Genomic DNA, 72,089 nt, shown 5'->3' with positions numbered 1-72,089 from the left:
CCATCAAGGTTTGAGTCTGGGCAATTTTCTTTAAAGCTCCTTTAAAAGAAACTAGGGGTTAGGTTTATTTCTAGTTTACCCTTATATTGAAAATGCAGCCCTTTGGAGACTTGTTCAGTGGAGGTGGCGGTTGGGAGTCATGTTAGACTTTCAAGACCTAGACTTTGTTATCTGTTCTCAGAGACCTGAGAGGCTGGGAACACTGATGTGCAAGTTCACCCAGTATATAGCAACTGGCATCAGAGTGAAATCCCTTCCACTGCTCTCATTACTCTCTTGGCTCCTTATTCATTTAGGGATTTTTTTTTTTTTTGCCCAAGTAAGTTTATGAATTAACCAACTCTAATGGCTTTACCTTCAACATGCAGGCTTTCAAAAATCTATTGCTTTGGGCCCAAACTTTGGCTTTGGGATTTCAAAGCCAGGCTTTCAAGATGAGGAATGCCTTTCTCTTGGCCTCTTGTCTTTGGTGCAAAGCAGTTGCAATTATCCTACTGTAATCAGTGCTCTTCACAACCATACCTCCCTGAAACAAAGAAGGACTTAGCTTCAATATATATTTGCTTTAAAGCTGGAAGCAGATGTAGGGTAAACAAACAAACAAACTGTAAATGATAGAAACATTAGTTAATGTAAAATTATTTATTTGCTATAAAGATATATTTGACTATTTCTGGTATTTCAGCATAGGGATTACTGATAATTTATTTAACTAATCTCTTATTAATGAGCATTTTAATTCTTCCCGTTTTTTCCCTGCTATCCATGTTGCAACAGTGAACATTCTTGTACATTTATTTTTGTATACATGTGCAACATTTCAGCAGGATAAATGTCTACAAGTAAAATTGCTGGGTCAGATGGTATGTCCATTTACAATGCTGATGTTTATTGGTTAGGGCAATATTAAACAATAAATTGATGTAATGATCATCTTTCACTAAAGCAAGCATGTGTTTCAGTTTTAATTTCAGGGTAACACCCTTGTATTTTACACACAAAATTCTGCCCTCTATCAGAAAGACGTTTAGATTAGATATCCAACTGTATAATTATCTTTTGTATTCCCAGCTTTCACTTTAACAATCTTTTTTTTTTTTTTTTTGAGACAGAGTCTCGCTCTTTTGCCCAGGCTGGAGTGCAGTGGCGCGATCTACCACTCACTGCTCACTGCAGGCTCCGCCCCACGGCTTCATGCCATTCTCCTGCCTCAGCCTTCCGAGTACCTGGGACTACAGGGGCCCCGCCACCACGCCCGGCTAATTTTTTTGTATTTTTAGTAGAGACGGGGTTTCACCGTGTTAGCCAGGATGTCTCCATCTCCTGACCTCGTGATCCGCCCGCCTCAGCCTCCCAAAGTGCTGGGATTACAGGCGTGAGCCACCGCGCCTGGCCTTTGACAATCTTTAATGAGTACTTAGAGGAATTCATGGATTGTTAGCAGTGATACAACTTCTGTGTAAATTTTAAGCTATTTAATGATCCCAGATGGATTCTTACTTTGCACTTCTCCTTTTTTTAGACAGGAGTACCAGTGACTACAAACTTATGGATAGAGTTATGTGTTAACTCTGAATTAAAGTCAGTCTTTAAGTGCTGTTTTGAATCATACACTAAAATCACAACATATTAGAGTTTAAGGGATCTTAGAGGTCTGTAACCAAAGTGCCCCAGTTTATAGTTTGGAATGCAAATAAGGCACTGCTCAGGAGAGGTCCCAAAGTGCAACACTTGAGCCTCACATGCCCAATGAACAGGAAACAGTGCTTTCTTTGGGAGCCCCCTCCCCTGATATTCCTAGGGCCAGTTCTGGCCACTTCCATTTCAACTCCTGATGTCTCAACTCAGACACCAGGAGTATCTGTCTCTGATGCCCCCACGAGAAGCTGGTGGCTCCAGAGGAAGCTGCTTGTGTAGACCCTGCCTTGGACAACCGTTCTTTTCTAGGGAGCCAGAGAGAAGATCCCCACCCTTTGGATAAGTTCAGCTAGGAGAGGGCTCCTGTGAGACGTGGCCTGGCCTCCCATCATTAGATTCAATTCACTCACATAGCCACTTCTCTAGGACTTGAATCTGCCATCTGATTCTTGGGTTGGGTCTAGACCCAGTGTGCACTGTCTTACAGCTCCCAAAGCACATTCCTTTTCAAACGCCTAAGCCTGCAGAGGCTGGGCTGGTGATCCTATGTTTTCTCTTTGGTGAGGGCTTACCTGAGGGTCTCGTGGCCCTTTCCTGACTCCAGGCCTTGCTCAGGGCCACCCCCAGTCCACCCGGACTAGTTTTAATTTTAGAGATAAAGCGTAGAGGTCTTGATCCCTTCCTCTAGGAGAGTCTTGGGCTCCAAATGCAAATTTGACTACTCCCCTTCTCACCCCAGCAATCTTCAGGCTCTACATATCAGCATTTTCTTTCTTTCTCACACAAAGGTATGAAATTCCATTTTACCCAGCCATCCTACTGGAGAGCATTTAAGTCCAGTGCCCTCATTTTAAAAATGAGGAAACCAAAGCACAGAAAAGTTAATTACCTAGGGTGACACACTTGGTCACAATAGACCAGAGGCAAGAATTCTTGTTGTCTAAATCATAATACAGGACTCTGTTATTTCCACTGAAATGTTTCTGTTTTGTGAGTTTTTTTTTCAGTGAATTTTGAAATCCTAAGCCACATTCTCTCTCGCATTCCTGGCCACATTCCACACTGCCCAGCTGAAATATGCTCAGACTTGCCGGGTGCTTTTATGATTCACCTAGTGGTGATTTCCAGAGTCAAAGCCAAACTACTCATTAAAAGCAGCCACTATTTTGGAAAGCCCACATCATTGTTCCCCTTCATTAGAATGAATAATCAAGAGCTAGCACTGAGCATATTCATTGCCCTAGAATGTGCTTTGCTGCCTCTCTGTGACCCAGTGAATCTAGAAAATACTTATGCTGCAACCCAGCATTTGAGGTATGTTTCCCTCCCCATAGTTCCCATGGACTCTCCACTGGGTCAAACCTTTTGGAGGTATTTCTGATTCTATTTCATCTTGAACATTTGCCACTTGATGAGCAGCCTAGGGAAGCAACTGGAAAACAGAGAGTAAAGAAATGCATCTGAAAAGTGGTCTCAATACCCTGGGTCTTGGTTCTTGAGCCCTAGGGCTGGCATCCTTACCCGTGGCATGGAGTTCTCAGCATGTGCCTATTTCTCAGGCTGATAGCTAGTTTTGGGTGGGGAATGCAGTTTGAGAAGGTACTAGTCAGGAGGGAGGGGGTGTAGGAGGAGAGTTCATATTTAAAATTCCTTCTATTGAGGAATTCAATTTCAAAAAGCCCAGAGTTCTGCTATATATTGGCAGAATACAATTAGTCGGCTGGTCTAATGTTGGGTCGGGACTGCCATTTTAACAGAATAGCTTTCTCCAAAGACAGCCTTTAGCATTCTTTGACAAATATCTTTAAAGAAATCACTTTCATTTTGATTTTTTTTATTAGTTAACATGCAGCGAAAACTTAACTCTTGGTTTACATCTGTAGATTCTACTAAAAATTCAATCTGTTATCCACATCAGATCACATCTCTCTAAGAGAGAGGTTCTTTGCCCTGGTTGCACATTGAATCACCTGGGGAACATAAAAAATTTCTAACGTCCTGGCCACACCTCAGAGCAATTAAATCAGATCCTCTGGGAATGGGACCCAAGCATCAGTACTTTTTCATTATTTATTGTTAATTTTTGTAGGGATGGGCTCTTGCTATGTTGCCCAGGCTGATCTCAAACTCCTGACCTCAAGTGATCCTCCTGCCTCAGCCTCCCAAAGTGCTGGGATTACAAGCCATGAGCCACCAAACCCAGCCGGCATTCTGGAGTCCAAGTTGAGAACCACTGCTTAAAAGTTGCTACCTGAAGGCAATAATTTGCCTGAATGCTACACTCTAAGCTTCGTGAGGGCAGAAACTGGTTTGTTTACTCTCATTCATCCTCAATGCCTGTAATACTTCCTGACCCATAGTGGGAGTTTAACGAATATTTATTCATTAAATGAATTAATGCTTGTTCAGAATTTCATTAAGATGTAGATAAAGAAATGCTCTGCCTTTTGCCTGGGAGTGATGTTGGAAATCCTTAATCACTTATACGGCCATGATACTTGATCAGAGTGTTAGAGGCCTCTATGTTCCCTGAATCCTTAAATTACAGGATCATGGGAGGTTTAGTGTCCTGGTGGAGGGGCCTCATTGGCCAGGACTGTCGGGACACTTTGGGGAGATCAGCCCAATAGCTATTTACCAACTGGAATGAAAGCATTTTAATATTTTAACAATAGGTCCAGCTGTCACAGCCGTGGGAGAGCAGGCTACCATGGTTTACATTTTGATTGTTCTACTGTTAACGGGATTTCCTAGTCTGAAAGGCTATATGTGTTATAGCTATATGTGTTCTGTTGCTGTCTTACCTCTCGGACTTCGCCTTATATCACTCCCCTGACCCTCTTCTCAGCAACACTGGCCTTCTCTGTGTTTCTTCAACACAGCCAAGCTCCTTCTTGCCTTAGGGCCTTTGCTCTTGCTATTCAGTCTGCTGGATTATTTGCCCAATGGGAGAAGCTGCAAAGTCATGTTACAAGGGGCATAGATTCAAAGAAGGGATGGCAGTAGCCATTTCTGTTACTCTACCACGTGGCCCCTTCATGTAAATGCTCAGCATCTCAGATTTCTTCTTCATCCCTCTTTTCCTCTCCAAAATGCTACTTGGGTATAATAAAGAAAAAATGTCACTTGTGTGGCATGATAGTCTCAGAGAGAAAAAGGTGTCCCTTCAGTTTCTCTTGGATCGTCTCTGGTCTTAGCTAGAGAGTGCTTAGTCCCAGCTGCCACTTGCAGTTGAGCTTCAGGCTCCATCCCTGGGTGTTCTGCTCATGTTTGGTGCTGATAGTTATGGCTGTTGAAACTTGGGATAGTTATTTTTGTCTTGACTGGGTCTAGATAACTAGGACTCATATCCTTCTCCTTGGCATTGCAGACACTAGAAGCTTTTGCATTTAGGTTTATAATTCAGCTAATGTTAATATTTTTCAAACTACTTACTCAGATTTACCAGCATTGAATTACCTTAACTTCCTTGTTCAAAATCAGTTGAATATAATAAATGTGTGGTCTATTTCTGGACTCTCTAATCTGTTCCATTAATCTATTTTTGTATCTACCAATACCACACTGTCTTGATTGCTGTACCTTTATAATAAGTTTTGAAATCAGGTAGGATGAGGTTCCAACATTATTCTTTTTATTGCTTTTACTTAGGTCTTCTTTAATTTCTGTCAGCAATGTTTTATAGGTTTTGGTACATATGTCTTTGCTGAATTTATTCCATACATATACATTTAATTATGTATAGATGCACAATCACATTTTAGTGCTACTATAAGTGCCAGATTTTGTGGCTAAATATATGTAACACAAGACTTATCATTTTCACCATTTTAAATGTTCAGTTCAGTGGAATTAAGTGCATTTACATTTTTGTGCAACCCTCACCCACACCCCATCTCCAGAACGGTTTTTTTCCTAAGCTGAAACTGTACCATGAAACACAAACTTCCCAATTCTTCAACCCTGGCAACTACCATTTTACTTTCTTTCTCTATGATTTTGACTATTGTAAGACCTCATATAAGAGGAATCATACAGCATTTGTTCTTTTGTGGCTGGCATATTCTACTTAGCATGGCGTCTTTAAGGTTCATCCATGTTATAGAATGTGTCAGAATTTCTTTTTTTTTTTTTTTTTTTTTTTTGAGATGGAGTCTCGCTCTGTTGCCCAGGCTGGAGTGCAGTGGCGCGATCTTGACTCACTGCAAACTCTGTCTCCTGGGTCAGGCAATTCTCCTACCTCAGCCTCCCAAGTAGCTGGGATCACAGGCACCAGCCACCACCCCTAGCTAATTTTTGCATTTTTAGTAGAGACGGGGTTTCTCCACATTGGCCAGGCTAGTCTTGAACTCCTGACCTCAGATGATCCACCTGCCTTGGCCTCCCAAAGTGTTGGGATTATGAGCATGAGCCACTGTGCCCAGCCAGGATTTCTTTTTTTTTTTTTTAAGGCTGAGTAATATTCCATTGTATGTATATACCATATTTTGTTTATCCTTTCATCTATTGATGGATGCAACAATATTGAATTACCATCTATTGATGGAAGCAACACGGGTTGCTTCCACCTTTTGGCTATTGTGAATAATGCTTCTATGAACACAAATGTACAAATATATGCTTGAGTCCTTGCTTTTGATTCTTTCAGATATATACTTTAAATGTGTGTGTGTGGGAGGGGTGGGTAGGGGAAGGAGTGTCACAATCCAGTTGGCTGGGGACCTGGATAGAACAAAAACAGAGAAAAGATAAATTGGTCTCTGTCCTCCTGGAGCTAGGATATACTCTTCTCTTGCTTTTGGACATCAGAACTCCAGGCTTATCCAGCTTTTGGATTCCAGTATTTACACCAGTGGCCCTCCGGGTTCTCAGGCTTTTAGGCTTTTAGGCTTGGATTGAGCCATACTAATGGCATCCTAGGGTCTCCAGCTTGTAGATAGCCTGTTATGGGACTTCTCAGCCTTCAGAATTGTGTGTTCCAATTCTCCTAATAACCTCCTCTTTATCTATCTGTCTGTCTGTCTGTCTGTCTGTCTGTCTGTCTATCTATCTATCCATGTACCTATTTATCTATCCATCCTATTTGTTGTGTCTCTCTAACTCAAACTTCAGTTTACATCCCTGTAGCAGCCACTTTCTATTAGATATCATTGGGTCTTTCCCCAGACATGTGCAGCCTAGCCTTCAACCAATAACCCAAGGAAGACCCACACGGACTTTCCCCTACCTACTTCACAGCCAGACAACTTTATTCTCTCTAATGCCCTTTGTTCTCTCTGATGCTGTCAGCTCATATTTCATCTCCTTGCATTGTGGTCAGAAAAATGCTGCTAAGCAAAGAGCCAGGGTGAATATGGGTTAAAGCTTACAAAGCTTAGGTGTTTCCTTTTGCCAAGGAGTATATATATATATAATAATAATATATATAATATAAATATATATATATGTGTCAAGGACCCATATTTTTGTTATCTTTTCCTTCTGCCACTTTCCTGTGTGTTATGTTTTCAACCTTAGTTTGTTGTCTTACGGTTGCAAGGTGGCTGCCACTGCTCCAGACATCACATCCTCACATAGGTGTTTTCTAGGCAATAAGAAGGAATAGGTCTCTTTTCCATTTATCATTTTATCAGGGGGAAAAGCCATATCCAAAGTCCTTCCAGAAGACTTACTTAATGTTTCTTTGGCCAGAAATGAGACTCTCCCAAATCAATCACTAGCAAAGGGCAATGGATTCTTTTCTTTTCTTTTTTTTTTTCTTTTCTTTTTTCTTTCTTTCTCTTGCTTGCTTGCTATGGTGTCACCCTGTCTCTAGGCTGAAGGGCAGTGGTGTGATCATAGCTCACTGTAACCTCAAACTCCTAGGGTCAAGCAATCCTCCCACCTCAGCCTCCCTAGCAGCTAGGACTACAGGTATACACCACCACACCTAACTAATATTTTTTGAATTCTTTGTAGAGACAGAGCCTCACTGTGCTGCCGAGGCTGATCTTGAACTTCTGGCCTCAAGCAGTCCTCCTGCCTCAGCCTTCCAAAGAGCTGGGATTATAGGCATAAACCACTGTGCCTGCCCTGGCTGGGCAATGGATTTTATAGGCCAATAATGATACAACTTTTGAGGTAAGGTGAAAGGCCCTTATCTTTCTGAGGTAAGATATCTTTAAGGTGAATTTCGTTGTTCATTTTGCTATCTGAACAAGATTAAGATTTTATAAACTAATAAAGAAGAAAAAATGGTTGTTGAAATAGCAACCAACAGTGATTGAATAGTAAGGCTTCTCAACCCAGAAGTGGAAATTTGTGAAGCTCATATTACAAATAAATTAATAGAATAACATGTTACCTTTGACATCTTATTTCACCTATCAATCCTGCTCATGGCAGCCAAACTTATCTTTCTGAAATACAGATTTGACCATGCTAGAACTTTGCTCAAAAACTTTGCTGGCTGCCTATCGCTACAAAACAATCTCCAAAGCATGGCATGCAGTGCCTTTGGGATCTGTCTCCATATTACCTTTTCAGTATTATCTTTTAGTGTAATCCCTCTCTGCCCTTGTCACACAACATTTGCCCTTCCTCTGACATGCTATGCATTCCTGTGTCTGTTATTGATGGCAGTGCCTTTGCTCTCCTTATTTATTCCTCAATCCACCATTCTTTGGAGACCCAGCTGAAATGCCACCTCTTCCATGATGCCATTCACAGTATTTCCAATTGCAACTGATCTCTATTATCTCTGTGCTCCTATTTGTACCTACCATCCTCCATTGTAGGATATTTAGTGGCAAATGTGTTTAGATTCCATTTTACTCAATTGTGTATCCTTACATTGCCTTCTAGAGGGATGGCAGATACACAGCACAGAAGCCACAAATCCTCATTTGTGAGCCCATGGAAGATATTACTATATGATTACAATATGATTTTCCACTAAGCCTAAATGTACATCAAGGCATCTCAGGACATTATTAATTTATTAACAACTGCTTCTGGCAGTTATTATTAGTGGATAACATGAAATCCACATTCTATCTCTAGCTACATTTATGGCCTTGTTCATAATCAAAGCTTAATGCTTTGGTTAGTTGAAGTGAATTTCACTACATAGATTCCATGATTGGTTTCCACCAATGACTACATTTATTTGGGAGATGGTAGAAATCTAGAGGATTATAATGCTATAGCATTACAGCATGTGGTGGAGCAAACCACATGGAAGAAATGTGCTAGTAAGAGAAATAAGTTCTTGCCAAAGGGAGGCCAGACTGTCAGACCTTTTTATTTTTTTTTCCTTAAGAAACCCACCAGGAAACCTTGTTATTTTCTTGGTTTAAAATCCAAGAATTAGATAAAGGTATACATCAACTTTGTAGGCTATGCTCTGAGAATCTCATGGGTCAAGGGAAGGAGTGAGAGTGTTTCTGAGTGTCACAATCCATTTTATTATTATGGGTAAACTTTTATCAGACATGGTTGTAAGATCCCCCCTCGGGAACAGCAGGTATCTACAACCAATAAGATTTTTTAAACCATACAGACATAAGTCTAATGTTCAGAAGTCAGTTTGGGAAATGGCAGAATAAGCAGGGCTTTTTTAAAAAAAGATTAGGTCCGTTTTGAATGTTTATCTATTTTTTTTTGAAACTATTGTAAGGCTGCACTGTTCAATATAGTAGCTGTTAGTCACATGCAGGTAAATTTAAATTAATTAAAATTAAATTAAATTTAAAATTTAGTTCCTCAGTCACAGGAGGCGCATTTCAAGTGCTCAACTCCACATGTGGTTAGCAGCTACTGTATTGGACAGAGCAGATACTGAACATTTCCATGATCATGGAAAGGTCTAGTGGGCAGCACTGTTCTAAGGTCTCCTATAAAAGACTTGAACGCCTGTGAAATGTAGTTTAGGGTTTTTGCAGGAGTTTTGGCTTCTATGTACCAATTAGATTCTTTAGTATTACCATTAATTATGTTATGTAACTTTCAGTGAAAATTATACCCAAATCAGTGCTTTTCTCTTTAGAGGTCTTTCTGTTTATAGTCTCATTCAAGATAAATATCCAGAAAGTATTTACAGTTAGAAGCCTGTGTGGTAAGCAAGATTCTGTTATTTATTTTTTGTTGTTTCTTTGTGGTGGTTAATGTCTTACCTGATCCATAGAGTTGCTTTTTGCAACCCTCTGCATACTAAGTTGGCTATGTACTGTTTGGTTGTGTGAGTGTAAATTGCCTAGGATTTTGCCTTACTAAGGAAGATACAGAGAATTCAATCATTAAATAAAAGGACTATTGGGAAATAATGTGCCATAAGGCTCCTAACTATTCTGGAATACTTTTATTCTTGCTTCTCTCTCTTAAATAAAAACTACTGTCTATAGAGAGATGCATTAAAAATAGGCCACATACAATATGGTTAAAGCTTCCACGTTAGTTTTAAATGGAGTTCATTTGAAATGAGTTAATCTAGGTTATGGTGGTTATTCAATATAAAGTTCATTCTTTGTTACAATTCAAAGCCATATGTTTACTTCATTTATTCCTGTAAAGATAAGACTAATTTTTTTATTTAAGTAAGGTCAAATATGAATATAAAGAAATAAATGTGTTGGGGCTTAGGAGTTAAAATCTCATTTTTCTTTCTACCCCTATGGTTCTACAGATTATTAGCTTTCCTTGTAATTTCCTATTAAGGTACCTCTTTGAATAAAGTCTAGATGGGCTACTTAGAATTCATATGTTCTCTTTATCCACATGACACTGAGGCTGAAAACTTGGTATATATTTGTAACAAATGAACCAAAATCTTCCCTTTTCAGCTTTATCATTGTCATGACAAGTCCTTTTCAGAGACAGCTGTATTGAGGTGGTAAATCACATGGCTTAGTTTGAATCTAAGCTCCATCACTCCCGGTTGTACAGAACATAAAGGTTACTTAATGTTGTGTACTTCACTTCATCTCAAAGATGAGTTTGATTTCCAAACCTCCATCATCATAATAAATAGTGATATTATTTTTCAGTTGGGTTCCAAGTCTAAAATTCATTTTTCTTTCTGACTTAAACTTGTAAATTTTAAATGAAATTTATGTACAGTGAAACACAGATCTTAAGTATACAGTCTGATGGATTTTGACAAATGCATACATCATGTAACCCACTATCAAGATATAGGAGATTTCTATCTCATCAGTATGTTCCTTTCACCTTTTCCCAACCAGTCCCCAAAACATCCACATGAGGCAATCACTATTTTGATTTTATGACTATAGCTTACTTTTATCTGTTGTGGAATTTCATGTAAATGGAATCATAAGCATGTATTCTTTTGTATAAGACTTTTTCCATTTTCTACTAATTTTTTTTTGTTTTACTTTCTACTATAATGTTCCTTACATTTACATTTTATGTAGGATACCTGTCTTTAACACATTGAAAAATCATGGGTAGAGAGGTTAATTTTAAAAGTCTAAAAGAATGGCTTGGTGTTTAGGAAATGGCTTTGGAATTCTTAGCTACATGACCATGTGAGTTTCAGCAAGTTACTTAAACTCTCTGAACCACACATCACTTTAACATGATTGTTATATTTACCTCACAAGTATTTTTTATTAGGATGAAATAAAATCATGTATGTGAAGTAACCCCGCTTGTGGGCACTAAAAAATTGTCAATTCCCTCCTCTTTTAGGCCAATAAATCTTATAGTAGTAACCAACCTGTCGTTTGTCCATTTGTGACTGAGCACGTATCCATCAGTTACAAAGAACATATGACTATCGGTGCTTAGTAGGCTCAAGTCAAGGTTTTTCTCTTATACAATTACAGTTTATATTTATTTACCCCTTATTTCTGTGTATTAGCTCACTTAATCTTCATTGCATTTCCTATGAAAAATAGCTGGTATTATCTTTATTTTACAGATAAGGAAACCAAAACTCAATGTGGCTAGCTTGTCTAGAATCTCCCAAAGAGTTAGTAGACAATGAAGCCAGACACTGGCACCAAAGCTTGCACTTTTAATGAGGCAATGATGAATCAATCCCCTGAGGTAGAGACAAGGATGACCAAAGACCCTCAAGTTTGCTGCCACTGCTGTGCACCCAGGAGAATTTCCAGTACAACTTGGGGAACCAGGAACAGGCTGGACAGATGTGTGCATTCTCCAAAGCTCTCCATATGTTTTCTGTTGCCTGCTCAGGTAGTGCTTGGCTGTGAATTGACTATGGTCCAATGGCTTCTTTGTTGTTCACTTACTCATGAAAAAGTGTGTGCTGTTTTGGCCATTTATATATGCCAGAGACTATTCTGGGCACTGGAAATATAGCAATATGCAAAATAGACCAAAAAATTCTGGCTCTAATGGAAGTGACATTCTAAATGGGGAAGATGGACAATAAGTGAATGAACAAACAGGTCCCTTTACTTATTTAATGTTGGGGACAATAAGTACTTTAGAGAAAAATAATATAGGGAAGAGGAACCTGCAGTGACAGAACATGGTATTTATTCTTCTAAATTGGGTGGTGAGGGAAGGCCTTAATTAATTTGGGGAAATGATAAGGTAAAGGACATGAGGAATGAGCCACACAGATGTGGAGCGGATTGGGAGAGAGTGTGTTCCTGGCAGAAAGAAGAGCAAGTCCAAAAGCACTACGTCAGGAGGCATCTTATAGGAATAGTCAGGAAGCCAGTGACCCTAGTGCATAGTGAGCCGGGGGAGAAGAATAAGCGGGGCGTGACAGGGGCCAATCATGGAGGGCCTTATTTGACATTTAAAACAATTTGGCTTTTATTATAAGTGAGATGCAAAGCCATTAAAGAATTCTGAGCAGAGAAAGCACATTAATTTGACTCATATTTTTTAAAGGATCGTTCTGGCTTCGGGGTTGAGAACGGACCATAGGAAGGCAAGGCTGGAAGCAGGGAGACCAGGTAGGAGGCTGTTGCAGTAACATAGGCAAAAGATCGTGTTGGTTTAGACCAAATTAGTAGTAGAAGAGGTCATGGGAGGTGGTTGGATTCTAGATATGACTTGAGGCTCGAGCCAATAGGATTTGTTGACAGATGGGTTGTGGTTTGTGAAAGAGTGATCAAGATGTCGGGGGCTTTGTCCTGAGTCAGTGGGATGGAATCACTATCAACTGAGATGGGGAAGGCAGGGAGAGGAACAATTCTGGGAAGGAACAACAGGATCCATTTTTGGACAAGTTGATAGGAGATGCCTGTTAGACATAAAGTGGAGATGTTGGGTAGGTGGATGAATATATGAGTCTAGCGTCTGGGACAAAGTCTGGGCTGAAGATCCAAATTTGAGGAATTGTCAGAAAAGAGAGATTCAAAGCTAAAGGCTAGATAAGCATACCTAGAGTGGGGGTGTGTTGACAGAAAAGGGAAGTCCAGTTAGAGTCTCTTTGGAACTGATAAAATGTAAGTTAAAATAAAAACTGTCACTCGGGTTTTCACAAAAGTTATTGGAGAGCTTTCATTCTTACTACCATTTAATATTTTCATTATATTTCTAGCTTATTACTCACTCAGTCTTTTCCTTACTAAACAGGTTCTTATCATTTTATCTTTAGGATGAAAACCAGCCCTGCAGGCCACTTGTTCCAGATCTCTCACAGATTATTGGGCACTGAAGTTATAGTTGATCTCTTTTTGAAAGTACTCTCTACTCTTCAACTCTTTGTAGGTTAAGAGGAAGCCAAGGAGGCACAAAAACAAGTATTTTCTTTGGACTCTAGGGCTTTATCAATGTGAGGAACAGAGTTTATTTCAAAAAACTTCTGCTCTCTTGTGAAAAGTAAAGAGAAGAAACATTTTGACTGTTTTGTTAATCTGTGACCTTGAGAACTGCCTTCATTTTATAACTGGAGAAGCAAAATCCTATTTTGTTGAAATGTGAATGGACAGAAATTATCCTCCCACTATCCTAGATGCAATCATATAATTTTCAGGTTGTTTGAAAAAGTCACCCTAAGAGTCATATAAAGGTGAAACGAGAGATAAAATACCCGGAAATGTTTTGTTCCAGTTACTGTGGCTGCATAACAAATCACCCGAAAATTTAATGGAATAAAACATTTATTATACTCTGTAATTCTGTGGGTAATGAATTTGGAATGGGCACAGCATGAATGGCTTGTCCTGCTCCACAATGCCTGGTCATCAGATGGAAGACAGAAGGGCTATGCACTAGAATCATCTGAAGGTTCACTCACTCACTCGATCAGCAGCTGCTTCTAGGTGCCAAATGGAGCCACAGTTCCTCTCCACGTGGCCTTCTCATGTGGTCTCTCTGCATGGACTAGTTTGGACTAGTTTGCCACCGTGCTGCGAGTTAGTCCAAAGGTGAGTGTGCCCTAAAGGGTTAGTTCCAAGGGTGAGTGCCCTAAAGGAGAGCCAGTGGGGCACTGTGTGCTTTGTATAGCCTAACTTCAGAAGTCATACAGCATCACTTCTGCTGTCCTCAATTGGTAGGGACAGTCTCAATCTCACCCAGGTTCAGTGGAAGCAATAAAGATTCCACAGTTCAGTGGCACGAGCATCAACCACATTGGAAGCAGAGCATGTAGATGGGATATACAGATTGGCGCAGCCATCTTTGCAAAAATACAATCTCCCAAAGATTTAGTGACTATCAGGAGCATAAACTATTAGATTTGCAGTCTTTTGCCTGGGAAGCAGAGAGGAGATAAACACCTCTGAGAGACTGGGTGAGGTAAGAACTTTTAAATTGATTTTAGAAATATCCTTTTTAAATTTTTTTAAAAATTTTTGGATTCCTATTCTGCAGACCATGAAAATGCTGCTTTGCAAAAGGTCTGTCTGTATCTCAGGTTCGCTGTTTCATTAGGACAGCATTTGTACAGAGTGTTGCTGTATGACAAGCTTCTCACAAGGGCACAAGGAAGTGACATATTGTGGAGATGCAAACAATTACTGAAAGCCCTTGACAGTGTGCAGGTATCACCCACAGGAGAGCAGAGAGAAGCTCTCCTGTAAAGCTGACCCCTTCCCTGATCAAATACTAGTGAATTCCCCTACCATATCCTTTGCTTAACGTCTACTAATTTCTCTCAAGGCATGTGCAAAGAGAATCAGACTAAATCATACCCTTTATCTCTGTAGACTGAGATCTAGGGAAACAAGCTTGTCTTTCTCCACGTACAAAGTCAGTGCCATGGACCCATTTTTAGAAGTGATGGGTGGTTTGGTCTCTGTTAGATGACAAACTGAAAAGATTCAGAATTTCTAGATAAAGACTGAGAGAAAAATGATTGACATTATTGGTGTTATAAAGGTTCAGGACAAAGTGAACACAAATATGTGAATAAAATTTGGGGAATTATTAACATTTGACATGATTTCTAATTCCCAAGTAGTGAATATGCTATGAGTGGAAACATCAGGGTGATGTTTCTGGCTTTGCCCATATACAGTCCCAGCAGAGGAAATTCTAGGCTCCCCACTAACCCTCTTGAACAAGATGACACCAAGCAGGAAGAAAGCTTTTTAAAAATAAAGAGTGCCTAGGTCATAAAATATTAATGTTGATCTCAGTGCTTAATGCAGTTTGAATGGACCAGAGTTTTGCAGTTTTCAAAGTATCATACAGCTAAGGCAGAGCTTTATTGATTGATTTTTCTCAGCCTCTGTATATTGGAACCTTAGAACGTTGGACTGTCAAGTTCCTACAAGTGTTGGGATTTGGCTGTTTGAGTGGTTGCAGGGGCAGAGGCATCCAAGGTCAAGGTGGGTGCTATGAGAGCATTGTAGGGTCCAGGCTGACTTGATAAAGGCTGGGAAGTATTTGGGGGTGGGGGAAAGTGAGAGAACCAAGGATAGAGAAGCTAGTTTTCATAGGAATGGATCACCTTATGGAGGCACTGTTGAAAATATCTGGAAGGAAAGTAGCAGTGGGAGGTTGGGTTAGGGATGAGGAAGTCCAGACCAGTTCCAAGATAAGTTTAGAAAAAAAAAAAAAAAGAAAGAAAAAAGGAAAAGATGACCTGGGTCAGAGGTGGAGAACTTACATTTTGATTGCTGGGAGATCATGTGAATTTTGTGTAACTAAAACTCTCAAACAGAATAATAATTTATGTAGTAGGGTAAGTCTCTGGCTTATGTGGTAGAGGCTTTTAGTGCTTACCCTATCCTGTTCACTTCTCTTCTCAGCTCAGTGGAGGTTACTCTTGCCCTTCCATCTTTTGTTTGGATAGAGTCATGTAACTAGTCTGGCCCCTGGGTTGTGGGCAAAAGTGATGTGTGAACCAAAGTATTTATGGTGTTATGTGTTGGTGTTATGACCTACCACCCCTTTTCCTCTGCTATCAGAAGCTGAGATATTCTAGATGACAGAGACTGCAATAGTCCGGGTGCTAGAGTGAGGACAATATGGAGCAGAGAGTCCCCACTCATAGACCTGCTGATATGAGATACACATCTTCTATGGGCAAGAAATAACATATTGTATTGAGCTACTGAGATTTTGACATAGTTTATGACCTCAGCATAACTTATTCTGAAAGCCACAATTCAGTTGTGCATGTATTATACTATTATTTTCTATAATTTATTTCACTTGGCCATCAAGTCTGCAGCTCATTAGAGGCTGGCCAGGGAACTAAAAATATGCCAATTAATGGTAACGGTCTCATTTTATATGCATATTCAAGCTCTCAGAGTTTCTTCCCTGGACAACACAGTATCTCAACATAGAGGGCAGCTCATTTATCCTTGTGGCAGAGGGGAGAAGAGGGCTTTATGCTCTTGCTGTTCCCTGGATACCCTTCTGGCTTCAACTGCAGAAGTTGATGGCTAGGACTGCTGCTGATTCAGTTCTATCTAGGTTCTCCTAGGCCTTGCTAGGAGAACAGGTCCTCTCCTAGGTCCTCAGCTCTCAAGTCTCAGCTAAGCCTTATCCACTATCCTTGCCCAGGATGTCCACTCCATGGCCCATGTCCACCCCATGGAGTTACTTTTCCATGGCCTAGTAATCTTTACTCTCAGCTACAATTTTTGTGCCCCTCATTGGCCTGTGGGCATGTCTGAATCCTGTTTTTATTACCTTCTCTCTGTCTTGTATTTCTATCCTTTCATCGTCCACTCCCACTGCCTGAGCTAAGGAGCAGAGGGATGGAAGCACTGGCCCCTTATGAGACCAAGCAAACCCTTCCTCCTACATTCTTTCCTTCTCAATCTTTTTTCCCCTCAGATAGGGTATGACCTGCCCTCTCTGTTGGGGATGCCCCCTAAGGCATTCCCTTCCTCCTGTTCATCTGCAGACATCTTTGTTCTAGGTGGCTCTGCCTCCTTTCCCAAGGCATTAAGCCTCATGGCTTAGTCTTAATAGTGAATATGATTAATGAGGACAATTTTTTTTAAAACTTCAGGTTAACTTTTTAAGATAATTACATTAGCATTTATAAAGTACTATCTCCATGGAAATTCTGCCCACTAGCCTGACATTATTGGCATTTGCTGCCCACTTGGCAGTGAATCTTGTGGCTTCCAGTGTGTGGTCAGCCTGTTGAGGAATGTGGACTCTGGGGTAGACGCTCATGGTTCAAGTTGGTGAGTCAACTAGGAGAGCTTTTGGATCACTATATATAAAATATTTGTCTGCAGTGAAATAAGCCAAGAGTTTAGCCTCAAATTCCCATGGGAATCCTATGGGAAATATAATCCTTTCTCTTAGGTCTGCCAGTTGCCTTGTTTTCCTGAACACCATAGCCCAATTTCCTCTAGGGGCTCATTCACAGAGAGTCATGGCTTATGCCAAGACTAGCAAGGATCAAATGAATAAATGCAAAGACGTACAATTTTTTAAACTTTCTTTTGGTCACATCTTTGTTCTGTACATTGAGGCTTTGAGTGGATTTTGTCTTAAGACAAATTCTCCTTTTTGTATAGGGTACATTGTCTAATTTTGTACCTCTCTTATTGGGTATGCACATAAATATGAGGTCCATGGATCATTTTAAGCCAAACCTATGGGAGGCTTGCTGTTTTTAAGCCTTGAGGATGGTTTGACCTGGAGACTGTTAGTTGCTTTTCATGCAAAATAATAATTACTCAAGAGCTTTTAAATTCTGTTTTTAGTTTGCTGCTGAATATTTTTTAGCCGTGTATGATCTTGTATTTGTTGAACCCAAGATACTCTTTCAAGTCCCTACCAAACAATCAAATTATATTTCAGAAATATGCCATCTGTCTTTGTCACTCTCAGATGCTAAAAGCTTGTGCTAGATGAGAGCTGCTACATTTTTCTCTGGTGGCAGGGACGATACAGAGAAAACTATTCTTCCCTCCTTAGTTAACACAGTGATGATAGGTGCATGTTTGCGAGCAGAGGTATGGCATTTTTGACATAAGATAAATTCGTAACAGCTGTCTTGAAATGAATCTCGATTCATTTCAACTGTATTTATTTATATTGAACAACTTTGTCTATTTCTCAGGTTTACTTCTTAACCAAGCTACTTTTATGACTACTAGTTCCTGCAGAACTGAATCTGCTTCATGCAGGTACAATTAGACTGAGACTTGCAATGCGCTCATGCCATGGCCATATACCTCTAGTTTCATACCTTATGGCTTGATGGTGCCAGAGACATGGAATTCTGCTCCATACTTACAGATATTCAAGTTTCTAAAACTTCAGAGGAGTAAACCCTTGAGTGAGAGAAAGGAGGAGACAGATAAATGCTTCCCTCTTTTGTCCCCAGGATGGACACTTCTGAGATGCAGGTCATAAGACTCTGGCACATCCTGGTAGACCAAGCACTGGCTGCTCATAGCAGTGGCCAACTCAGTAATACATCCCTGTATCAGCTTTGCCTTCTTCCTATTTTGCTTTCCCTGTCCTTTACACTTGCTTCCTGGGAAGCATATTCCAAAATAAACTATCTGCAAGGAAGTTTTTGCCTCAGGCTCTGCTTTGGGGGAATCCAGGCTAAGATAGAATTCTTCCTCATAAAATAGGAGCTAGCATTTTCTCTTGTTTCATATCATTTCTTACTAAAGTGTACCAATAGAGAGTCAAACATAAAAAGAAGCTTTTCTCAGTTTGGTGAAGGTGTGCATGTGTATGTATATGTCTGAGTATATAACTGCATTACAAAGCTAGTTCTAGTAATTATTTAGTTATCCACATAAAAAGACAGATGGATTACCTAAAAATTATGTATATTTGATATTGAGATACACCCACTCCCATATTTACTGACAGTCAAAACTCTTCTATTCCTAGCTCCAAGTTTCTTCCAACTTGATGCTTCTTTTATAACCTAGAATCCTGTGGTATGATGGTGGGGAAGAGATCTTGGGAAATCCACAAAGCAAATAAACTAGTTTAACTCCGAGAGTTAAATTGTAATTACCTGCTGCTTGACATAATTCACATTTTATTCCCATCAAATAATTAAGGATTGATTGAATTGATAATGATGATATGATTTCCTTTTACTTTAAAAACCTGTTCAGTTTGAAACATTGTCAAAATGGCTATCAGGAGAATTTAGGGGGTTAAAAGAGAAGGGGGTTAGAAGAACACCTTGAGTGAAGCTGGCCCCCCTCCAAATTCTAGTGTCTCATGATCATGGAGAGGAATTCCGATGACCATTTCCATAATCAATGTCTTGAGGAGGAATTTATTTTCTAGCCCAGGAAGATAGGATCCTATCAGAATCTCAAAGGTGTGAGAATGTTACAAGAAAGCTTTGGAAAAGGGATGTCCCTAAAATTTGGCCACCCATCAGGGATGCAGAAATTGGGTTTCTACTCATTTGATAGCACGCTTCAAATTATTTTTTTATCCGATTATTGCTCCTTTCTTTGTAACCAGTAAATACCACGTGGATTCTGGCTTCTTTATCCTTTTGCCAGCACAGGCAAAAATTAGAGAAAACTCAGAATTACCCCTTTTCTTGTGGTTGCATTATATGAGTAATTATCCATCATGGAATCCCTTCAACCTTCTGTTCAGTTTTGATCACTCTATTTCCTTTGGTGAATCATAAGAACCATGATTGCACATATGTTCTTTTTAAAATCTTTAATTAATACTCCAGTTGGATAAAGAATTTGAGAAACTGATTACATTAATACTATTTTGTTTGCAAATGATAGAAAGCCAAGTAACAGTGGTTGAAGCAGAGATGCTGTGGTGTCTCAAAGATCTCAAGAGCAGAAGTGGGGCTGGGCTGCCAATGTTCAGCAGACCTCTGACTTCACCTTTTGCCTTTCTGTGTCTTTTTCTTTATTTTGTACTTCATTTCTTTCTTTCTTACTCTCTCAACTGGCGTACTCTGCTCACATGGGAAGGAAACATGGCTGTTAACAGAACCTATCTGAGTTTTTCATTTATAATTTCAGTCACCTGGGAAGAGATTGACCTTCCTTGTTTTCATCGGCCAAATCCCTGGTGAAGGACCCTAAGTGGTCAGCTTGGATCCTGTGCTTACCCTAGAACCAATCTGCTAGACAGGACAGGTCATGGGAGGTGATTGGCCTACATATCTTCTCCTGGACCAATTAACTGAAGCCAGGGGACACTTGGTGCAAGATGATTGGTCTAGAGTTTACCATCTTGATAGAGTGGGGCAGAGGATGGGAAGGGGTGATTTCCAGAAGAAAGTAGTGGAGGAGTACAGGTGGGTGGCTGTATGTAGTTTAGCAAAAATAGTTCATTACATTGATCTGAAGGAATTAGAATCTTATAGTCAATAAGGTAAATTTTACATAAAATATCAAATGCCTTTGGTGCTGATGCTGTGAGTTCCTTTAGAAAAAGTGTTTTTTTTTTCTTTCGATTTACTAATTTATTTTTTATTTCCATAGGTTTTTGGGGAACAGGTGGTGTTTGGCTACGTGAATAAGTTCTTCAGTGGTGATTTCTGAGATTTTGGTGCACCCATCACCCGAGTAATTGTCTGCTGCTTGAGATACACTGTACCTAGTCTGTAGTCTTTTATCCCTCACCCCCTCTTACCCTTTTCCCCAAGCCCGCAAAGTCCATTATATCATTCTTATGCCTTTGCATCCTCATAGCTTAGCTCCGACTTATAAGTGAGAAGATACGATGTTTGGTTTTCCATTCCTGAGTTACTTCACTTAGAATAATGGTCTCCAACTCCATCCAGGTTGCTGTGAATGCCATTCTTTCATTCCTTTTTATGGCTGAATAGTATTCCATGGTGTGTGTGTGTGTGTGTGTGTGTGTGTGTGTGTGTATATCTCACAATTCCTGTATCCACTCATTGATTGATGAGCATTTGGGCTGGTTCCATATTTTTGCAGTTGCAAATTGTGTTGCTATAAATGTGTGTGTGCAAGTATCTTTTTCATATAATGACTTCTTTTCCTTTGAGTAGATACTCAGCAGTGGGATTGCTGCATCAAATGGTAGTTCCACTTTTAGTTCATTAAGGAATCTGCACACTGTTTTCCATAGCAGTTGTACTAGTTTACATTCCCAGCAGTGTAAAAGTGTTCCCCTTTCACTGCATCACTGCCAACATCTATTTTCTTTTTTTTTTACTTTTTGATTATGGCCATTCTTAAAGGAGTGAGGTGGTATCGCACTGTGGTTTTGATTTGCATTTCCCTGATCATTAGTGATGTTGAGCATTTTTCCGTATGCTTGCTGGCCATTTGTATATCTTCTTTTGAGAATTGTCTGTTCATGTCCTTAGCCCATTTTTTGATGGGATTTATTTTCTTGGTAATTTGTTTGGGTTCCCTGTAGAGTCTGGATATTAGTCCTTTGTTGGATATAGATCGTGAAGATTTTCTTTCACTCTGTGGGTTGTCTGTTTACTCTGCTGATTGTTTCTTTTGCTGTGCAGAGACATTTTAGTTTAAGTCCCATCTATTTATCATTGTTTTTGTTGCATTTACTTTGGGGTTCTTGGTCATGAAGTCTTTGCCTAAGCCAATGTCTAGAAGGGTTTTTTTGATGTTCTAGAATTTTTATGGTTTTAAGTCATTCTTCACAGAACTAGAAAAGACAATCCTAGAATTCATATGGAACCAAAAAAGAGCCCACATAGCCAAAGCGAAAAGAACAAACCTGGAGGCATCATATTAACTGACCTCAAACTATGCTGTAAGGCCATAGTCACCAAAACAGCATGGTGACTATAGTATAAAAATAGGCCCATAAACTAATGGAACAGTATAGAGGACCCAGAAATAAAGCCAAATACTTACAGCCAACTGATCTTTGGTTAAGCAAACAAAAACATAAAGTGAGGAAAAGACACTCTATTCAACAAGTGGTGCTAGGATAATTGGCAAGTCACAGGTAGAAGAATGAAACTGGATCGTTTTCTCTCACCTTATACAAAAGTCAACTCAAGATGGATTAAGGACTTAAATCTAATAGTGGTGTTTTAAAATATTAATATCTAGTTCCTGATTATGTCATGGATAAAGGTGATATAACAATTCAGTAAAAACATCCAGTGGTATTAAAAGTATGTGAATGTTGCAATGTTGATAGCAATGAAAATGAAATATCAAATCATTGTAATTTGGTTTCATTTGCTCAGCTACTAAAATGCCCTTTCAATTAAATGTGTATTTATTTTTATTTGCTATTAATTATGCAAATAAATGATTAAGCAGCCATACTCTGGAAATGTTTTGCTTGGTTTGATATTTTTAACTTTGCCATGTACTGGCTGTACGGCCTTGGAAAAATTATGTGTGTCCCAAATTGCTTATCTGTAATTGGGATAATAATTGTGTCTTCTCAATAAGGTTATTGTGAGATAAAATTAGGTAATACAAGTAAAGTGCTTAGAATAGTGCCCAAAATGTAGTCAGTATTCAATAAATGTTAGCTATTGTTATTATTAGTATACTTGTTGGGCATTATGACTTTCAAGATTACAAATGAACGGTAAAAAATGAACCTTCTTATATAGCTTTTAACATTTCACTGAAATGCTCACTTAAAATAGGCTCCTTGTGAAAAGTTTGTAAGTTCCATCACATAAAAATACAAAGTCAAGGTTACTGGTCATGCTTTGAAGACCTAAGCCACAGTCTGCTCTAAGTATTCATTAAAACTTTTCTCAAATGTTCTATTTCACAGATGTTCCAGCACTCTTTCCTTCAGAGCACATAGTAGGATTTTATTTTCTACACTTTCCATGGTAAGTGTGGCTGTGTGACTTGCTTTGGCCAATGATTCATAATATATCTGGATAGAAACTTTAAGAGTCAAAGTATGTTTTGCCACATTCTCTTTTCCTCTACTATGACAACTGACCACCTCTAAGATAAGCCTTCTCCAGTAGCCTGAATCTCTCATTGAGAATGACAACTCACAATGGCTATGAGGCGTGATCAGCAAAGAAATTTTTGGTGTTTTAAATCACTGAGATTTTGCTATCTTCAATTCCAGTGGATTTAAGGCCCTTCAAATAAGGCCTCTAAAAAGGAGGGTATCTTCAGGCATTGAGTGTGGCTAGGCTGGTTCTTTTTTGACTACATACAAGAATGAACATCTGCATAATTAGGTTATCAGTTTCAAAGAACATATTACTAAGAGCAAACATTGGAATGCAGGATAAAAACGTCCACATTTTGTGCAACAATGCTGTTATTATTTAAAACTCTGGCATCAATTTAAAATTTATATTAAAGTAATAAATTTCTAACCCATCCTCATAGAAGCAGATCTCATTTTAAGGCTGCCATCTCCTTTTGCCTTGTAAGGCCCATATACACATCGTTCCAACACTTCCTAATGCTAGTATTGATAAACTATCTTTCATTGTCCTGTCTAGTTTTAATTATCCATTAAAAACCATCTCTTTGTCTTCTCTGATTTATGACACCTAATTTTCTCTATCCAGAAATTTCTTCAGGTTAAGTCATTTTTTAAATTTTTTTACCCATCTTAAAACTCAAGCACAGTTTATTTGTTCCTTGAAAATAATGTTTTCTGTAATCTCTGGGCAAGGAATGAGTATCCAGTTGGGTTAAGGACCAGTTTCAAACTTGTGGAAATTTGATTTTATTGCAGATAGAGTTTTGCTGTACCATTTCCTCCACTTCCAGTTGGCCAACAAAATCTTTTTAGTTTTTTTCCTCTGAAATGCCTCTTAAATCCACTCACTTTTGCATCCCATGGACAGCACCATAGATCAGGTTCTCCTTATCTCTTGCTCATAAATTTAAAGCTACCCTACTGGTTTCCCTGGGACTATTCGCTCATCTACCATCGGAATTACCATTCTGGAAACCAAATTCTAGAAGCTCACTCTCTGCCCAGGGAATTAAATGAATGCTTCAGCATTTATAGTCCCTCTTCCATCTTACATTTTTTCCACCACCTCCCAGGCTCCCATACCCACAATCCTTTAATGACACACTCTTGCCATTTGCTGCAAATATTATAGCTCTTCTAGTCCCTGATGCTGTCACCGTGAGCTAAAATATCTTTCTATTCTATCTTGTAATAGTTTGCTGGGGCTGCAATACTAAATACCACAGATGGGAGGCTTAAGCAACAGAAATTTATTTTCCCACAGTCCTGGAAGCTAGAAGTCTAAGATCCAGGTGCCAGCAGAGTTGGCTTCCTCTGCAGCCCCTTTCCTTGGCTCACAAATGACGGCCCTCTCGCTGCCTCTTCACATGGTCGTCACTCTGTGCACGCGCACCCTGGCATGTCTTTGAGTGTCCTAACCTCTTCTTATAAAGACACCAGTTTGATTGGATTAGGGCCCACCCCATGGGCCTTGTTTTAATTTAATCACCTCTTTATTGGCCTTGTCTTCAAATACACTCATATTTTGAGGTACTGGGGGTTGGGGCTTCACCACAGGACTTTGGTGGAAGGAAACAATTCAGCCTATAACATATCCCATTTTCCAACTATTTATCCTTCAATAGCTACTTTCCTGGGAAGCTTTCATTGACTCCTCTAATTACTGACTCCTCGGTGCTCCCATAGCCCTTGGTACTTACTTCTGTTGTCACACTAACTGTACAGTATTGTAATAATTGATGTCACAGATTGGTAAATTTTTTCTTAAAGGGCCAGGTGGTAGATATTTTAGGCTTTACAAACCAAACAGTCACTGTCATGACATTGCAGCAAATGAGTGCAGAGAGTTCTATATGTGCTCGGGTGACCGTCTATGGGGGCATCACAAGCCCACAGTAGAAGACTTGTTCTTGGAATTTTACCCTAAGGATGGTAAACTGCATGAAGACATCTTTTGCTATGTATTCATTTACTTCTCATGAAAATCTAGTGCAGCTTAGGGAGTGACAGGACAAATACATTTTGCCCCTAGATGCCATTTGGCCACCCATGCCATGGTTTAAGGAGCTGGGTGTTAATAGCAACTCAAATAGCTGTGGGATCCAGATAAGGTCATTTAATCTCCTGGGAAAATTTTCTTTTTCCTTTTTTTTTTTTTGAGGCAGGGTCTTGCTGTATTGCCCATGCTGGAGTGCAGTGGTGCTATCATGGCTCACTGAAGCCTTGACTTCTTGGGCTCAAGGGATTCTTCCCACTGCAGCCTCCCAAGTAGCTGGGACTACAGGTGTGCACCACCGCACATGGCTAACTTTTGTATTTTTCTATAGAGACCAGGTTTCACCCTGTTGCTCAGGCTGGCCTTAAACTCCTGGGCTCAGGCAATCCTCCAACCTAGGCCTCCCAAAGTGTTGGGACTGCAGGCGTGAGCCACCACACCCAGCTTGCCTGGGACAAATTTCTAATTTAAAAAATAAATAGTTGGACTGAAAGCATTTTCAATGGAAGACCAATTGGCATTGAAGCAGGACAATTCTTTCACATGTAAGACTATCCTGCACATTGCAGGAAATTTTAAGTCTATAGCTCCTGACCAGTAGCACCTCCTGGCCTTTATGGCAACCCAAAACATCCCCAAATGTTTCCAAACAATCCGAGTTTTGAACACCTTGGATAATCTCAAAATCTCTTCAAATTCTGGAATTCTATGTCTCATATATATTTTTTGACAGTTAAATATATGGCAAATGCCTCTTTGTCTGAAATCTATGCTAATTAGAAAGCTCAGATAACCAGTTTGTTTTGTACGTGTTGTGGGGGTAGATATTGTATACTCTGACTCTTTGTATTTTGAGAAAGCAAGTAAGTCAATAATTTGCGTTAATTCTGAAATGTTGCATATAAGGCACATCATTGGGATTTAACCCAATCTTTAATCCTTTTGCAACTTACAAAATGGTAGCTATTGGCCACATATGACTATTTAAATTTAAATTCAGATTACCTAAAATTAAGTAAAATTAAGAATTCAGTATCCCAGTCATACCTGTCACATTTTACTACACATGTGGCTCGTTGCTATCATCTTGAAGAGTGTAGATATAGGGTACTTCTTTCCACAAAGAAAGCTCTAATAATGTGGTTTCTACTGTCCTAGTTGAACCAGTTATAACTGACTCAAGCTGTGTCATGCAACATTTTATTTTACTCAGTTCATTTTTAATACTGAAAATCTAATTATATTCTAATTATCTGCAATCCAGACATGGAAACTTTGCAAGAAGCCTGAACATTTACTATAATTCATAAAATATACATTTGGCAATTAAGATATTTTAAATTTTTATAGGATGATCAGAATCTAGAAGAATTGACAGCCCAGATTTTTATATATGGAGGCCTAATAAGACATGTTTATCTATTTTGAAGAGCCTTGCAACCACAGGCATTTCCACAGTCAGCCCTTCTCATACAAGTTTGGAGCCATTAGAGACAGAAAAAGTCACCCTGATTTGGCACAAGTCTTTTGACTGTGTGAGTTCACCTGCTGAAGGAGGCCTGCTTGCTGCCTAATGTTAGGATTAAAGAGTTTGTCTGGAGGGGGCCTGTTTCACTTTTTTTGCCTCGCTGGAACCTCACATGTCTCCATCCTGTCCCAGAAGGCAGGAATAGAGCTTGAAGTCTCAGAATGAATGAGGCAAGTATAAGATCACAGGTAGGTTGATGAGTCCCTTATGACCACATGTGCAATGTTTTAATTAGTGGAGCTTTCCTCATCTCCATGGCTGTATTTTAATTGCCTGTGAGGCAGCCTGGCTTCCTAGCTGAAGGCTCACACAGCCCCTTGGAGACCCAACAATGATTTATTGCTGCAGCATGACGTGACAAACATGAGAGGAGAGGACAGATCTGGAGAGGAAAAGACTACCTGCCTATGTGACAGACCCCTTCCAATTAGACTATACTTTCCATCAAGAGTTACTCTGGTAACCTCAAAAAAGAGGCAGTTATTCTTTTTTTTTTTTTTTATCTTTCCGAGACATAGTCTTGCTCTGTAGCTCAGGCTGGAGTGCAGCGGTGCGCTCTTGGCTCATTGCAACCTCTGCTTCCCAGGTTCAAGCAATTCTCCTGCCTCAGCCTCCTGAGTAGCTGGGATTACAGGTGCGTGCCACCACGCTCAGCTAATTTTTTTTATTTTTAGTAGAGATGGGGTTTTCACCATGTTGGCCAGGCTGTTCTCGAACTCCTGACCTCAAGTGATCCTCCCACCTTGGCTTCCCAAAGTGCTAGGATTACAAGCATGAGCCACCATGCCTGGCCTAAGGGGCAGTCATTCTAAAGCTACATTTGGGGCAAAGAAAAATGAAGGATCTCACGGAAATCTACCCAGTGGGTTTGGGCGTCCTGGACCCAGGAGGTGGAGAGGGGTTTGGGATCTGGGAAAGTTCAAGGTGTTTCAGGAATCCACTCTTTGGGTTCCTCCATTATCAGGATCAGCTTCTCGGTACGTCTGCTTCTCGCTGAGATGCCCACATCTGCCTCGTGCCACCCTCTGCCTTATTCCCCTATTTCCAGTCCCACTGATGAAAGAAAAGATTGGATTGGCTCTGCAATATCCATCATCTCCATTTGGGCAGAACCCCTCCTGCCCAAACCAAAGGCAGATGATTGGCTGCCTTTGTGTCAGGCGCCCACCCAAGGCCCAATCACCTGTAGTTCGTGGGGCAGGGCAGGATAAGGATGGGTGGGACATAAGAAATTGAAAATCTTTGCTCCCTAGATTAAACCTCCGCAGAGCTGTTTCCCACAGAATGGGCTGGGGATTTATGGGCATTGAAACTCATGTATCATTTACAGAGAAAAAGTACTGCAATTTTACATAAACAAGATTAAAATTCACCCCTGTCTAGTGGCTGTTTACATTTGGGAGGTGATTTCTCAGTTTTCTCCTGGTTACATAGCTCTTTCCATAGTAAGTCAACCCAAAGTACTCCCCATCCCCTTGCAATCAGATTTAGATACAATTCCTATGCATTCTGTATGTTAAAAATGTTTTCACTAGGAAATTTCTCTGACTCAAAGTCACCCTAAAACAGGATGCTCAGCTTCTGAAGTTCTCATCTGGGATTTTGGTTGAGGGTTTCAGGCCTTAAATTCTAATTTTTTAGTATTTTCTTTGACATATAACCATTCTCACATAAATTCTGAGAGTTAGTGTTTTCTGCTGGCTTATACCCTACCTAGTGGTTCTCAGCTCTAACTGCACAGCAGAATCACCCAGGGAACTTTTAAAAAATACTTCAGCCAGCAACGTACCCGAAAATTCTGACTTAATTGTTCTGGGAAGGCCTGAGCACATTTAAAAAGCTCCCTGGGAGATATTAATGCAAAGCCAGCATTCATAACCACAGTTCTCAAAGTGTGGTCCTCAACCAGCGGCATTGGGATCATCTGGAAGCTTGTTAGAAATGTAAATTTTGGAGCCGCATCCGAGACCTGCTGATTTAAAAACTGTGGTGGTGGGCCCAGCTATTTGTGCTTTAACAAGCCCACAGGGAGATTCTGATGCATGCTGAAGTTTCAGAACCACTGGTCTACAATGAGCTGTTTAATTTATTTTAACTCTTCCTAGAACCAAATCTCAAACTTTTGAACTAAGCCTCTTGGAGGTGGCCTCTTGAGTCACATTTGTCATGCAGCTTAACTGACTTCCTTAGAGCTGCATTGGGCTGTCTTATTGCTTAGCAGAAGGTTAATTGTTTTGATAATTTTGGCAATCTTCAGCTCGTTTATTTATGATTGTTAATTACCAAAATAAAACAGCTAGTTATTCCCCCTCAGTGGGTTCCCTTTATTATTTCTTTTTTAACATGATTGTTTTACTAATTGTTTCAGACAATCATTTTTCTCCCTGCACCTGTTCCATGACATGATAAATTGGCCAGGTATTAAGTGGCTCCTGGTTCTATTTTCAGCTGCCATGATAAAATTTTCACGTTTTTGGGGAGTAAAGGCTCAACTATTCACCAACATATTTGAAGCTAAATATTTTTACAAACATGTAAAATATAATGTGTTCGCCATAAAAGCAAACACATATTTTAATCTATCTCAATAGAAACCTAGCACGGGGTATCATAGAGGATCTAAAATCCAGGATGCAATGCAGTCATTGTCACTGTACTGTAATTGTCTGTTTATGAGTCTGTCCCCTGCTAAATGCTGGGCTTCTGGACTGGTGGTGCATATCTTATTCTTTTCTGGCTGATAGAGTGGGTGGTGTATAGTAAACACTGAATACATGTGTGGGGGAATTAATAAACCAAAAAAGGAATGATGACATCATGCAACACCAGCTGTTCGAATCTAGGGCATCACATATATTTTTTTTCTGTGGGCCATTCTATAAAACACTTAATGGTGACATAATTCAAAGATAAAAATCAGGCTGGGGCATTAGAATTCTTTGGGTAAGGTAAGAGAATCTGGGGGAGGAAAGGGGAATGCTGCATGGGTTTGGAGCTGCTCCTTTGTTGGAATGCAGTGGATTCTCCCTCTCCCCTGTGGAAGAGTGGGAAGGCTCGATGCTCTCCTGCCAGCGAGTGGGGTAAGAGCATGGCTTGGAGTGTCAGAGTGCATGCACAGTTATTATAGTGATTGAGAAGGCATTAACATGCTTTGGTGGGAAGGCAAAGTTCTTCTATCCCTGGGGTCTGAGATATCTGTGGTGGGTGGTGTGGGAGAGAGTTGGGGGAATGGTAGTCCATTTGAGCATATTTCCCCAAAGAGGCAAATTGACAATAGGTTATTTAAAGTTGTATGTTTAACACTATAATGAGAAATCCCTGGAGCAAGTAAATTATAGAGAAAGTTCTAAAAGGTGGCACTTTGCCTCAGCCACCCCCACCAAGTCAGCCTCTGGCTTCACTGTGACTGGGGTGGGGTGTGGAAAGAGAAGTGGTTGTGGAGCTAGGCAGAAGCTTAGGATGGAAGCTGTCTGAAAACAGCAGGTCACCTCTGGAGGTAGCCTTATGCTGGGGACCTTATACTGGGGAAAGGGGATTGGAGCATCTGATTGTGGGATGGATAAGATGGCCCTTCTGGTAGCTCTCAAACCTCATAGGACATAGGAGAGTCTATGAGGCACTGTAAATTAATAAGGAACATTAAGCTTGTGAAGGTCTCAGAACAAAACTTTCTTCCTCTGTGACCCAGGCATGGGCACCATTTGGCAAGATGGTATGTGACAGGCAAAGGACTTTGAGATGAGGGAAGCACAAAAAGAACTACTTCTGCCCATTTTTAGCCCAGGAAAACAATAACCTGTTTCTTTGATGAATGATTTGGATTTGGTGGTTTCCAGATTAGTCAATTTTTTCATGTCTTGCTCTTCCTTCATACCTCCTCAGCCTCTACCAGCCCTTAGACCATACACTTCTATTCCATCTCCCCTCACCATTCAAGTCGTCTCCCATTTCCAGTCCACTTGTACCAGATTAGTTATCAACAATCTATTAATATATGAAAATATAGCTGCATTTTGCATCCACACTGGGACTGTTAGCACACACATGCATTTTCTTAACAGCCAAAACATGAAGAGTTTCTGGTTATTATGAACATACACAGAACAACTGGACATTAGAAGCCTCCTTCCAGTTCTTCCTATGAACCAGGACCTTTGCTATTCCTCAGGACCTTTGCTTTTCCCCTATCTGGAATATTCTTCCCCTCCCTTTTCACTGAGCTAAAACCAACTCATTCTTCAGTTTTGTGAAAGGAAAATAAATCTTGGGATCCCAAAATCACTAAACTAAAGGGAAAATTCAGGCTGGGAACTGGGTCACTCAAACCTCCCTCCCCTTTTGGTTCCTAAATAAGATGGCTACAAGATGAAAAGCTACACCCTTCCCCCGTATTTTGCCTGAAAGGAAATTCCTAATGAGCTCCAAAGATCTTTACCCTAAGGTTTTTCTGTTTAAATTTCACCATGGTAATGTAAATTGATAGCTTATCTTTACAGGTGCAGTTGTCTCCTGCCCACCAGACATACAAGTATATCTGATTGTTCCCTTGTCCCATTTTGTCTATGTTATCTTATGTAAAAATGCAGATTCCCTGCATTTTTCCTCTGTCCCATTTGTCTGTGTCATCTTACTGTAAAATAATGCAGATTCACTGAGCCAGACAAAGGCATAAATAACTATTTTTCCTAACGCCCCTCTTACATGAAAATTGTGTACTTCTCAATATCCCGCCCTTTCCCCTTTAAATTTGGAGCCCTCAAAATCATCTTCGGGGTAAGGCATAGGCGCACATCCTTAACTTTGGCAAATATTACCTCCTAAAATGATTGAGACTTGTCTTATCATTTTTCTTGATTGACAGTTTTAAGTTCACATATAGTAATTACAATACTAGAGCAAAATGACCATGCTAATATTTTAGTATTTGTTTCAAGTTTTAACACCACTATTTTATTTTTCAAAAAGTATTAGCATGGCATAATGGTTAAGAGCATGAGCTCTGGAACCAGACTGCCTCACTTGGATTCTCAGCTCTATCATTTACTACTATGTGACCTTGGGCAAGTTGCTTAACCTCTCTGAGCTTCAGCCTCCCCATCTGTAAGTAGGGATAATACTGATACCCAGCTCATAGGGGTGCTGTGAGCATCAAACAAGTAATATGTGTTTTAACAACTCATTTGATTAAAAATAGAAACTTAATATTTAATACATTTCAAATGCAAACATATTTAAACCTATTACTAAATGAAATGAAAATATTAATTTATAAAAAGTCATTAAACATACATTGTTCTGCTATAAATTATTTGAAGATACAATTAATAGAAATAAAATATTATTAAAAATTGATGCTGAATAAAAATGACTAAAACTTGATTAATAATAAAAAACTGAATGTATAATAATTTTTGATCTTTTCAAAAAGCTGTGGTATTAACAAACCAAAAATGACAATGGTCATTATCAAAGCTCCAGAGTACTTTCTGCAAAAATATCCAGCTGTTGGAAGCTCTGGTTGTGAATGGTGAGAAGACATTTAAAACTAATACCATATCCTTCTTTCTGACTCTTCTCTTTTCAAATAATTCCATCGCTTCATTATTAACTTTGAGAAGATATTTTGAACATTCCCCAGGAAGGAACAACAGAATTTCTATCCCCGGCAGAATTTTAAAAAATTATACTGAGCTAGAATTTTGTTCAGAGAAAGGATTTCTGGTTTGTTTTGTGACCCTTACTTTTCCCATGTACAGGTGAAGGTTCTAATGCAGAGTTATCTGTAAATGTGGAATCTGCTGCCTTTTCATTCCAATTTTTCAGAATGTGTTTGTCCCCTGTCATTTCCTCTTTTTCTTGAGCAGACTGTGGCCCTTGGTCAAATCCAGCATGCTGCCTGTTTCTTTAAATAAAGTTTTATCAAAACAGTCACACTCACTCATTTATGTATTGTCTGTGGCTGCCTTTGCAATGCGATGGCACAGCTGACTAGTTGCAACAGATTATATGACCCACAAGCCTAAAATATTTACTCTTTAATCCTTTACAGAAAAAGTTTGCTAATTATTAGCTCTGTATATCTTTCCTTCAAAATCCTAATACAATTTGTACTGATCTATCATGTGATTATTTTATTAATGTTAATCTCTCACACTCTTCTTTAAGCTCCATGAGGGTAAAACCATGTCTATTATTGTCACTATTATATTCCCAGAACCTAAAATAATGTTGGCATATGGGTACTCAATATATGTTTGTTAATTAAATAATTAGGTTATCTAAAATGATAATTTTGGAGCAAATAGTACTTCTGGGGTAAATCTGCATTTCAGTTTAAACTTGTGAGATATAATGGTAAAGTCCAGGTGGCATAATACACAAAGTGCTCGGCATAATGTTTGCAAACTGGAATGGGCTGAATAAATGACACCTTTTATTAATTGAGATCCTCCAAATCTCCTGTTTAAACCATTATGGTGGCTTTGCCACCAGGGAACAGCCTTATAAATGCATGAAAATATTAGGAAGAGCATTCACTCTAAAGAACACGTTTAGTAAGTAGCTACTTTGTGCCTGGTGAATCCACTTTTCTTATTTCATGGCTTCTGAGTCTTACCAGTCTGTCTAATGTCTATAAGACCTTGCTAATCATGTATCTTCCAGAAAAGAAGATCAGTGGAGAAGTCAGCAGCCTTGCCAAGGCACGTGTCAGTTCTTCATGTATTTGCTTGTTAACCAGGACCATGCATTGAAATTGCCTGGAGAACTATTTACAAACACTGAGGTCTGGACTCCATCCTCAGAGATTCTGGTCTAATTGGTCTAGGGTAGTCTTTTTAAGCTTCCCAGGTTATTCTAACATGCAGCCAGGTGTGAGATTGTCAGTTTTATCAGCTAGAAGGTACGTGGTGGGGCCCAGCGGCTCACATCTGTAATCCCATCACTTTGGGAGGCCAAGACAGGGCACAGTGGTTTGCATCTGTAATCTCAGCACTTTGGAAGGCTGAGACAGGAGGTCGCTGGAGATCAGGAGTTCAAGACCAGCCTGACCAACAGAGCAAGACCCCCGTCTCTACCAAAATAGTAATAATAATGATGATAATAATAATAATAATAATAATTTAGCCATGCATGGTGGCACAGTCCTGTAGTCTCACGACTTGGGAGGCTGAGGCAGGAGGATCGTTTGAGTCCAGGAGTTAAATACCACAGTGAGCTATGATTGCACCACTGCACTCCAGCCTGGGCAACAGAGTGAGATTTTGTCTTTAAAAAAACAAAAACAAAGAAACAAAAAGAGGTACTCCATGAATATGTGATCTGAGAGACTGAAGATACAGACAATGGCTAGACCACACAGATATGACAATCCAAGTTTGACCCACAACCTCTGTAGCAACTGGCCTAGAAGGAAACTTTCCTATTTTTGTCCCCACTTTTCCAACTTAGGACCACCAGAGAAAGTCCAGTATGTTCCCCAAGCAAATCATAGAAGATGTCCCACTTCTAGTTAGCCCACCTCTAGTATCTCCATGCTAACAACCTCCAATCAGGACACACCTGAAGCCTTCCATTCTTTTCGCAAGAAAGCCTTTCTGTTATCCTGCCTGCCTTTGAAACTCTGCCAAAAACAAGTGACAGTGGCTGACTCCCTCGTTATACCAAACTCTGAATAAATAGCCTCTTTCTTTTCATTTGGATGGTTTTAATCTATTTCCACAGTGCCACTGTTCTTGTTACTGTACAATTGCACATATAAATAACATACTTCTTCGGCATCTCTTAAAACAAGTGGAATCAAATAACAGAGACCTGCTGGGATTAGCCTAGGTAAAAGCCCGATCAAATATAAGGATTTGAGGGTGTCTCAGACAACCCAAGAGCAGGGTACAGTTGAGTCTCAGGAACCCAGAAAAGGAAGGTTGTAGGGAACCAGAACATTTTCTCTCTTTGTCTCATATCTCCATTTTTCTCCATGCATCTGCTCCATTTTTTCTTGGTTTAGACCACCTGTCTCTATTTTTCAGCCCACATGACACAATAGTCACAGCCAGCAGCTCCCAGGTTTGCATACATTTCCTCAATTAAAGACAGGAGAGCTAGACCAACTGGAATCTCCTACTTGCAATTCCAAATCCCTAAGGAAGGATCTGCCTGGCCCATGATGGAGGGGTTCCTTTTCCTGATACCCCTCTACTATGTGGATTGCTGGGAGGAGGTCAGTTCCCACAGGAAACAGGAAGGGTGGCCGAGGAGCACACATTAGCAATAAAACTTTAATAATAAAAAAGCCATGTAATTTAAATTCTAAACTTGTACCAAACCTAGTGATTTTTGTCTCTTCTGGTGAAGCTTACCTTGTATAACTTGTAGCTGCATCTCCACTTTCAGGTATCTTGGGATCATTTTAACATTTTTAAGAAAAATTGTCCTTGAGACCATGATGCCTCGTGGGACCCTTAAGTATACCTCTCTACTTTATAAGCTTAGCCCATAGCCATGTGACAGCTGTGTCCATGTCCCCACCATCTCCCAGTGTCCTGTAGAAGTACACTTCACCTATTACTGATGAGGGGCACCCATGCCCAAACAACTGCTATACTCCTTGCTATCCTTTTTTGGGAGACCTTGGATCTTCTTGCCCAGAAGACCTAGAGTTAGGACTGCTATCTGGAGCACCCTAACTTCCTATTGTATTTATCTCCACTCATCCAAAGTGATGTTGTTGTCCCTCACTTGCCCCTCATTCCACCAATCCACAGGAACACAGAGACAGCAAGGAGGTACTAGGGATAGAGGAAGAGAGAATTTCTTGAAGTGGTATTAGCTCAGAGCCATCCACTTCTAATCAACTCAGACACTAAATTCTGGGCAACACAAGGAGGCAATTAAGCATAAGTGTGTGCCATTTGCTTTGTAGGTGAATATAAATTGCAGAGGCTAGAGGTTTAAAACATTGTGCTCAAGCCAAAACTAGGGCATACTGTGCTTCTCCCAACAAATCACATACATAAGTACAGAGGAGCCACAGGATTAAGTCTGGAATTCATATTTTCAAAGGAAGCTTGGAGAAAAACACTGCTTCAAACATTCCAGCCACTATCACCATAGAGCTCTGCACTGAGTCTTGATATCAAAGAATTACTGAAGACCTGACACATACGCCATTATGCAAATAACATATTCTTACTTTTTTCAACTGTGAAGTTCAATTAATGTTTTATTATGTGAAGTCAAACAGGCGCCTACTCTTAAACTTCTAGCTTTAAACAAGTAGCAATATTGTCAGTCTGTTTTGATGTCTGCTTATGTCTAAGCAGAGAGAACAGGAACAAAGATAACGGAGTTTTGTGTTATGTAACTGCAGAGTTCACTGTCTCTTTGCCCTTTTCAAGGTCTTGGGTACTATCTGATCTGACATTTCTCAAGCTAGATATTTGAGAATAGCTTCTGAAAGATCATCTTTCTCTTTCATTTTTCCCCCTCCTGGAATATTTTACATGAGTTTGCAGTGCACCTGACCCTTCAATGGAAAGGATTCATGAGGCCCTTAGCACCAGAGGACATTGTGACCTAGCTAGGAGGGATTGTGTTTCCACTCCCCTGCTTACTAATGATACAGGCTGTAGCGAGACACAGATATATATTTATTATACTTTAAGTTCTAGTGTACATGTGCACGATGTGCAGGTTTGTTAAATAGGTATACATGTGCCAGGTTGGTGTGCTGCACCCATGAACTCATCATTTACATTAGGTATTTCTCCTAATGCTAGCCCTCCCCCAGTCCCCCACCCCACGACAGGTCCCAGGGTGTGATGTTCCCCACCTTGAAGACACAGATATTTTTGAACCCTGATTTCATTATCAGTCAAATGGGAATAATAATAATAAAAAAGTATGTTCTGCCCACCTCATAGGGAATCAAATGATAATCAAAAGAGATGCCAACATCAACATTCTAATTTATGGGGCACCTACTGTATGCCACGTATTCTGACAGGGTCTTAGTGTGAAGTGATGGAGCAAAGATAGACATGGTCTATTTCCATATGGGCTTACTTGAGTCTACTGGGAAAATTAGATTTCAAGTTTTAAAATCCACACAACAAATGTAAACTTTAATTGTGACAAATGCTCCAAGGCAGAGGTCCATGGTGCTATGAGAGACTGTATTAGGGAGATCTGATTTAGGTTTGAGGTCAGAGAAGGCTTCCCCGGTGGTAGTGATGATTGAGCTATAACCTGAAGGGAAAAATAGAAGTTGGCTAGGGGAAGAGAGAGGGGAGAGCCTTCCAGGCAGTGGGAATAAGACATACAAAAGCCCCATAAAGAAGAGACCCAGAATGAATACAAGGAATTGAAAGACATGCAAAAGGAACATTGGCACCTTGCCCTGCCACCATATAATTAAGTGTACACATTGCATACACAGTCGGGGGGAAAATAAAAGCAACTTTGCATCTGAGTGACCATGAAAATCAGAAATACCTGTTAATCCCCATTCCTCAAATGAATTGAGCCCCTTTTTGAAAGTTAAAAACAACTTTATCCCTCATTTTATCTTTGATATCTTCAGATGTATAATGATCCTTGTAGATACGATAATCAAGTGAGAAATTTCTAGGTTTTGAGCAATGAAAATAATTGTCAGACTGATTATAACTCTAAATACCTGCTTTTCAGCATGTTCCATTCTTCTGGAGGTTGAACGGTCTTGCAAGCATTGCAAGGAGCATTTCTTACTACTTAAACCTCCCTCTGAGTGCTAGTGTGGCAGGAACTGTCCAAGGTAAAGTTAGAGAGATTTAGTTTGGGCCAGCTCACAGAGTCCTGTGAGCCACTTTCAGAAATCTTATCTTTATGTTAAGAGCAAGGGGAAAGCCACTGGGGGTGGTGGGAACATGATCTTTTGCATTTTGAGACCACCACCCTGCTATGGCGTGAAAGTGAATTACAGAGGAAAAGAATAAGTGCAGGTCAGCCAGTTGGGAGGCCACTGCAATAACCAAGTTGAAAGAAGATGGAAGCTTATTTTAGGGTGGTGATGGTGGTGGTAAAATGGAGAGAAGAAAATGGAACTGAAAGGTATTTAGGTAATAAAATGAACAGAACTTTATTCTGGCTTGAACACTAATTGGATAGTGAAGCTATACCCTAAGCTGGGAAGCACAGGCTCGGGCCCTTGTAAAGTCCTAGATGCATGTAAAGTGTATTCTCATTATCCAGGGATTGAGGAATTCCTAGGGATGGAGTGCTGTCATACTCCCTTCCAAACCACATGGTGCAGTCCTAGCATTCCCAAATCTCCATGTGTAACCCATTAAACCCTCTGGTGAAATGCAAGGAATTCACTCCTTTGTCAAAGCCACTATTGTGTCTCCTTGGAGAACTCATTTAAATGTATTTATAGAGACAAGACATTAAGAATCTGTTAATCACTCTTTATGTTTACATGACACCTTAAAATTCACAAGATGCTTTACCACAGCAATACTCAAAGTGTAGCCCCCAGAAGCAGCTTCAGCATCACCTGGGAGCTTGTTAGAAATGCAGATGCTCAGAATATCCAAGACCGAATGAATCAGAAACTTGGTGTGTGTCATGTGGGGGTGGGGGGTTATATCTGAAACCTGTATTTTGACAAATTTTCCAGGCGATACTGATACACACTCAAGTTTGAGAAGCATTGCTTACATATAATATCTCTTCAATGTTTAACAATTGTGGTAGGTAGAAATTATTATCATCCCTTTTTCACTAAGAAAGAACTGAGCCTCTGAGAAGTTAAGTGATTTGCTTAAACACGCAGTTGGTGATAGCAGAAGTGTAAATCCAGTCCAAGAATCCAGGATCTCCTGGATCTATATTTAGTTCCCATCCAGGCTTCTCAGTTAAAAATGAATGCAGGGATATGAGGAGACAGGTTTGTATGTTTGATGGGGACTGAGGGTGCAAAGGTGAATTTGGAAGTGATGAAAGGATTTCCTTTCATCCTAATTTGTACCCAGTAATAAGCTGCCAGATTATATTATTCTGCCTGGGGTGGGCCTCAGGAGGGGGCAGTAGTGCACTAGTGCTGGCTGGTAACAGCTCAGGAAGAGCCAATAACGCACGTCTCTTCCAAACTGTGTTTAGTGATGTCATGTTGTAGGTTAAAATGGACCAGGGTGGGAGTATTTACATCACAGAAATGGCAAATGCTACAAATTAGGGCTTAGCAACCCTGCTCCCTAGAGATGGTTATTAAATATTTACCAGCACACCACTCGGTAGAAACCAGAGGATCTCAGAGACAATATCATAAAATAGGAAAGGTAGGGATACCGAGGCATGACAGGTTCACTGTGATCAAGGTAAAGGGTTGCCAGTTATAATTATGAACTAGATGTTTCTCTTGTGGATTAAGATAACTGGCAACAAATAAACCCATCTTAAATCCTGTACTTCTAACTGAGCTAGCCAAGTCAAGATAAGAAACACTGAATATGTATGTTTGACACAAAATTAAAAAATATTTTAAAAGGGGTTTCTAGTCTCCACTAAATATAAAAAACAAGTGAGCAGGCTCTTCATAATAAAGAGCATGTCTTCAACCGTTTTTCCTAACATCGCTTGAAATGGCTCTTAAGAACTCTTGAACAAAATGATAACAGATGCCATCAGCGAGACCTACAGACTCTGGAAAGAAAGGAAGTTTTACCAAAATCAAGTTCATGTTATATTTTAGTAAATGTTGAATAAAATTCTATGAATTTTTCTGTACACCCAAGAATGAGAAAGTATAATTATATGAAACATGGATTCATGCTGGGAGGCTTGTTTAAAATAGAATCTATCTTAGCTAAAATTTGAATACATTTTGGTTTAGAAACTAAGAATGAAGACTTTTGACTTTGGGGGCATTTAACTCCTCATATTATAGAGCTTAGCTACTAAAACCAATCATAGAATCACCTAGAATGTCTCTGGCCTAGTGATTCTCAACTGTGGATACACACTGGAGCCACTTGGGGAGCTTTTAAAAATCCTGATTTCCAGGTGGCCCCCCAAAAGCAGTTAAATCAGAGTCTCTGGGAGTGGGACACAGGCAGCAGTGTTTGTTAAAGCATTCCAGGTGATCCCAAGTACATGATTCCAATTGCAGCTAAGGTCAAGAACCCCAGTCCTGGAACAAATAGAGAACCCCTACCCCTTATTTTACAGACAAAAGGCCTAAAGCCCAAAGAACTTTAATGACTGACCCAGAGCCACTCAGCTAGTTGCTAGCTAGTTTATCATTGTGAACATTGTCAGAATCAAAATAGAGTCACTAATGTTAAGAAAATCCTGACAGGCCGGGTATGGTGGCTCACACCTGTGGTCCCAGCACTTTGGGAGGCCAAGGTGGGAGGATCACTTGAGACCAGGAGTTCAAGACCAGCCTGGTCAATATAGCAAGACCACCATCTCTACAAAAAATTAATTACCTGGAAGTGGTGGTAAGCATCTGTAGTCTCAGCTACTCAGGGGGCTGAGAGGGGAGGATCACTTGAGCCCAGGAGGTCGAGGCTGCAGTGAGCTATGATCGTGTCACCGCACTCCAGCCTAAGAGATAGAATGAAACCCTATTTAAAAAAAAAAAAAAAAAAGGAGGGAAGGGAGGAAGAATACCCTTATAAATAGAGCCAAGGAAAGCTATGAGAGGGTTTTGATGCTTGTATGCCTGATAACAGAAGCTATCACAAAAGACTGCAAAAACCACAGCCTTGCACAAAGTCCATTGCAACCTTTCACAAAAAGTCCCTCTTGTATTAGTCGAGGTTCTCCAGAGGGACAGAACTAATGCCATATATATATATGGATTTATTAAGTATTAAATCACACGATCACAAGGTCCCATTATACACAACAGGCTGTCTGCAGGCTGAAGAGCAAGGAGAGCCAGTCTGAGTTCCAAAGCTGCAGAACTTGGAGTCTGATGTTCGAGGGCAGGAAGCATCCAGCATGGGAGAAAGATGTAGGCTGGGAGGCTAGGCCAGTCTCTCTTTTCGCATTTTTCTGCCTGCTTATATTCTAGCCACAATGGCAGCTGATTAGATGATGCCACCCAAATTAAGAGTGGGTCTACATTTCCCAGCTCACTGACTCAAATGTTAATCTCCTTTGGCAACAACCTCACGACACACCCAGGATCAATAGTTTGTATCCTTTAATCCAATCAAGTTGACAGTCAGTATTAGCCATCACACCTCTACAAGGACATCTGCCCAGCAACCACCTGTCTAACCTTGGACTGGAATCACCATTGCTATTGAACTTTGTAGTCAAGGATAATTATCTCAAAACAATGATGTAACCTTCCTCAGTTTTTCCTTTAAAAACCTTTGTTTTACCTCCCTGAGTAGGCACATAGTTTGATATGACATGCATATTCCCATTGCAATGTTTGATTCCCAAATACTTACCTTTTCTTTTAGAGAGCCCCTCTCCGTTACTTAGGTTAACATCATTAATCAGTTAGCAATTATCTTTTGCTCAGTACTGTGGTAGGTGCCTTTGAATTTAAAGGGAAGACCAGTGGAGTGGACTGTGGAGCTCTGTTCTCATAATTCCCACAAGCACTTTTGTCCTGGTGAAATCATTTTAAATCAGTAGTGACTTCAGATTCCCACTTCACCACGCAACCTCCTACCCCCAGGTTTTTCCAATTACTCTAAAAGCACTCTGCAATTTGTTTTCATAGCATGTGTCACAGTTCGTAATTGTATATTTACGTATAACATTACTATATTAATTAATCCCACTAGTCTATAAACTCCATGAGGACATGGATTGTGTCTGGATTTTACCCACAATTCATTCCTTTATTCAACAAATATTTACTCGGAGTGCCTACCCTGGGTCAGGCTCTGTTCTAAGAACTAGTATAGTGCCTGGCACAGAGTAGTCACTCAATAAATGTTTCTGTCAGTCACGAAAAGGCAGGAAGAGAAGGGGTGTGTGGAAACATGAAGAGGCACCCCTTTACGTTAGAACAGTGGTTTCCAGAGTGGTCTGCAGACAAGCAACATCAGCATCACTTGGGAATGTGTTAGTAATGCAAATTCTCAGGCCCCACTCCAGACTGACTTAATCATGCCCCTGATAAATGCTAAGGTTTGAGAACCACTGCAGTCAAGTTGGTGGAACTGGGAGCTGATTATATGCTTCTGATTTTATTTTGGCATCAGTTAACAAATGCCACCTTTGATCTTCCCACCAGCTGCATCTTTGCCTGTCCTTCTTCCAAGGCCTTCCACCTGTCCCCAGGAAATCAAAGAGCTTGAAGGAATGACTCAGATTTTGACCTGTAAGGATGGCTCTTTCATCAAATTGTGGTCTATATCTTCAAAAAAAGATGAGAATGTAAAGTAGACTGGATGTACGGCTGAAACAGAAGGTTTCATTTGGCACTATTTAACAAAACTCTTGAGAATATCCTTTTTAAATGAGTTGGCTGTGTTAGGAACCAGACATTCACAGCCTCATAAATCAGGAATGGGAGTGTTGGCTGCATATAAAGTTTGGTACCACCTTGTCCTGCTGTACATGCCTTGCCAATTCCAGCCCTTAGCAATTCCCATTTGCTTCAGTTTCTTCCTCATTACGACTGCCAAGATTTCTGAAGAAAGTGTCAAAGCCTTGCTAGTTTGATCCACTCCCAAGTCACTCCATCCAGCTTTGATGAGGTTCTCCCGGTGCTGCTGCTCATCAATCACTCTTTTCTTCTCTCTTCTTCACTCTCGACCAGCCACTTTCCATTCTTTTTACCAGCAACCCCTCTCTGACTTCTCACTTTCAGTAGTGACCTTACCACTCCTCTTAGAATGTCAAGGAGTCCAACACGCTCTCTCAGCTTTCTTCTCTCCACCTCATTTTTCTGCATTTTAATTTTTTCCTTTTTTCATCATTTTTCATTTCATTTACAAGTAATTTACTAAGAACTCTTTATTTGCCAAGCACCATCCATAATCCTGCCTTCAGGGTGCATTCAAGGAAAGCTAATAATAAACATACAAATATTTAATAGGACAGGATAATTATAAATTGTGACAAGAGCCATAAAGGAAAGCCAGGTCTGGGCCGGGGATGGGGTATAGGAGAGAGAGAGAGAGAGACTTCCTAGGGCTTTCCTCCTCCCTGTGCGCATTCTGATTCCAGCCTGGTTTGCTTCCACTGATTTAATTACCATCACATCTCTCTCTCTTACTCCAAATCCTTTCCTGCTGCCTACAAATAGAATTGACTCTGCCCCATTGTAAAACATGTCTCCATGATTCTAGGATGGGTTGCTTTTTGTTTCCACCACTTTCTTGAAACTCTACCTTCCATCAGACTTGTCGCTAAAGTCTAAATCCAGTGGCCTAGTACTCTTCATTCTTGTCCTGCATATAGGGATATCCACGTTCCTTCTGATTTAAACCCATTCCTTCCCTGACTTTTGTGAGGTGGAGCCAGTCTTGTTCTTGAACCTACCCAAATGTGCTTCTCTCTTTGTTTTGCTCTCTTCTACATTGATATATCCACCTCCTTCAGAAAATCATTTTTTATTTTTTCAGCCAGAAGTGACCAGGCCCTCCTCTGATACCTTACAGTTCTCCTCTTTCACAGGTGATAGCACTTACTGGTCCTTTTGTGGCTCTCTCATTCTCCTTCCTAGGGTTGCAAAATGTCTAAGAGCAAGAACTGTGAATGAGGCATTTTTAAAATTCTACCACCGAGGGTTTTTCTTTCTTAATTTTTTAAAACTTTTTGTATTTCAATAGGTTTTTGTGGAACAAGTGGTGTTTGGTTACATTTTTCTTTAGTGGTGATTTCTGAGCTTTGGGTGTACCCATCACCCAAGCAGTGTACACTGTACCCAATGTATAGTCTTTTATCCCTCACCGCCCCGACTCTTTCTGCCAAGTCCCCAAAACCCAATGTATCATTCTTATTCCTTTGTGTCCTTATAGCTTAGCTCCCACATAAGAGTGGGAATATACGATGTTTGGTTTTCCATTCCTGAGTTACTTAACTTAGAATAATAGTCTCCAATTCTACCCAGGTTGCTGTGAATGCCATTATTTCATTCCTTTTTATGGCTGAGTAGTATTTCATGGTATATTAATACCACATTTTCTTTATCCACTCATAAATTGATGGGCATTTGGGCTGATTCCATATTTTTGAAATTGTAAATTGTGCTGCCATAAACATGTGTGTGCAAGTATATTTTTCATATAAAGATTTCTTTTCCTCTGGGTAGATACCTAGTAGTGGGATTGCTGGATCAAATGGTAGATCTACTTTTAAAGGACTCTCCACACAGTTTTCCATAGTAGTTGTACCAGTTTACATTCCCACCAACAGCGTAAGTGTTCCCATTTCACTGCAGCCCCACCAACATCTATTATTGTTTGATTTTTTGACTTATGGCCATTCTTGCAGGAGTAAAGTGGTATCACATTGTGGTTGTGATCTGCATTTCTCTGATCATTAGTGATGTTGAGCATTTTTCCATATGCTTGTTGGTCATTTGTCTATTTTCTTTTGAGAATTGTCTATTCATGTCCTTCATTCACTTTTTGATGGGATTTTTTTATTTGTTTGTTTGTTTCTTACTGATTTGTTTGAGTTCTTTGTAGATTCTGGATATTAGTCCTTTGTTAGATGTATAGTTTGCCAAGATTTTCTCACACTCTGTGAGTTGTCAACTATGCTGATTATTTATTTTGCTGTGCAGAAGCTTTTTAGTTTAATCAAGTCCCATCTATTGTTTTTGTTGCATTTGCTTTTGGGTTCTTGGTCATAAAGCCTTTGTCTAAGCCAATGTCTAGAAGGGTTTTTCCAATGTTATCTTCTAGAATCTTTATGGTTTTGGGTCTTAGATTTAAGTCTTTGATCAATCTTGAGTTGATTTTTATATAAGGTGAGAGATGAGGATCCAGTTTCAGTCTTCTACATGTGCCTTGCCAATTACCCCAGCCTCATTTGTTGAATAGAGTGTCCTTCCCCTGCTTTATGTTTTGTTTGCTTTGTTGCAGATCAGTTGGCTGTATTTGGCTTTATTTCTGTGTTCTCTATTTTGTTCCATTGGTCTATGTGCCTCTTTTTTATATCAGTACCATGCTGTTTTGGTGACTGTGACCTTATAGTATAGTTTGAAGTCAAATAATGTGATGCCTCCAGATTTGTTCTTTTTGCTTAGTCTTGCCTTGGCTATGTGGGCACTTTTTTGGCTTCATATGTATTTTAGGATTGTGTTTTCTAGTTTTGTGAAGAATGATGATGGTATTTTGATGGGAATTGCATTGAATTTGTAGATTACATTTGGCATTATGGTCATTTTCACAATATTGATTCTACCCATCCATGAGCACGGGCTGTGTTTCTCTTTGTGTTATCTATGATTTCTTTCAGCAGTGTTTTGTAGTTTTCCTTGCAGAGGTCTTTCACGTCCTTGGTTAAGTATATTCCAACCTATTTTTTTTTTTTGGAGCTATTATGAAAAGGGTTGAGTTCTTGATTTGATTCTCAGCTTGGTTGCTGTTGGTATATAGCAGAGCTACTGATTTGTGTACATTAATTTTGTATCATGAAACTTTGCTGAGTTCATTTACAAATTCTAGATGCTTTTTGGATGAGTCTTCAGGGTTTTCTAGGTATACAATCATATCATCAGTAAACAGTGACAGTTTGTCTCCCTCTTTAGTGACTTGGATGCCCCTTATTTCTTTCTTTTGTCTGATTGCTCTGGCTAGGACTTCCAGTACTATGTTGAATAGAAGTGGCATCCTTGTCTTGTTCCAGTTCTCCCAGTGAATGTTTTCAACTTTTTCCTGTTAAGTGTAATGCTGGCTGTGGGTTTGTTGTAGATGGCTTTTTTTGCTTTAAATATGTCCCTTCTATGCTGATTTTGCTGAGGGTTTTAATCATAAAGGGATCCTGGATTTTGTCAGATGCTTTTTCTGTGTCTATTGGGATTATGTGATTTTTGTTTTTAATTGTGTTTATGTAGTGTATCACATTTATTGACTTATGCATATTAAACCATCCCTGCATCCCTGGTATGAAACCCACTTGATCATGGTGGATTATTTTTTTGATATGCTGTTGGATTCGGTTTGCTAGTATTTTGTTGAGGATTTTTGCATCTATGTTCATCAGAGATATTTGTCTGTAGTTTTCTTTTTTTGTTATGTCCTTTCCTGATTCTGGAATTAGGGTGATACTGGCTTCATACAATGATTTAGGGAGGAGTCCCTGTTTCTCTATCTTTCAGAATAGTGTCAATAGAATTGGTACCAATTCTTCTTTGAATGTCTGATAGAAAGCTGTGAATCTATCTGGTCCTGGATATTTTTTGTTGTCAATTTTTTTAAATTACCATTTCAATCTTGTTGCTTGTTATTTATCTGCTCAGAGATTCTATATCTTCCTGGTTTAATCTAGGAGAATTGTATATTTCCAGGAATTTATCCATCTCCTCTAGGTTTTCTAGTTTATGCGTGTAAAGGTGTTCATAGTAGCCTTGAATAATCTTTTGTATTTCTGTGGTATCAGTTGTAATATCTCCCATTTCATTTCTAATTGAGCTTATTTGGACATTCTCTCTTCTTTTCTTGGTTAATCTCACTAATGGTCTATAAATTTTATTTATCTTTTCAAAGAACCAGCTTTTTGTTTCATTTAAATCTTTTGTAATTTTTTTGTTTCAATTTCATTTAGTTCTGCTCTGATCTTCATTACTTCTTTTTTTTCTGCTGGGTTTGGGTTTGGTTTGTTCTTGTTTCTCCAGTTCTGTGAAGTGTGACCTTAGATTGTCTATTTGTACTCTTTCAGACTGTTTGATGCAGGCATTTAATGCTATGAACTTTCCTCTTAGCACCACTTTTGCTGTATCCCAGAGGTTTTGATAGGTTGCGTCACTATTATTGTTCAGTTCAAAGATTTTTTTAATTTCCATTTTGATTTCATTGTTGACCTAATGATTCAGGAAGAGGTTATTTAATTTCCATGTATTTGAATGGTTTTGAGGGTTCCTTTTGTAGTTGATTTCCAGTCTTATTCCACTGTGTTCTGAAAGAGTATTTGATATAGTTTCAATTTTCTTAAATTTACTGAGTCTTGTTTTGTGGCCTATCATATGGACTGTCTTGGAGAATGTTCCATGTGCTGATGGATAGAACGTATATTCTGCAATTGTTGGGTAGAATGTTCTGTAAATATCTGTAAGTCTATTTGTTGTAGAGTATAGTTTAAGTCCATTATTTCTTCATTGACTTTCTGTCTTGGAGTGCTGTCAGTGGAGTATTGAAACCCACCACTATTATTGTGGTGTTGTCTATCTTCTTTCTTGGTCTATATAATTGTTTTATAAATTTGAGAGCTCCAGTGTTAGGTGCATATACATGTAGAATTGTGATGCTTTCCTGTTGGACTAGTCCTTTTATCATTATATAATGTCCCTCTTTGTCTTTTTTATGTGCTGTTGTTTAAAGTTTGTTTTGTCTGATATAAGAATAGTTACTCCTGCTCATTTTTGGTGTTCATTTGCATGGAATATCTTTTTCCACCCTCTTACCTTAAGTTTATGTGAGTCCTTCTGTGTTAGGTGAGTCTCCTAAAGACAGCAGAAACTTGGTTGGTGAGTTCTTATGCATTCTGCCATTCTGTATCTTTTAAGTGGAGCATTTAGCCCATTATGTTAGTATTGAGATGTGAGGTACAATTCTATTCATCGTGCTATTTGTTGCCTGAATACCTTGAGTTTTTTTTCATTGTGTTATTGTTATATAGGCCTGTGAGGTTTATGCTTTAAGAAGGCTCTATTTTGGTATATTTCGAGGATTTGTTTCAAGATTTAGAGATCCTTTTAGCAGTTCTTGTAGTTGTGGCTTGGTAGTGGCGAATTCTCTCAGCATTTGTTTGTCTGGAAAGATTGTATCTTTCCTTCATTTATTAAGCTTAGTTGCACTGAATACAAAATTATTGGCTGATAATTGTTTTGTTTAAGGAGGCTAAAAATAGGACCCCCAATCCCTTCTAGCTTGTCCGGTTTCTGCTGAGAAATCTTCTATAAATCTGATAGGCTTTCCTTTATAGGTAACCTGATGCTTTTGCCTCACAGCTCTTAAGATTCTTTCCTTCGTCTTTACTTTAGGTAACCTGATGACTATGTGCCTACATGATGATCTTTTTGCAATGAATTTCCCAGCTGTTCTTTGAACTTCTTGTATTTGAATGTGTAGATCTCTAGCAAGGCCAGGGAAGGTTTCCTCAATTATTCTCTCAACTATGGTTTCCAAACTCTTAGATTTCTCTTCTTCCTTGGGAACACTAATTATTCTTAGGTTTGGACATTTAACATAGTCCCTAACTTCTTGGAGGCTTTGTTCATTTTTTAAAATTCTTCTTTCTTTGTCTTTGATGGATTGGGTTAATTCGAAAGCGTTGTATTCTGTCTCTGAAGTTCTTTCTTCTGCTTGTTCGATTCTATTGCTGGACTTTTCAGTGTATTTTGTATTTCCCTAAGTGTGTCCTTGATTTCCAGAAGTTGTGATTGTTTTTTATTTATGCTATCTATTTCACTGAAGAATTTTTTTTTCATATTCTGTATCATGTTTTTGATTTCTTTAAGTTGGACTTCACCTTTCTCTGGTGGCTCCTTGATTAGCTTAATAATTGATCTTCTGAATATTTTTGTGGCAATTCAGAGATTTTGTCTTGGTTTGGATCCATTGCTGGTGAGCTGATAATGATCTTTTGCGGGTGTTGAAGAACCTTGTTTTCTCATATTAACATAATTGTTTTTCTGGCTCCTTCTCATTTGCGTGGCCTATGTCAGAGGGAAGATCTGGGATTCAAGGGCTGCTGTTCAGATTTTTTGTCTCATGGCTGCTCCCTTGTTGTGATGTTCTCCCCCTTCCACTAGGAATGGAGCTTCCTGAGAGCTGAACTGTAGTGATTGTTTGTGTTCTTTTGGGTCTAGCCACCCAGTGGAACTATGGGGCTCCAGGCTAGTACTGGGAAGTGTCTGCAAAGAGTCCTGTGATGTGATCCATCTTCAGGTCTTACAGCCGTGGATACCAGGACCTGCTATGGTGGAGGTAGCGGGGGAGGGAAGTGGACTCTGTGAGAGTCCTTGGTTGTTTTTGTTTAGTGCACTGGTTTTGTGTTGGTTGGCCTCCAGCCAGGAGGTGGCACTTTCAAGAGCACATCAGCTGTGGTGCTATAGGGAGCACGCAAACTTGCCCTGGGGATACTTAATCAAGGGTTCAGGTTTCTCAGGCAGTGGGCAGGGCCATAAAGCTCCCAGGAGATTACGACCTTTGTCTTCCGCTACCAGGGCAGGTAGAGAAAGACCTCCAGGTAGGGGCAGGGATGGGTGTGTCTGAGCTCAGCTTCTCCTTGGGTGGGTCTTTCTGCAGCTGCTGTGGGCAATGGGGCTGTGGTTCCCAGTCCAGTGGAGTTATATTCCCAGGGGAATTATGGCTGCCTCTGCTGAGTCATACAGGTTGCCAGGGAAGTGGCGGAAAGCCAGCAGTCACAGGCCTCACCCTGCTCCCACACAGCCTACAGTCCTAAAGTTTGGTCTTACTCTCACCGAGCCCCCACAACAGCACCAAGTCCATTTCCAGGCAGCCAGTGACCAGGACTGAGAACTTGCCCCAGACCACGAGCCTCCCCATTGAGAAAGCAAACCGACTAAGAGGTTTTCGGCATCTCAGGAAGCCCATAGAAGTCATCCAGTTCCTTCAAAGGGTCTGTGGATTCTCTCGGCTTTCCTGGTATGTTCCTGTGGTAGTTTTTGGGACAAAATTTCACATTGTGAGTCTCCACATGCTGCTCTGTCCAAGTGGGGAGGTGCAAGCTATTCTTGCCTCTTATCTGCCGCCTGAATCCTCTGTCTACCACAGAGTTTTGCCATTGGAGGCACTCAATAGCTGTTTGAAATGGATTGCTGTTAGCTTAGCAGTGGTAATTCGTAGATATTCTTAAGTAATATCTTAAAATATTTCTTAATTAATTTGATGCATTTGTGCATTTCATCGATTTCAAGGCCTAGACATTGGGAATTAGATGTCTCATCTGAGGATGAAATTGATTCTTATTCCAGAAATAAAAGTGAGGCCCTGGTGCCCATGAGCAGAATCCGTGTGATACCATAGCAACACACAGCACTGCTTTGTCTTAGTCAATATAAATTAACCTTTTAAAAAACATGACTGTAAAGGGTTATATTATATATGTTAGATATATAATTAAATTTTTGTTCTGTAATATCCCTCATTTCCACCATTATGACTTTCTAGAATACATCCCCATTCCTTCTCTGTTACTTACTCCTCCCTTTGTGCCTTGTTGGACCACATCTGACATGTTAATAGATGTATCTTTGCACAGTTAAATGCTAAATAATGTGCTATGGATGTGTGCGTGTTGTCAGGGTCTGCAGGAGGAGAGAATTTGAGAACTTGCTCAGAAACCTTTGTGGCAGAAAGTTGGATTCAGCTAGACTGAGAGTGAGATAAGAGGCCCACCAGGAGGCACAAGGGGGATGGACCAGGGCAGTTGGCAGGATGAGCATTGTGTAAGGTGAACCAAAATGCTGGCATCAGGTTTGTTCATAATCTCTGAACCCTACTGGGTTTTACTTCAGTGTATGAAGACCCAACCCACAAATCATTAAGAACTGGACAGAAAAAAAATTTCTACTGATTTTTTTTAAAGGTAACAAGTTTCAAAATGTTGGTAGCTTTCCAAGTTCCATCCCACAAAACCCAATTCTCAGGGCTGGCAGGCTGGTGGTGAGACTGTGGCTGTGCCAGGGAAGTCAGTTGAATGATAGAGATCCTTAATCTGATCCACTCCAAGAGAGATCTCAGCTGGGCCTCATCTGTTGCTATTTGGAATGTTAAATAGTTCGCCAAGGATAGAAACTAAATCTGTGTGGGCAGGCACGGTGGCTCACGCTTGTAATTCCAGCACTTTGGGAGGCCAAGGCGGACGGATCACGAAGTCAGGAGATCGAGACCATGGCGAAACCCCATCTCTACTAAAAATACAAAAAATTACCCGGGCGTGGTGACGGGCGCCTGTAATCCCAGCTACTCGGAGAGGCTGAGGCAGGAGAATGGCGTGAACCCGGGAGGCGGAGCTTGCAGTGAGCCGAGATCGCGCCACTGCACTCCAGCCTGGGCGACAGAGCGAGACTCCGTCTCAAAAAAAAAAAAAAAAAAAAAAAGAAACTAAATCTGTGCCAGAATGTATAGAGTCAGAATGGCCCGTGCTTCTACACCTCCGCCCTCCCCAGTTAGTTCTTCTCAAAGTCATTCTTTAATTCCAAGGCCAAGGATGAGAACCACAAGAGAGAGGACATGAAAATAAATACAATGGGGGAAAAAGAAAACAAACAGCAGAGAATGACGACGAAGAGGAGAGAAAAAATGAGAAGTAGGAAGAGGATGAGTTTGTTGTGCTCATCTGGCAAATATGTAATCTGATTTTAACTTCTAGCCATGGTGAGCGATCCCAGGGGAGCACAGACTGGACCCAGCTGGGATCTCTCTTGGAGTGGATCAGACTGATAATCTCCAACAACCAACTCATTCCTGGATAAGGAAGAAGAGAGTGTCACCTACTTCAATGTGATTTCAACCCCACCTCTACATCTTAAAGACATTGTATTATTTCAGCAGTAATCCACTGTTCATTAGTCCCACTGATGTTTTCATTCCTCATTTCGTCTTTTTCTTAGCAGCATTCCATTAATCCTTCATTTTAGAGACACTCTCTTCCTTTGGCTGGACAGAAAAAAACATTCCTACTGATTTTTTAAAACATAACAAGTTTCAAAATGTTGGTAGCTTTCCAAGTTCCATCCCACAAAACCCAATTCTTTGGCGGGCTGGTGGTGAGACTGTGGCGGTGCCAGGGGAGTCAGTTGAATGACAGAGATCTTTAGTCTGATCTACTCCAAGAGAGATCTCAGCTGGGTCTCTGCCCATGAGCAGAATCTGTGTTCTTGGGACACAGAGTTCCCAAGAGACCATTATTTCATGAGACTTTGATGAGACCATTCTCAGATTAGCATCCAAGATGAAGTGGCATTATCCTGCATAGTGTCCAACATTGTGCATTTGATTAGGAGGGAGTAAATGAGATTGAGCACTGGGAGAAATAGTAGAAGGACACTCAATAGCCCAAAGTTGGAAGGAGCACAAGTGTTCATTGATGGAAGAATGGATAAACAGAATGTGGTGTAAACATACCATGAAATATTATCCAGCCTTAAAAGGGGAGGAAGTTCTGACAGATGCTACAACATGGATGAACCTTGAGGACATTATGCAAGTGAAGTAAGCCAGGCAGAGAAGGATAAATGCTGTATGATTCTACTCATATGAAGTACCTAGAGTAGTCAAACTGATAGAGGAAGTAGAATGGTGGCTGCCAGGAGCTGTGGGGATGGGAAGATGGGAAGTTCATGAGACCATTCTTACCTTGTTTTGTCCTACTACTCTTTTGAAAAAAAAAAAAAAAAAAAAACAACCTTTTTTTCTTGTTAAATTCTGGTAAAATACACAAAATAAAAATTTGCTATCTTAACCATGTTTAAATGTGCAGTTAGTAGTGTAAAATACATTCACATTGTTGTGCAAACCATTGCCACCATCCATCACTAGAACTCTTTTCATCTTGCAGATCTGAAACTCTGTACCCATTAAACAACTTCCCACCTTCCCATCCCCACAGCTCCTAGCAGCCACCATTCTACTTTCTCTCTCTTATCAGTTTGACTACTCTAGGTACCTCATATGGGTAGAATCATACAGCATTTATCCTTCTCTGCCGGGCTTACTTCACTTGCATAATGTCCTCAAGGTTCATCCATGTTGTAGCATGTGTCAGAACTTCCTCCCCTTTTAAATTTGGAGAATATTTCACAGTATGTTTAGACCACACTCTGTTTATCCATTCTTCCATCAATGAATACTTGTGCTCCTTCCAACTTTGGGCTATTGGGTGTCCTTCTACTCTTGCTCCCAGGGCTCAATCTCATTTACTCCCTCCTAAACAAGTGTACAACACTGGACACTACACAGGATAATGCCACTTCATGTTGGATGCTAATCTGCCATGTCGACTTCTGACTAACCCCAGGCCCAGGAATGCTTCTAAGATTTTGGCTTTATTTACTGTTGCTTGTGTAAGCCAAGACAACCTTGATGTTATAATAAATATGTACTTACCTAAGTCCTGTCTTTGGCAAATTATGGGCTATGAGGCACATAGCGTTCTTGCCTTTCCCTGAGGAGTCAATTTCAGTGATCCTACACATTACTTCTGAAGCACATAGCTCTTCCTATATGGCATGTAAGCCCTGGGTCTGGGGGGTAACAGTGTAGAGATCTACCTGTCTTGCTGCTACATGCTTCTAAATTTGCCAATAAATCACCTTCCACTGACAAAAAAAAAAAACCACATTTTTCTCTCTAATCAGTATGATAACGATGGTGAGTAAAGATATAGGGCAAAAAAAGGATAACATCTTATGAGTACAAAACACCTGTCAAATGTCATCCAAGGAAATCTTTTAAAAAGTGTTCTTTTTCTAACTGTAAATTCATGAATTATTGTTGTATGTGTTTATGGGGCACAAAGTGAAGTTATGACTTATTAATACAATATGGAATAATTACATCAAGCTAATTAACATATATCACTTCAAATACTGATTAGATAGGAGAAATAAGTTTGTTTTCTTTGAGATATATTATGCACTATGCAACATATGGTAAGTAATAATGCAATATAGTAAATAATAATGTATTATACCTTCCAAGGAGGTCTTTATTTCATCTTTTACTATTTCAAAGTAGGCCAAGATCAGATCTTAGAAATCTCAAATTCAACATCTTAGATGCCAGGTAGAGAAAATAGATATTCTTCACCTTTTCCATGATTACTCATGTTTATAAAGGTCTATTGTTTGAAGGCCAATTTAACAGAGTCATCTACTCTCAGTAAGCTGGGAAAGACAGGGTTACAGAAAGACCTTCAAATATATGTCTCATTATGCATGATCATTCTCACTGTGGAGCAAATAGGCAAAGTGTGGCAGACTTGAAATTTTCTGAAGCCATTTCTAATTCTATGCTAATATTAGACCTCAGTATGATTAATAATATAACTCATCAGTTGTAGCCACTTGATAATTATTCTCATTAGGCTTATGTATAACACCATTTTTTTTTCTCCATGAGAAACTCAAGTCCTTTTACAAATTTTCATTTGCCAAGTAGACAACATTCCTCACACTCTGTGAGCAAGACAAGTGCAAATTGCATTGAGTCTAGAAAGAAAGATGCTCATTTTTATTTAATATTTTTAGTTCCCACCTGTTCTCAGATGTATTTTTACTTCACTCTTTGGTAGTCTCCCTTGTTGGATGCTGTTTCCCACTCAATTCTTTGGGATTTCTGGTTGGAGTAGCTTTCTGTAGCTCTCAAAGTTTAAACTGAAAACTCATCTATTTTAACATCTCAAGTGATAGACTCTACCACCCCCTGCCTCCACCACCAATCTCATGTCTTGCGACACTCAACAATTAGACTGTGAACACTTCAAGGAATGGGATGGAGGCTGATCTGCATTTGTATTTCCGGGGTTGAGCTCATATCCTAGCAATTGGACATACTTGGTAAGTGATGTTTGAACAAAGGAATAAATGTATGGATGACCATTCCTTTATAGTCTACCTCACTATCCATTTGTGAGGTCCATGGAGGAAGTATAGGGATAAGATGCTGGGGATATGATTAGAGGAAGGCAAGGAAGATATCTGTAAAGATGTTGATGATGAAAATGCTTGATTGCATTTATGTTGGAAAATAGGAATAAAATATATATCATAGATAGACCTTACATAATGTTTTTGTTGGGAGCTATCACATCTCAGGAGAGTCTTTAGTAGCTTGTGTGATCCTACCTATCTCTCCTTAAAAGATTTGTCTCTCCACTCATAGCATTAGGTTGTTCCAGACCCTGAAGTTCTGTCTGTGAGAAAAAGAGACAGGAGAGTCCAGACACACCAACACGTTTGGTAAAAACAAAATTAACACAATTGAGCATCCTTTTATGTGTCAGAATATTTACATACACATTGTCATCTAATCTTAATAACCCACTAAGGTTAATATTATCCTTATGTTAAGGTGAGAAAATGTAGGCTCAGATAGATCGTTTCAGGGAAGCTGTGGTGAGAACTAGGAAAGCTTTTTTCAATTCACTATCAAAGTGCTAGTGTCTGGTGTAACCTCTTTGGTCAGTTTTCCTGTTCCTTAATACTGTTAAGCACCATAGTGAGCCTGTGTGTATGTGTGTGTGTTGTGTGTGTGTATGTATATGTGTGTGTGTATGTTAAGTGTACAGTTGTATTACTTGGAAATTTTATTTTTAAAATTATCATTGATAGAATTGACTTTCTTCTCACATGGAGTTACAAGTCTATGAATTTTAACAAATGTATACTTTCATGTTACCCCCACCATAATCAAGATGCAGAACAGTTCCATCACCCTAAAGAACTCCTTGTGCTATCACCTTGTAATTATACCCTCCCCCATCTCTATCCCATCATCTGTTCTCCATCACTATAATTTTATGTTTTTGATAATGTCCTATAAATAGGCTCATATAGTATATACAATCTTTTGAGATTGGCTTCATTTACTTGACATAATGCCTTTGAGATCCATCCAAGTTGTGTATCAAAAGTTTATTCCTTTTCATTGCTGATTTTATTGTATAGATGTATACAATTGTATAGGATTTGTATAGGATTTCATTGTATGGAGGTGCAGCAGTTTGTTTATTCATTTGCCTGTTTGTGGTAGACAGATTAATAGCGCCCTAAAGATGTCTACATCCTTTTCCCCAGAACCCGTTAATATATTATGTTATATGGCAAGAGGGAATTGAGGTTATAGATGGAATTAAGATTGCTAATCATCTGACCTTAACATGCAGAATTATTATGTATTAGCCAGGTAGGCCAATGTAATCATAAGAGTTCTTAAATGGAGAAGAGTAAGGCAGAAGGGTCATAACCAAAGTTCTGGTAGTTTGTGGGTTTTGAGGAATCTGTCCATTCTGCTATTGGCTCTATCCCATGGGGTTTTTATATTGGTTATTAGTTATTTTAGTTATATGATTTCCATTTGGTTCTTCTTTGCCATGTATTTGTCACTAGGTTGCCTGGGGACTAGAGTCAGAGAGAATAGAAGGAAAGAAAACAACTGGGGGCTTTACCTTGTTCTCTCTGTGCTTTAGGATATCTCTTTTCTGCTCTTTGTTCCTAAATTAGAGAGAAATTAAGAGAGATTCTCATGGATCCCTCTCTGTCTGCATCACAGGGCTCACTTTTGTGTTTCAGGCTTCAGTGAGTTCAGGCCAAATGATACCAGAGGTGAAAAATGATAAACTCACCACCAGCCAATTTGGTATTATTTTGAATTCTGGTATTCTTTCTAAATACAGCTGTGGATATTCACTTTTCAGAGACCTTGAATACCTGTGCCTTGCAGTTTATCTAGGTTTTATTGTATCTAGTGGGAGAGAAGGGTTGGCATGTGTTTACACCATGTTACCTGGAACCAGAACTCTGAACATCTGTTTTTGTCACCCAGAATTTTCTTCCTCCTTGTAATGGCCCTTCAACTTTCCCTTGACAAAATCTCTTTTTACCTTTCATCCCGGGTACTTCCAGAAGAGTTGGTCCCACTTATGACTCAGAATGGAGAAAGTATTTCAGGCTGAAAACAATCCACTCAATGCATTTTCTTGGACAAATTGATTGATTTAATAGTGAACATACGACTCACTCAGAGCCAGTGAGAGAGAACAAGATTCTGTTGAAAATTTGGAGAACTATCACTGGTTCTTCCCATCTAGATTTAAACCTAGAAACCGTTAGTCCCAGAAGTTACTGGTAGCTATCTTGGGACTATGGAGAAGAGGATTCCTTGAAAGGCAACAACACAGGAAAGGGAGAGCAGAGAAGAGGAAGGAGAGAGAAACCAAATTCTGGTATTATTCGAGCTTTGGATCAAATGTAATCTGAAGCCAGTTAGATCTCTCCCCAAACTATCCACTGACTTGGGCCAATATATTCCATTTAACTGACTGCACTGTGAGTTGAGTTTTCTGACCCTTACAATGGAAACGTTCCTCCTTTATCGGTCCTGTCATTCTGTATTTCCTCACATATTGAAAAATTATAATTAGTTATAATCTGTATCTTTTCTAACATATTTTGCCTTTGCCTTTTCCTATGTATCTAGACAATTTTGTTTTTCATCTGTCCATTTAATGAGATGAGATGTCAATAAACCCAGACTTTTCTAGAAACCTCTCTATGATTGGAAATAGGTATGAGGTATTACCAAATCCCAATAGCTAACAAAAAGACATTTTATCTGATGGTTTCTCCACTGTTCCTGATGAAATGTGAAGAGTTGTTATGAAATGGAAGGTGGGGAGATGTTGAAACAGAGATGAATATATGAAGTTGCAATAAAACCCTGTAAATTTTGAGTAAACTGTATCCATTTGAGGTAGCCCAGAGACATTTATCACTTTTCTCTCATGAAGAGGTAGGCCTCGTGGCATCATAAAGTCTGAGATTCTGCAAAACCTGACTGAGATCTATTATCTATGTATTAGCCTAGAGCCCAAAGGACATTGAACCCTCTTGGGAAGAATGTCGTAATGAAGTGCTCAATATCATGAGATATAATAAAATGGCTCTTGTTTGAAGCCACAAGTTTTGGGGGTAGTTTATTACACAGCAGTGAGTAACTGAAACACAAACTCTATTATGTCTCCAAGAGTTGCTATGCTATGTCATTGCCAGAATCTCTTTACTTTGTGGATCTTTCCAGATTCTAGACTTCTAACTTCTCCCTTCAGCCTATTTTCCACAGTTAATTGATACATTTTATTTTTAAAAAAAGTACAATTCACACGTATCTTGCAAAAAAATGGTAGTTACTATAATCTACTTAAAATAGACAGTTCAGCTCTTGGGAAAGTGGCCACTGTAGGCTTAGCAGTGGTTTGGATAGGAAAGGCCGCTCTTGGGTTTGCTTATGCAAAGTTCAAAAGGTGGCTTATTATTTTCTCAGTCAGTATTTGACTGGATCAGGAAATGTCTAATCTTAGAAAGAAATCCTGACATACTATATTTTAAGGTTGCCTGGTTCTGCAGTCTGTAATAACAGAGTCCTGACCTATGGGCCTGATTAACCTCCTCACGAATACCCCACCAGGGATAAATGGCACATACATATATACAAGAAGAATGGGAACTAATTCTGTCAGAAAGAACTTTTTTTATAAGCCTAAACTAGAGAAAACTGCCCATATAACTCAAGTAATCTCTCTTGGAAACTAGTAAACTAACATAATATTTTGAGAATGCCTAAAATTGCAATAGTTGGCCCATAAGTCTTTAGGGGTTTAGGGACAGCTTCGGTCCCCAGGAGTGTCCACAAAGATCTCCTCTCAATATGCAGTCTACCTAGACAATGCTTCACCACTGAGGCCCTAGATCTCCACTCCATGTTTCTGCTATTAAAGTATATCTTCTTTGTATCCCATTCACTCTCAGCTGGTCTACTAGAACACTTTCTGATGTGTGAACCTCTTCTAAGAATGAACTGCCCACTTTCGAATGTATGAGATTAGACCATACCAGTAGACACAATGCAACTAGTTAGCTCAATTATTGCAGAGTCTCATGATCAGCCTTGATTGAGTGTTTGATAAATCTTAATGATAAGCAGTAGTGTCATGCAAAGACCAACTGAATTCTCAGACTTTTTTGACATCCAGCAAGAAACAAGATATTTAGTAAAATTGTGTAGTTGGAGGAATGTCATGACTCTGATCTTGGCAAGTGTCTATACTTATCATCATTTCTCTTAGGAACTAAGCAGGGATATTTAAAAATATATCACCTATTGTTAATTTCTGACTCTAATACATTTTCACTGTAGAAAATTGGGACATACAGGAAGGAATAAAGAAGAAAATAAAAACTAGCCATATTTCTACTACCCAGATATAATCACTGTTAACCTCTTGTTTCATTCCAGCTAAATGAAGTATAAAAATATTTTACAAAACATTTGGATAATTGTGTGTACATATGTGTATATGTTTTCATATATGTATACATACACGCATACATATTATTGGGTGTGTGTGCGTGCATGCGTGTGTGTGTGCACACATGTATAGTTTTGTTTCTAAGCAGGAAATTTCAAAGGACTAGTGAAACTTTTGTCTTACTTCTTCTGTCTGAAAGTAGATTATGTCAACAAGTGAGATTAAACTCTTCCTGATTTGTCTTGCCTTCTAGTTGGAGAATGTTATTTTTAAACCAGAAAGCAACTGGGATAATTAAATAATGATAACAGCAACAAACAAGAAGGTCAATCTTCAGACCTTCGTATAAGCTCCACCGTATCTCTGGATGCATACAAATTAATCAAGGGCTGTGGTTATGTTTCAAAAACGATTTAAGGTTTGTGACCAGCCTGGGCAAAATAGTAAAACCCTGTCTCTACAAAAAATTTACCAAAAATTAGCCAGGCATGGTGGTGCATGCCTGTAGTCCTAGCTACTAGGGAGGCTGAGGCAGGAGGATTGCTTGAGCCCAGGAGTGCCTGGAGACAGAGCAAGACCCCATCTCTAAAAAAAGAATAACAACAATTTCAGCAACAATTTCTTCTCTGGGAGCATTTAAAAATTGGTTGGGAAGAATGATTCACACATTTAAAAATTGGTTGGGAAGAAGGATGCACACATATTGAACAATTTGAGAGTAGTAGAAGATGGTCTATGTTTAGGTGGTTAAGAGATGTGAGGTTCAATGACCACAAGTATTTCAAGAGTTCCTGGAGAAAGTGGAGTTTGAGATAAGGTTTGGGTTACAGATACAAAAGAAAAAGGAAGGGACTTTTTCCGCTTCTTTAACTGCAGCATGGACAAATGCTTGGGAGCAGGAATAAGCTTGACATTGGAAAAGGAGTGGCTCTAAGCATATGAGCTACAGTCAGGCAGACATACGTCTGAGTCTGTCTCTGCTACTTGCTAGATTGATGGCCTTGGCACTTCTCTCTATCCTTTCCTAGGCCTCCGATTCTTTATCTCAAAGTAGGGGAAAGTAGCATCTGCCTCAATGGGCTATTTTAAATATTGAGTGGGAAATGTGTATAAAGTGCTTAGCACAGTACTTTATGCATGTGATGGTTAATACTAAATGTCAACTTGACTGGATTGAAGGATACAAAGTATTAATTCCAGGTGTGTCTGTGAGGGTGTTGCCAAAGGAGACTAACTGTTTGAGTCAGTGGGCTGGGAAAAGGCATCCACTCTTACTCTGGGTGGGCACAATCTAATCAGTTGCCAGCACGGCTAGAATACAAGCAGGCAGAAAAATGTGAAAAGTGAGACTGGCCTAGCCTCCCAGCCTACATGGGCTAGTAATGGAAGGCTACTAATGGAATATATATATATATGTATATATATATTCCATTAGTTCTGTCCCTCTAGAGAACCCTAATACAATATTCTCACTCCATATATGTATATTCCATTAGTTTTGTCCCTCTAGAGAACCCTAACTAATACAATGTATAAGAAGCATTAAAAAACTACTGGCCAATAATGGTGATAAATAATAATCAAAACTGGCAACTGGTTCATGAGGTGACCTAGAAATGTGGCAATCTATGAGACACTAGTAGGTTGGTATTCCAGGAAAAGCTTCTAGAATTCAAAAACAGGAAGTAATAAAGATTTTAGATGGAAGGCCACGCCTCATATATATCCAGTGTTTCAATGAAGTTACACAGAGGTCTCAAATCTGTTCACCTCCGAGGCATTCTGCTGATGGGGAACCATCTGGAGTCTTTCAGGGGAAGGCTGCCCACACCCATTTTCTGTTGGTCTAGTGCAAGGATTGACTGATTTTGTTCTTTTTTTCTGTAAAGGACCAGACAGTAAATATTTTAGGTTTTGTGGGCCATACAGTCTCTGTTACAGCCCTCAATCCTGACATTGTAGTGTGAAAGCAATAGACAGTACGTAACTGCCTGGGTGTGATTATGTTCCAGTAAAACATTATTTATAAAACCAGTTGGAAGATTTGCCCTTATGGGCTGTACTTTGCCCACTCCTGGTCTAGAGTTTAACTCTCAGAGGACAATCTGAATTTTTAGTAGGTATGGATTTGTTCCACAACACCTAGATTCAAAATACATCATAGTATTTTCTTTTTATTTTTTAAAATTAAAATTTCAAATTTAAAAGTTTAAATTATAAAACAATTCAAATATCTTTACATTTTTCTAAATAAAAAGTACTCTTGCTTGGGCCATACTCCCCATGGATGGTTACAAATTCAACTTAGTAATGTTTTCAGGACAAACCCCTACTCTCCCTGGGGTCATATTAATAACCTATAGCATTTACATGACTGTAGGGGAGGGATGAGGACTTGACTCTCTTCTTGGTGGTCACCTTTGTTACTGTTAACTGAAATCCATGACTGCTTCTTCCACGATGCTCTAACATAGGACTCTTCTTTCAGACTGAAGCTCTGTCATGTCTCTTTTCATGTTAGGCACTTAGTGCCCTGGACCCAAGGACATCCCTCAACCATCCTCCCTCTGAGGTATTGGGTTTATCTGCCATTTGTAGGAATCCCCTAAGCTACCCTTTCTGTTATCACAGAACTTCCCTCTGATGGTTGTGCCACCCTTTCTTCTGTTTCACCTAACTCAAAGCACCAGGCTTCAGCCATTCCCTTCTGGGACAGTGTACTTTCATTTTCCTCAAAAGAAGCATCTGATTTCCATCAGTTCGGGGTGGAGGTGGTGAAGGTGATGGTAAGAAAGGCTCAAACTTCTTAGAAACACAATAGTTTGGTGAAGTGGGAGTTGGAGAGAGGGTTGCTTAATTCTGCCCTAATGAATTAACAAGAACAATGTAAAGCAAAACAAAACAAACACAAGCCACCAGTTAGGTTTTTCTCTGAACTCCCAGGTCTCGGGAGGGGTATCTCATTGTGGTTTCCAAGTCCTGGCAATCTCCAGAACTGGACTATATGCCAAGGAAATGCCACAGAAGCTTTCAGAAAACTGTCAGTCTTGTTGGAGAAAGGGAGCTCACACACAAGGCAGACTCTTTCACCAAGTGTTTCAGGGGAAGGAGTTGTTAGACCCGTCATTAAGGCGTAGTCTCAATTCTCAAAGAACTTATAACAAGACATGCACCAAAGACAGTCAAAAGGCCGTACAGTTCAGTGGGTATGTGATTGAATGGGGAGAGACAGCTATGTCTGCCCTGAACTTGGAAAGCTATTCTAAAAACCACCCCGGAAGGGAAATGTGGTTCCTACAGCTGTTCTCAAATTGCCACTTTGCTCTGATGACCTCTTTATGATCTAGAGACAATCTGCCTGAGAGACTTTGCATGTTTTTCACTGAGTAATGTGACAGGTGCTACCACAGTCTAAGAGGACAGAACAGCAGCTGACAAAGGGGCAAAGAATCCATGGTTAGGCTTGGCTTTGTCTATTAGATACATGTTTTTTTTGTGGTGGGGGCTGAGGGGGGCGGTGAGGTTGGTCAAGGAATACAACATTTCCATTAGATAGGAAGAACTGAGAGATCTATTGTACAACGTGGTGACTACAGTTAGTAACAGTGTATTGTATTCTTGAAAATTGTGAAGAGAGTAGATTTTAAGTGTCCTCACTACCAACAAAAAAAAGTTATGTGAAGTAATACATATGTTAATTAGCTCAATGTAGCCATTCCACAGAGTATTTACATTATTGCAAAGCAACATGTTGTACATTATAAATATATACAATTTTTATTTGCCAATTTAAAAAATTAAGTTTTAAAAAGAGAAAATATATATGATTTTGTTTCATCCCAGCAAGTCCTCTGAGATGCCTGCAAGCCATAAGATGAAAAATACCCTCTCTGGACGCGGTGGCTCATGCCTGTAATACTAGCACTTTGGGAGGCCGAGGTGGGTGGATCAGCTGAGGTCAGGAGTTCAAGACCAGCCTGGCCAACATGGCGAAACACCATCTCTACTAAAAATACAAAAGCTAGCTGGGCAGTGTGGCATACGTCTGCAATCCCAGCCACTTGGGAGGCTGAGGCAGGAGAATCACTTGAACCCGGGAGGCGGAGGTTGCAGTGAGCTGAGATAGTGCCACTGCACTACAGCCTGGGCAACAGAGCAAGACTCTGTCTCAAAAAAACAAAAAAACAAAAAACCCAAGAGCCCTACAGGGAGGCAAACATCTTGTTCCTTTGGATACGTGGTATAATACTCCCCAACTTATTAGCTATGTGATTTTGGGGCAAGTTAATTAATATCACTGTACCTCTGCTGCAAAAAAACAGAAAGTATAAAAAGATTCCTCCTTCACAGAGTTGCTAAATTATTAAATTAGTTAATACATAAAAATGCACTCAAGAGTATTTCCTAGTACATAATAATTATTTGATAAATACCAACTATTATTATTCTGGCCTTTTCCTTCTCAAATATATTTCTAAAGAATAAACAACCTGTAATAGGGTTGCAGGCCAGCCTCTAATAAATGAAACACTAATGAATAGATGAGGCAACCCTTAAAAACTTAAAGGAGGTAATTCTAAGACGTGTTGAAAATAGTGTTATCTTACACAGCAAGTACGAAGCATATGGAACTTACTATCCCAGGAGCTGTCTAAGCCAAAAATGTAAATAGACTCAAGGAGAGGTGAAGTAATATTCTCAGTGGTAGGACTTAAAGTGAGGACATGCCAAACTTCTGAGGGCACAGAAAGCAGCTGCTGTTTCTGTTTAACTCCCTTGGTGCCAGTGTTAGAGACAGCAGGCTGAATTAAACATGAGCTGGTCTTTAGCAGAAATCTGTTTGGGTAGAGCTTAAAGAAGTGGGTGCTTTGATGGCTGAAGCTTTCTAGAACTCATAGCTGGAGGTCTGTGACCTCTTCATTGTAGATTAAATCCCACACATATCTGCCCAGGGACAGTGCTCAGTAAGTTTTTTTTTTAATTTCATCTTTTAAATTCAAAAATAATAATTGTGCAGATTCATGGAATATACAGTGACATTTTCATACATATATTGTGGAGTGATCAGATTAGGATAATTAGCCTACCTATCATCTCAAACCTTTCTCATTTCTTTGTGTTGGGAACATTCAATATCCTCTTTCTAGCTGCTTGAAACTATATAGTATTGTTAACTGTAGCTATCCTACAGTACTACAAAACACTAGAACTTAATCCTTTTATCTAGCTGTAGTTTTGTATCTTTTAACAGAATCTAAGGTTTTGTTGAGTAAAAGAGATTTCCAAACTCTTGGACCTATCCTGATCCCAAAGTAGTGAAATGAGCCATTTTTCAGGAGTTTGGATGGTAGCAGCAATATTTTTGATGGTCTGGCCCACAGCCATACTAATTCTTCTGCTGACCTGGCCCTGAGTTGTGAGTTCGTTTGGGTATCAGGGCAAGTATTCCCAGGGCTTGTTTCATGACTAGTCTAAGCAACTGTGTTCCTCTCATTCCCCTTTCCGGTAATTGATTTAGTCACAGTTATACGGCCCAATTCTGGCCATGGGGACATGAGGAATTCAGCAGGGAAGCTTTTAGAAAAGATTTTTTTCTCTCAGATTTAAAAATAAAAAAATACATGAAAGGAGAAGTCGTTTTAGCCCTTCCTACTTTCAATACTATCATGTGAGGATATGATTCATGGAACTACTACAGCTTTCTTGTGAACATGAAGGAAACTAAGATGTTCAGCCAGAGTCCTGACATTGGTGAGCTACGGAGACAGCTTTAGGTCAGTATTCTTCCAGGCTTTGTATGTGAGACTGCTAATTAGCCCTATTGTTTAAGCCAACTTTAGTTGGGTATTCTGCTACTTGCAGCCAAAAGCATCCTAACTGATGTGATTAGTATGTGTGTTTTGTTCACCACCAATGCCTAGCACGGGGCCTGGCATACAGCTAGAAGCTCAATAATTGTTTTTTGAATTAGCGAATGATAGCACTGTTCAATCTTAACTGCTGGGTCTACTCTGGCTATGTTCTGGCTCTGGTAGAGCAGTTCCAGATAGGTCCCAGGAGGCTATCTGATCCTGGGTAACCTGCCTGGAGTCCCAGCACTTGGCTGCTGGGTCTTTTTTTGTTTTTAACAGGTTTTCCAGGGTTGGAATTATGCCCCTAGCCAGTGGTGACTCATAGTTCTGCCTGAGACCAACCTCTGCCCAGACTGTGAAAGGACTTGAATATCTTCTGTTGCTGAGTTCCTTCTGGAGAGAAACTACATGTTACCTTCTATTGAGCTGCCTCACCATAGATCTCCTGCCTTGATTGCCAGGTTTGTCTATTCGCATACCTCTGGAAACTGTATTTCCCGTTTGCCTGAAGAGCCCAGCCCCCCATCTGTATCTTGTCCAGGACTGTAACTGCTCACTGCTCCTGGCAGGTGTGATTTGTTCCCAGCACCCAAACCCTGGTCTGGTTTGGTCTATCACAGACTTCCTGAGCTCTGGAAGGAAGGCTTTCCTCCTGATATACTCAGAAGCCATTTCTGTCTTATTATCATCATCTGACAGAGTTTGGTCAGATGCTAATGAACAATGACAACAATTGCTTCTTCTGCAGGCTAGGAAGCCTCACCTGCAATTGTGAAATGTCAAGCAGAAGTTGAGGTAAAAGAGGAACGAGAAAATTATCTTCTGCCCATTGTACACTTCTAAGATTAAAGAAAGAGTGTAAGGCTTTTTGAAACCTCTGTACAAGGACATTTCGACCTCATTGTTTACAAAATCAGAGAAAGTAAACTAATTTTCATTCCTCAGATTCTTGAGAATTAGAAATGGTGAAGTTTTTTGGTAAATATGGCCAGCCAAAAAGGAAGCCTACTCAAATGCCCACTACGAGTAGAATGGTAATTCAGCTGTGGTGTATTTGTCCAATAGAACACTGCCTCAACGAGAGTGAATGGTCTCCAAACACGTGGATAAGTTTCAAAATATAATAAGGAGTTAAAGAAGTCAGATGCATACACAGTGTATGATTCAATTTATTTAAAGTTCAAAACAGGTAAATTTAATGCATGGTATTAAAAATCAGGATGGTGGCTACCCTTGTGGCAATGGGGGCTGCCAGAAGGGAACAGAAGATAGGCTTTTGAGATTCTGGTCATGTTCTACTTTTTGATCTGGGAGCTGGTTACACATGGTTAGTTTGCAAAAATTCAATAAGCTGTCCACGTATAATATAAGCACTTTATCTATCTATCTATCTATTATCTATCTATCTATCTATCTATCTATCTATCTATGTATAATACTTCAATTAAAAGTTAAAAATAATTACATGGCCATGGAAACAAGCCTTGGATCAGAAACAAGCAAAGATTCACAGAATCCTAGTGCCAAAAATGAGCTCCCTGATTTTACAGAGGGGAATACTAAGTGATCAGGAAGTCCAGTGAGTCACCCAAAGTCACACTAATGAGCCAGTGGTCAAGCCAGACATGGAGCCCATGTCTGATTCTAGCCCAGGGCTCTCTCATCGAGTGGGCATAAAGGAAGTTGGATTGTGGCAAAAAATTTAGTGATGTTTCCTTCTGTGCATCTTTTTTCCTTTTTGTTGGATTTACTTGAGATACAGAGTTTTGGGGAAATGTTTAGGCATAGTTACTTCTAACAAACACTTTTGTTGCTTAATGGGTATATGGAAAACAACACAGATAGACAGGGTCAGAGGTTGCATAGTGTCCTACTCTCAGAAGAGCCCTAACCTTGCTTTAATGCTCTGCCATCACCATCTTGAAAGTCTTACTAATTTTTAAACAATGGGCCTGGAACTTTTCATTTTGCACTGAATTCTATAGATTATGTGGCCAGTCCTACAAATAAATGCTGCATTGTTTAATGAAGAAGGTATGCAAGTCAAATACTTGTAATCAAATCTATTTTAAATGAGCAAGGAGAATTTGTTATTTAAAGGTAAATTCTATACAACAATAAATCAGTTTTATACAAAGAATAATCCCCTAATTTATTTATTTTGCCACTAAATTTCAGTACCACCAGTTGACTTCAGACAAGAGATCAAATGGAAAGTGAAATAATGAATAAGAATCCTGGAATAGTCGAATTTAAGAACTAAAAAAGGATCCTAGGGATAATCTCATCCATCCTCTATTTTGCAGATGGAGAAAATGAAGTCTAAAGCAAGGGGGTGATTTGGAAAGAAATTGACCATGTAGATAGAAACTAGTGAACCTTGATCAGTATAGTCCAATATCTGAAGACACAGTGATACTTGAAAATTTCTGGCCAAGTTTCTGGAGCACTTCTTTTTGCCATCCCAGAAAAAGCCACCTAGGCAGGCCAAAACCTTAAACTTTGCTTAATGCAGAATCATTTGCTGGAAAGAAAGCATACAGGGAAATTGATTATATTTTGTGTAAAATAATTACCTTAATGTAGCATCTGCTGTATACAATGTTCACTTGTAAGCAGAAATGGCTGTCAGAATGGCTCTGCCTCAAACACAGTTTGTTAGCATCAACTTGACCCAACTCGGTATCTTCCAGACGCAGATACTGGCATCAGACAAAGACTCTGGCATGTATCTGGGGCCCTGAGCTTCCATCTCAATTCACCTCTGTTTGTCTTCACTGAATAGATTTAGGTGACTGGGTCATGGCTATGTTCTGCTTTAGAGCAATGGCATTTCTGCAGCCAGAAAAACAGAGCAATGAATTAAAGTTTTTAAGTAGCTAGTATGAGTCAGAAGTTCTGCTGGGTGACACAGATGCAAGGACATACCTCTGTTTCCAAGGAGTCCACAGCATGGCTAGGGAGGCAGACACAGTTGCAATTCAAGACGATGAGTGTACAGCATAGATATGCAAAGGGTAGTGGGATAGTGGGGCTGCCTTGTGGGGCATGGCAGGAAAATGGAGAGCAAAGAAGGGCTTCATGCAAGAAATGAGTCTTAAAGAATATGTAGAAGTTAACCTGATGAAGGGCCCAGAAAGGAGATGGCATGGCAAATTGGGCAAAGAACTCCAGGGGAGAGTATGAATAAAGTCAGCAAAGGGTTTTCAACAAGAAGTTATTGGTGCTTCAGGATGATTACTGTGGACAATGGCTACAGGAAGGCAGAGGGCAGGATGACAGGCAGTGGTCCAGGTAAGCAAAGGTGGTAGTCTGAGCTACGATGCCTCTCACCCCTTCTCAGATAAATAGTCTGGAAACAGTGAGGAGGTAAAATTATTAGGGCTTAGTCATCTCTAGGTGTGGAGGCTAAGATAAAAGACCAAGAGGCTCTATTTTGTTGCCTGGGTGATGTGGGTATAGTAGTTTGGCTGACACAAGCGTTGAAGGAGGATAAAATTTAAAGAGAAGATTGAGGAATTCTTGGAGATGCTGAGTTTCAAGTGCCTATCGACCATTTAGGTTGATAATTTTCACCATTTCAAGCAGAAGCATTGAACTTTTTCTTATTTGCCTGAATGTATGTTTGTGATAGTTGAATGAGTTCAAAGCTCACATGTGAATATAATATGCAATATCACACATCTTCATGTCAAGTGAGCATGCATATCATTAGGTATTCATTTTTAAACCATGTCTAGATATAAGAGAGTAGGGAAGTTAGAATACAATTATATTGCTAGAAGGAGCCGTAATAATCATATTCTACATAAAGCAATTTGAGCTCCCCGAGGCTAAGTGACTCTCCCAAGGTTTCCAGCTATTAAATGGAAGAGTTGAGACTCCAGCACAGTTCGCTATCCCCTCCCACTTGCTGCTTCATCAAGGTATTGAAGATGGCTGCAATTTACAGTCTAAAGTGTGCTATAGTGTGTTTACCATGCTAACTTCCCATTTGAAAAGAGCTTTGAAAAACTTCCTGTCTCCATTTTTGCTTCTCACCTAATCACAGTTTTATTTATTCCCTCAACTTCAGGTCTCAACTTTATCCCCTGCTTGTTTTAAAGTTTCTTTGAGAAGTGCCTTTGAGAAAGTCCTCATGAACTGGCATTGATTCCATGGTTTCCAGTGAAGTGGGAAGCTCACTGAGCACCATCACTCATTGTGGTCTGTTTGCCTTCATTTACTCTCAGAGTGGGCAGAATCTTGAATAGCTAGAAGCACAGGGAAAGGCAAAGCAGGAAAACATTGGGTCAGGTTTTCCTCCCAATCATACCTTTCAGAGAGAGAGAGAAACATGATCAGAATCCAAGACAAGCAGGTGTTCAGCATCTACTAAGAGGGCTTTTGAAGCAACTTTAAGGAATAGTTTTTAAATAATTCTGCCTAGGTCTTCAAATCACATTCCATCCTAAATTTTAAGAAGCAAAATTATTATGTCATTGCAAATGTGATGATTATTAGAGGCAAGGCTTCAATTTACATCAAATGTATGTATTTCGAGGGTGCCTTATACCACCCATGTGTACAGCAGAGTTGTACCCAAATTATAGAAATCAGTACAGAAAATTTCTTTCTAAAATGATCATAGATTTATAGTAGAATATTTGCATGATGGGGCAAGTTTCTCTATCCCTGGACCATCATTGCCTTGCTCTATACTTTCTTCTGATGGGGAAGGGAATTTTAAGCATGTCGAATCTAAGCTATACTTTGAGAAGTCAATATTGGCAAGAGGGAATTAGTCTGTCTTATTGCTCCCCTTTGAAGAATGTAAAACCATGGGCAATAGTATTTGGCATCATGGCGACTATAGAGATTGAAGTAGGTGCCCTGGGCTGGGAGCAGGGGAATAGGAAGAAGCGGGGAAATTCATGGAAGGTAGGGAGCTTCCAGACCCATGAGCACAGACTTTGGTACAAAAGGTGAACAGTTAAAATATTTTGCCACCCTCTGCATTCTGAGTGTGTCCCAGATTTGTCTTAAGCAAGACTGGGTACTCTCTGGTGTAGGGCTGTGCTTTCGCACCCCCCCATGCCATGCAGCAGGGTTCTATTTGCTCTTGTGACATGTCGGTAAGGCCCCTGGATGTTGAGTCTTTGGTCAGGAATGCAAAATAAATAATAAGAATTACATACTATTCTTTTTTGACCATCTACTCTGTGCTGAACACCATCCTAGGTATGAGGCTTGACGAACATCTCAAAGCCAGGACAGTGGTACCTAGACAAGAACCCAGGACATAGGGTACTATTTCAGAGCTCTTTCCACTGTACTATATTGCCTAGTGTTTGTGGTCAAGTATGGGGCTGTGTGTGCTCATAGGGATGGAAAAGCTGTTGAGACCCCAAAGAATGAATCTTAGGTGGTGAAGTTCCAGGCATATGGTAAGAGTGGGATTTTGTCTGTTTCTCTGCAAATAGTGCCAATAGAAAGGCTACCCTGCCTAGGTTAAGGATGTGGTATAGAATGTGGTTGTTAGGAAGGCTTAAGACAATAAATGGTTAAGAACCTGGCACAGTGCCTGGCACACAGTGGTAATTAATTAATAAATGGAAAGTATGATTTCTAGAGGGCCTCACACTGCGTATTTGAAGCACTCCTTCCTATCGTGGTGCCTCTGGAAAGCCATAAAACATAGTAATTATAGCTTATAGCATAGTACATAGAACTTATAGCTCATCTTCCTTGGGTAGCCTGGGGATGCCCTGGGTTTGGAGGCCTCTCCATGAAGTGATTTTTGACTCGTTCTGCCAGGCCCAAAGAGTTCATCTTGTAGGTCCTGTCCAATGTTGCTCAGTCATAGGTTCTGTTTTTCACTAATGATACTTCCACCCAAGACCTGGAACAGAAAGCTTACTTCCAAATGCTACTTTTTAGATCCAGATTACAGATGGAGCAGAGTTTTTCTGACCCTGACATTGTGCAGAGATCTGTTCTGGCTGCCTGCCTGCCTATGTCACTCTGCTTCCTGCTCAGGCATCAAAACCTCAGCCCTTAACAGGCATCTAAGACTTATGCCTGGAGGGCTTCACAGCTCTAACTCCCACCTATTATACTATCTAAAGACTCCTTTGTTTCTGATTCCTGGGAATTTCCCTTTCTTGTTTGCATGTGTATTAAAGAAAATCTGCTAAGCTCTGAGCATTCAGCCAATTTATTGAATGACCCCAGGCCCACTGGAAATTCACTCAACCAGTTGTGGACTTCTTTGAAACCAGATTTCCCTTTATTACAGAAAAGGAAAGGAAGAATTTACATTCTGCCTCATGGGCCAACCAGAGATCTGAACTCAGAATCTTGCCTTCTGGGTGTGTGTCCTTTTTGCCATATCCAAGTTCTTTCCATTTCTGCTTGGAGAGACCTGCTGAAATCACACCTGAGGGAGGCAATGTGGCTCTCCCTGACCAGGTACTTTGTTTCAGAGCATGTTTGGTGGTCTGTTGTTTGCTACTGCCCAACACAAATCTATTTTTAATTTAAAAAATATATAGAATATATATAGTTATATATATATAAAACTATATAAAAAACTGTAACTGTATCTATCTATCTATACACACACACCAGCCTTTTTGTTTTTTTGAGCAGTCTATTTGTTTATTTGGGGATGGGGGTGGCTTATACGTCTTTAAGTCTGTCACCTGGTCTAGAGGTCTGAATAACTTCAGCATTTGCAATGTTGGCTCACATTGTAATAACTCCACAAAGGTCCTCAAGGTCAGGAGAGTGTGGACAAACATAAATGAATAAGGAGGGAACACTAAAAGTGTTTTTCCTTGATGTAGAAAGGCTCTCAGTGCCCAGGCCAAGGGCACAGCTTTGCTCTTCAACCCAAAGTTGCAGAGGCAGAAGGGCTACTTTCTGTGTAGTCAGGAATCTGGGTTCCTACCATCAGCAGCCATATGGGTTTGGGAACATTCATCAGCTAGAGAACTCGCTGAGATGGAGAAAGTAACTTTTCACAGGACAGCCCAACATATTTTTTATGGAAAACTGGTAGTGACTTTCTCCATGTGCCAACTGCTGACATGCATTTTTGTTTAAAGATATACCAGGTAGAAAAATAGTGAAATGTTTCAAGGAATACCTCAGCTGATGAGTGTTGGCTGTTCTGGGGGCTCACAGAGAGCAGTGTAGGGATTGAGGTATGATTTTTGATGTAGAAGAAAAGATTTGGAACAGTACTGACACACAGTAGGCATGACATAAACTTAGCTATCATTATCATATACAGTAGAATGATAAAATCCCACAGGTTGGTTTAGCTGAGGCGCTGACAGCAGTAGGTGTCAAGTACTCTCACATTCCAACGTGAGTCACTAAACCAGCTAGAACATCCATGTAGACCATCCATGTTGCAAAGGGAGTGGCTGGAGCCTGGTTCTGCCAGAATCAGGGAGGTTGAAGATTAAGTGAGGGAGAACAAGTATTTCTTTAGAGAGAGTTGTCCGAGGACCATGGAGTTTCCACTTTCCAGGGAATAGAAGTATTTCTCCATCACTGTAAACCAAATGAGGAGGATGTGTCAAGCAAGCTACCCAGAGAGCTTACCCTGCATCTTCTCGAATTT

The sequence above is a fragment of the Nomascus leucogenys genome, chromosome 8, assembly GCF_006542625.1.
Source record: "Nomascus leucogenys isolate Asia chromosome 8, Asia_NLE_v1, whole genome shotgun sequence".
Lineage (NCBI taxonomy): Eukaryota > Metazoa > Chordata > Mammalia > Primates > Hylobatidae > Nomascus > Nomascus leucogenys.
This window is presented reverse-complemented; position numbering follows the sequence as displayed.